At 40.8% G+C, this 72,089-nt stretch overlaps 1 protein-coding gene across 13 annotated transcripts; it reads right to left on the reverse strand.

Annotated features, from left to right (window-relative positions):
• Positions 1-10,263: 10,263 nt before the first annotated feature.
• CFLAR (CASP8 and FADD like apoptosis regulator) lies at positions 10,264-51,326 on the reverse strand. Of its 13 annotated transcripts, none has more exons than XM_040641978.1 (11): positions 50,272-51,326; positions 40,612-40,744; positions 33,834-34,242; positions 31,636-31,741; positions 29,964-30,099; positions 29,018-29,103; positions 25,417-25,474; positions 22,269-22,318; positions 21,466-21,547; positions 13,104-13,614; positions 11,090-11,625 (listed from the first exon to the last, which is right to left on the reverse strand). In XM_040641978.1, exons 3-11 carry the CDS (start codon positions 34,112-34,114, stop codon positions 11,487-11,489), a joined length of 1,449 nt encoding a protein of 482 aa, XP_040497912.1. In that variant the 5' UTR covers positions 34,115-34,242; positions 40,612-40,744; positions 50,272-51,326; the 3' UTR covers positions 11,090-11,486. The 13 variants fall into 13 exon arrangements, with proteins under 13 accessions (XP_008685571.1, XP_040497970.1, XP_040497912.1 ...); XM_040642011.1 differs by lacking the exon at positions 50,272-51,326 and adding an exon at positions 43,177-43,370; XM_008687350.2 differs by lacking the exon at positions 40,612-40,744.
• Positions 51,327-72,089: the final 20,763 nt, after the last annotated feature.

The raw sequence follows: 72,089 nt of genomic DNA on the forward strand, positions 1-72,089 counted from the left end.
GCCACTGAATCGTACACTTAAAAGTCATTTGAACGGTAAGTTTTGTGTCGTGTATATTTTGCCACAATTTTTTTGAAAGATAAAGATACACAAGCCCTAAGTCTTAGTCTTCTATTCTATTTAATTCCTTGTGGCATTTCAGAAGGTAGTTTGGCAAAACTATCACTCCTCACCCCGTTCATAAAGTACATTAGCTTTTTCAACTTTGATTCAACAATATTAAATATTTAGCAAGCCCTTCCTATGTGTACAGCACGGAACTGGGCACGATTAGAAAGGAAAGGTGAATAAAATGCATCTGCCTTCAAGTAATTATGATTACTCCCATTTTTTGATCCCTTCTTTTCTGATGAACTGTCTAAAGTCAATGTTATTAGCTACATTCAGTAGATGAGGAAATCAAAGTTCACAGATGCAAAGTATCTTGCCATCATCCCAAAGCTAGGAAGAGATGGGGATTCTAGGTCTCTCTGATTCCAAATCCCATGCTTTCGGTCCCAAGGCTATGGCTGCCTGTACCTCCAGGTATGCCGTGGTATCTGTAACCACAGGGCAGGGTGTGGTGATGCTACAACAGGGCTTCACCTAAGTGCCACAGGGGCCCCAGGAACAAGGGATGAATCCTGATGGAGATGCCTTGGAGGAGGAGGAGGTATTTGAGCTGAGCTTGGAAAGTAGAAGTAGAATAGAGACACACGAAGTAAAACTTCAGCTTTTATCCTAGTACTCAGCGGAAACACCTGCACCAAGTTATGGAGGTGAGATGGTATGCTGTTTTATTTGTAGTCAGTATTTCATACTTCTTCCAAATTAGAGCACAGTAACTGAGCACGTGCTGATGGCAAGTTGAGAGTAATGGAAAGAATAAACATTTCTTACAGCATCTTTCCTGATTCGTTGCAGTCAACTGAGTCTACATGAAGAGCCAGTCAAAACCTATATAGCCTTTTACAGTGATGGGGGACTGCCACTGCCCTAGTGACAAAAGGGAAATACTGGATTGTTTCTTTAGTTCCGCCTTCCGAGTGGCTGGTGGTGGCAGTGGTAGGCTTTCCTTTACATCCAGGCTTTGGTCCAAGTTCTCCATCCTCCAGGTTTATATAGGGGAACTTTATAGGTATATACTTGTGAACTAAAAAAATGGACACAAGTGATGGGGTCTGATGGGTATGCCAGCTGGAGAAGGGCTCTGTGCCTTGAAATTTTCAGTCCAACCCCTGGTCCTGAGGTAGCAGCCTCTTCTGATTAGCCATCCCATCCCCAACTTCCAGGCCCTCCTCCCCCACTCATTCCACACTTTATCCACACACTCCAGACCTTACCAGAACCAGTTTTATTCTTAGTATATGAGAGCATGGTGAAGCCATGTACTAAAGGGGAAGACTCTCCCAGGTAAGGATCCCAGCAGAGATGTCCAAATAGTGAACTGGCAGGAGATTGTAGCTAGACAAGTAAAGAGTGACCCATTTTGGATTCACTATCCTAGAAAGCTATCTGTTTTAGCATGCTCTTTTCTTACTACAAAAGAGATAATTAAAAAAAAAAAAAGAGGGGGGTGAGCTCCCAATATTTAAAGTAGAAAAGCTGAAAAATGGAGAAACCCACAGTCACTGGTAGTCTATAACTACCTTAAAATTTTTGTATATAGGGTGCCTGGGTGGCAGAATCAGTTAAGGGTCCGACTCTTGGTTTCAGCGCAGGTGGTGATCTCGAGCCCTGCATCAGGCCCCACACCCCGCATCAGGCTCCACACTAAGCATGGAATCTGCCTAAAACTCTCTCCCCCCATGCCCATCCCCCCCAACGCACTCTCCCTTTAAAATAAACAAATAAATCTTCTAAAAAGAAAATTTTGTGGGCACCTGGGTGGCTCAGTCAGTAAGCTTCCGACTCTTGATTTCGCTCAGGTCATGATCTCAGGGTCGTGAGATCATGTTGGGCTCTGCGCTCAGTGCAGAGCTTGCTTGAGATTCTTTCTCCCTCTCCTTCTGCCCATCCCCCAACTCATGTGCTCTCTCTCTCTCTCTAAAATACATAAATAAAATCTTTTAAAAAAAGAAAATTTTAGTATATATCCTTTCACTTTTCTATGTGTATATTATTTTCCAAAAATTGAATTGTGCTGTACAATTTTCTTTTTTCACTTAATAGCACACACATATTTTTCTCCATATCATTAAATAGTCTGAAAACATGATGTGTAGCGGCTAAATGATATTCCCTTCCATGGACGTACCATACTTATTTAACCAATTTCTAATTATCAGACATTTAATATGTTTCCAATCTTTTGCTATCGTGAACAATGCAGCATAGAAGATAGTTATAGATAAATCTTGGCACATATTTATAATTATTTTTGTTGGACGAACCTAAATGTAGAACTAGGAAGCTGATCTATAAATTCACCATTTCCCAGTCTGTGAACCCTGAATGTCTTTCATCTTACTTTCTTACTTAAATGAGTTTGGGACAAGTAGCTAGGTAAATCTGAAGTGACAAAACGTCAAAGTTCCATGATGATATTTCCTAAAAGAACTCAATAAACTAACAATAGATTGTCTAGGAAACTAGGCGGATGTGGTTAAGAGTAAAAAAAAATTTTTTTAAGATTTTATTTATTTATTTGACAGAGAGAGAGAGAGCACAGCAGGGGGAGCAGTGGGCAGAGGGAGAGGGGAAAGCAGACTCACCGAGCAGGTAGCCCAATGCAGGACCCAATCCCAGAACCCTGAGGTCCTGACCTGAGCCAAAGGCAGACACTTAACGACTGAGCCACCCAAGTTCCCCAAGAGTAAAATATTTTTAATGCTGTTCTAAGAAAATTTAAAAATAACCAAAAATGTGTCAGAGACCTAAATGTAAGAGCTAAAATCATAAAACTCCTACAAGAAAATATGTGTAACTCTTCATGACCATGCATTACGCAATAGTTTCTTACATATGATGCCGAAACTTTTAAGCAACAAAAGAAAAACGGATCAGTTTTGGACATCAACAAAATATACACATTTTGTGCTAGAAAAGACCCTATCCAGAGAGTGGGAAGACAACACCTAGAATGGAAACAACTATTTGCAAATCTTATATCTGATAATAGACTAGTACCCAGAATATATAAAGAATAATTATGGGGCACCTGGGTGGTTCAGTCCATGAGCTGAGTGATTGCCTTCAACTCAGGTCATGATCCCAGGGGTCCTGGGATCAAGCCCCGCATCAAGCTACCCCTTCCCCACACTGGGCTCCCTGCTCAGTGGGGAACCTGCTTCTCCCCTTCCCTCTGCCTGCTACTCCCCTTGCCTGTGCTCTTTCTCTCTCTGTCAAATGAATAAATTAAAAAAAACTTAAAAAAATAATAATAATTACACCAGAACAATAGAAAGACAGTTAAAATGGGAAAGGATTTGAATAGATGTTTCTACAGTGAAGATATACAAATGGCCAATACGTACATGAAAAGATGTTCAACAACATTAGTCATTAAGGCAAATAAATCAAAACCACAATGAGATACCACTTCATTCCCAGTAGGGTGGTTATAATAATTTAAAAAAAAAGACAAACAAAAACAGGGATGTGGAGAAATTGGAACCTTTATACACTGCTGATGGAAATGTAAATACCCAAGCGAACTGAAGACATGTATTCACACAAAAATTTACACATGAATACTCAGAGCAGCATAATTCATAAAGGCCAAAAAAGTGGAAACAATCCTAATTTCCATCAGTTGATGAACAGATAAACAAAATGTGCTATATCCTCTACAATGGAATATTATTCAGGCATAAAATAAAACCAAGTGCTTATGTATTCTTCAACATGGATGAATCTTGAAAACATTATGCTTAATGGAAGAAGTCAGATACAAAAGGAAACCTATTGTATGATATGAAATATCCAGACTAGATCAATGTGTAAAGATAGAAAGTGGATGAGTGTTTGCTCAGGGGCTGGGGAGAAGGAGAGAATAGGGAATGATGGCTAATATGTATGGAGGATCTTTTTAGGTAGATGAAACTGTTCTGAAATTAGATTGTGGTGATATGCACAATTGTGAATATATATTCAGTGACTTGTACACTTTAAAAGGATTGATTTTATAAAAGGTGAATTATATCTCAGTGAAACAAGAAAGGGAGATCTGGAATATGTCACTATCAGATGTCACAGACAACCTTGTGATTGTTAACTGTGTGTATCAACTTGTTGGCTAAGGGATACCCAGAGAACCAGTAACTTACTTCTGGTTATGTCTGTAAGGATGTTTCTGGAAGGGATTAGCATTTAAATCAGTAGACTGAGTAAAGAAAATCTGCCCTCAGCAATGTGGGTGGGCAACATCTAACCCATTATTGGTCTAGTAAAGAGGAGGGGGAAAGGCAATTCTCTTTTTGAACTGGGTTGGTCATCTTCTTCTACCTTAGGACATTAAAGCTCCTGGTTCTCTGGGCCTTTGGACTCCAGGACTTACACCAGCAGCCCCTGCTCCCCACTCCATCCCTCACCCCACCCCCAGCCACACTCTTACTGTGTATGCGCTGGAGAATCTTGAAGATTTCAAAAGAGGGAGGTGACAAAGCTGCAGTTACAGAGACTCTCCAGGTTGCCATGTACGAAGTAATCATAGATTTAAGAGGCTGGAGACAGGATCAGTGAGAAAGCTATTCTTATAGTTCAATGGAGAGATCATGAAAGCCGGGGGGTAGAGGAGGCGGCTGTAATGATGGAGATAGATGGAAAAGACATTATAGGTACAGAACCAACCCATCCGGAAAACAGGGGGATGAAGAAACATAGGATAGGGTGGATCAAGGCGAAAATGGTGTTCTGGAGGCTCTGTTAACTGAAAGTGGAGACACAGGCAGAAAAGCAGATTTGGAATGGAGGTTTTGTTTGTATCTGGAGTACACTGAGTTTGAGGTCCCCAAAGGAAATGTAGTGGAAACATTTGCCAGGAAGTTGCAGGGTGAGATTTGAATTTGAAGAGTCTGGGCTAGAAATATTCAACAAGTTAGCAGCACAGGAGTAGTAGTTGAAGCTACAAGGTTGTTAGAATAAGAGAACATATAAAGAGAGAAAACAAAGGAATGATCCTTGTGCATATCCACATCTATGGATCTGGAGGAGAGAGATACTGGGAAGACTTGGTCAGAAAAGTCCTTGGTAGAACTCTAGGGCGGAATACCCTAGAGAAGTAGGAAGGGGACAATGACCCCATAGAATCTATGGACTACTAGTCTGGTAACTGTGGTGCAAGTTACCCTTGGATCTTGTAGATTTGGCAGAATGAGTACGGTGAAATCCAGATAGCAAGGAAGTATGGAGTAAATGGGTGAAAGAAGAGAGAGGAGAGTAGTCTAAAACAGACATAAGACAGTGGCTTGAAAGAGAGGGACTTTATTTAATGGGGAGTCAGAGCTTGTTTTTGGACTGAAGGATAAAAAGAGAGAGAGAGAGAGATTAAAGATGAAAGACAGTTGAAATAATGCTCAGTCTTGACAGAAGACTGAGTTATGCCAGAAGAGGCACTAAGAAAGGGATGGGAATCCTGGGTTTGCAGCAGGAAGTCCTTACCAAATAAGGAAGAAAAGATGTTACTCGTATCATTTAAACAGTGAAAAATTGTGAATAGCCTAAATATGATACAAAGCATGGATACAGACATGACCACTTGAATGAAAAGAAAAAGTGTTAAATATTATCCCTTTTATGTTTAAAATAAATACATTAAGTGTGTTTATATATTAAACAAACTGGACCCTTTTACAATATGTAATTTTTATTTTATTTTTTAAGTCACAATATGCGCTTTGTATACAAAGAAACAAATAATACAATTGCATTTATTTAAAACTCCCAACATGCTACCTATATTGGGTCTATTGGTATATTCAATATAAAGCTCTACATATGAAGATCAAAACAAAAAAATGAACACAGACATGAACCTTACCCTTTGCACAAAAAGTAACTCAAAACGATGATACACTTAAATGCAAAATGCAAACCTCTACAATTTCTGGTTAAGAACAAACGAAAGGGTGGCACCTGGGTGGCTCTGTCATTAAGCATCTGCCTTCAGCTCAGGGCATGATCCCAGGGTCGTGGGATCGAGCCCCGCATCGGGCTCCCTGCTCCTCTAGGAGCCTGCTTCTTCCTCTCCCACTCCCCATGCTTGTGTTCCTTCTCTCACTGGCTTTCTCTTTCTCTGTCAAATAAATAAAAAATAAAATCTAAAAAAAAAAAAAAAAAAGAACAAAGGAAAGGGGTGCCGGGGGTGTTCAGTGGTTAGGTGTCTGACTTTGACTCAGATCATGATGTCAGGGTCCTGGGATCTGACCCCGCCTTGGCCTTCACACTCAGCAAGGAGTTTGCTTGTCCCTCTGCCCCTCCCCCTGCTTGTGTTCCTTCTCTCACTGGCTGTCTCTCTCTGTCAAATAAATAAAAAATAAAATCTAAAAAAACAAACAAACAAAGGAAAGGGGTGCCGGGGTGTTCAGTGGTTAGGTGTCTGACTTTGACTCAGATCATGATGTCAGGGTCCTGGGATCTGACCCCGCCTTGGCCTTCACACTCAGCAAGGAGTTTGATTGTCCCTCTGCCCCTCCCCCTGCTTGCGTGCAAGCACGCATGATCTCTCTCTCAAATAAATAAATAAAATCTTTAAAAAAAAATAACATAGGAGAAAGTTTAGGTGACCTTGGGTTTGCTGATGATTTCTGAGATACACACTAAAAGCACAATCCAGGAAAAAAAAAAACCCAAACAACTCTAAGTTGAATATCATTAAAATAACAAACTTCTACCATAGACTGGAAGAAAATATTTGTAAAACATATCTAATAAAGGACATATATCCAAAACACCAAAGAACTCTTTTTCTAAAAAAAGATTTTATTCATTTATTTGACAGAGAGGGCGCACAGCAGTACAGCAGGGGGACAGGGAGAAGCAGACTCCGGGCTGAGCAAGGGGCTCAGACTCCAGGCTGGGATCAGGATCAGAGCCAAAGGAGGACACTTAACCAACTGAGCCACCCAATAAGAGGGGTGCCTGGGTGGCTCAGTTGGTTAAGCAACCTTTTGGTTCAGGTCATGATCTCAGGATCATGAGATCAAGCCCCAAGTTGGTCTCTGCGCTCAGCAGGGAGTCTGCTTAAAGATTCTCTCCCTCTCCCTCTCCCTCTGCCCCTCCCCCTTCTCTCTCCCTCTGCCTCTCTCAAATAAACAAATCTTAAAAAAAAAAACAAAACACCTCACCAGTAAGAAAACAAATAGCCCAGTTTAAAAATGGGCAAAAGAGGGGCGCCTGGGTGGCACAGCGGTTAAGCGTCTGCCTTCGGCTCAGGGCGTGATCCCGGCGTTCCGGGATCGAGCCCCACATCAGGCTCCTCTGCTATGAGCCTGCTTCTTCCTCTCCCACTCCCCCTGCTTGTGTTCCCTCTCTCGCTGGCTGTCTCTATCTCTGTCAAATAAATAAACAAAATCTTAAAAAAAATAAAAAATAAAAAAAATAAAATAAAAATGGGCAAAAGATTTGAACAGACATCTCAACAAAGAAGATATACAGATTTCAAATAAGGATACACAGAAATGCTCACTACCATGCCATTAGGTACTCACTACCGTGCCATTAGGTAATCGCAAATTAAAACGTGTTATCACTCTACATCCATTAAAATGGCTAAAATCCAAAACACTAACACCATCAAATACTGGCAAGGATGTGAAGCAACAAGAACTCTGCAAAATGGTATAGCCACTTGGGAATACAGTCTTGTGTTAGTTCCAGAGTTAAACATAGGCTTACCATACAATTCAACAATTGTGCTCCTAGGTATTTCCCCAAATGAGCTAAACACTTGTATCCACACACAAAAATCAACACACAAATGTTTATCACACCCTTTTTCACAATGCCAAAACCTGGAAGCAACCAAGATGCATGTAAAACATATAGGTAGCTCAGATTTTCAGTGTGCATACATTTTTAAACAATAATTAGAAAATTAAAATCATCTAGACAAATTTTTCTTTCCTGCTCACCACTTACATATCCCTACAGTGTAGCCCTTATCCTTACAGTTCAAGATGGAAGCTAAGGCTCCAGCCATCACAACTATATTCTAGTCAGCAAGATAGAGGAAGGGATAAAAAGGTGAAGGGCAATAAACAACTACCTTTTAAAATTTTAATTCTAATATAGTTAACATACAGTGTCCTATTAGTTTCAGGTGTACAATATAGTGATTCAACAATTCTATACATTACTCAGTGCTCATCGTGATAAGTGTGCTCTTAATTCCCTTCACCTATTTCACCTATCCCCCCCATGTCCCCTCTGGTAGCCATCAGTTTGTTTTCTGTATTTAAGAGTCTGTTTGCCTCATTTTTTCTTTGTTCATTTGTTTTGTTTCTTAAATTCCATGTATGCGTGAAATCATATGGTATTTGTCTTTCTCTGACTGACTTATTTCACTTAGCGTTACACTCTCTAGATCAATCAAAGTAATATTCCATTATATATAGATATAGATATAGATATAGATATAGATATGGATATGGATATAGATCACATCTTCTTTACCCATTCATCTACGGATGGACACTTGGGTTGTGTTATCTTGGTTATTGTAAATAAAATGCTGCAATAAACATAAGGGTTCATATATCCTTTTGAATTAGTGTTCTTTGGGTAAATAGTGGAATTACTGGATCATATGATAATTCTATTTTTAATTTTTTGAGGAACTTCCATATCATTCTCCACAGCAGCTACACCAGTTTGCATTCCTACCAACAGTGCATGAGGGTTCCTTTTTCTCCACATCCTTGCCAGCACCTGTTAGTTCTTTTTTTTTTAACTTAAATTCAATTTAATTAACATATAGTGTATTATCAGAAGTAGAATTTAGTGATTCTTCAGTCATATGTAACACCTAGTCCTCATTACATCACGTGCCCCCCTTAATGCCTATCACCCAATTATCCCATCCCCTCACCCACCTCCCCTCCAGCAATCCTCAGTTTTTTTCCTAGAGTTCAGTGTCTTTTATGGTTTGTCTCCCTCTCTGTTTTCATCTTATTTTTCCTTCCCTTCCCCTATGTTCATCTGTTTTGTTTCTTAAATTCCATACAGGAGTGAAATCATATGGTATTTATCTTTCTCTGACTGACTTATTTCACTTAGCAGAATACCTTCTAGTTCCATCCACGTTGTTGCAAATGGCAAGATTTCATTGTTTTTGATGGCTAAGTAATATTCCATTGTATGTAGACTACATTCTGTGAAGATTTGTGCCCAGTTACAAATCAGTTTTCTATTACTAGGGAAGAAGAAAATGAGTCTGTGGGATCAGCAAGTGGGATATGAACACAGTCAAAATGACAAGGCTGACCTCAAATTCTGACCTCTTGGCAGCATAAATAACAACCTTAATCCTGAAAACTTGCTCCTAAAATCTCAGAGGGCAAAAAGAGATTCTGATATCAAACACTTCAGAGATAAGAAGGTTTCAAGTGACGCCTACGATGGCCTATTCATGGGAAAAGGTTGAAGGAATTGGGGAATGGGAGAGAACAGCAGATAGGATAGAACAGGGGTAGGGATGAGGGTCAACCAAGGGTTGATTAATCAGTCATCCTAACCAGCAGCTCAGAAAAACAGCCCTGAGACCAGGGGTCCTGCTTCTGGAAAAGAGGGACTAGAGAGAAGTGAGGACAAAAATAAGAAGAGAAGGGTAGTTTTGTTAGTGATGAGGAACCAACTACTTGAAAGTTAAAAGGAATTACCTAGGCTTTAGGGCAGAAGCCAATATTCTCAAACATGTAGACAAATATAGATGAGAATTTGGAAAACAGAAGGAGAAAATATCAGCCATAGTTCTGTCATCCATATGCCACATTGTAATCACTTCTTTCTGGTCTTTCGTTTTCCTATGAGAGGAGTTTTTTTGTTTTATTTTAAGCATAGCTCCAATAAACATACTATTTTGTACTCCTTTCCAGGTAACACAAAAATATGAGCATTTTTCTCATTATGATGTCCTGTCAAGGCCATATTATGAACTGGTTAAGGATTTGGGCCCCAAAGTGGCTCTCTTTAAGGCTTGAGTTTATACCCTAGTATGGGGTGACCATGGGTAAGCTACTTAACATCACTCATTTTCCTTATCTATAAAATGGAAGAAAAATAATGAGAACAATAATACCACCTCGCAGAGCTGTTTTTGGGGGGGATTAAATGAGACAATCCATGTAATTTTGTAATGAGCTAATAAGAGCTCAATGTAAGCTCTTATTATTTATAAACATAATTTTAATGGTCACATAAAACACCAACCACTGAACATATCATCATAACCATACCCTTATTACTGAACACTTGGCAAATTTTCAATTTGGGGCTATTATAAGATTTGAAATATTTTACTGCATTAGCACATAGAGATACACACTATTTAACATCAAGTCAAAACATATAAAAATAAATAATTTTTTTAAAAAACTTTAAATATTTTAAATAATGATCTGCTTTAGGTCATCTCATCAAATCTTAGAAAGAAAGGTTACATGATTAGCTGTAAGATAGCACTTGAGTCCTAGACAGACTAGCAATCTCAAATCACAAAGCCACGGCGATGCACTGAATGTTCGTGCCCCTCACCAAATTCATAGTTTGAAACCCTAACTCTCAATGCGATGATATTAGGAGGCAGAGCATTTGGGGTAATCAGGTCATGAACGTGGAGCTATAACAAGACAGCTTGGTTCCTCTCTCTGCCCTCTGCCATGAGAGGGCACAGCGAGAAGATGGCCATCAGCAGACCCCGAAGCGGGTCCTCCTCAGACATCAGACCTGCCAGCTCCTTGATCTTGGACTTCCCAGTGTCTAGAACTGGGAGAAGTAGGTGTTTCCCTAAGTCCTCCCATCTCTGGTACTTTGTCATAGTAGCCTGAACAGAGGATGACAGCCACCCTGTCTTCACATTCAGGCATTTTTTCTTAGGTACAGAAAAAGAATTGCTCGTTAACTGTGGTGGTTCGTGGTAGGTAAGATTATAAGTGTGTGTTATGTTTCCTTGTTTTGTTGTGTTGTGGTTTTTTTTACTTTTCTGTTGGAGCACGGATACCCACAGCTAACAGACTGTGACTACAACCCTATCTCCATGGCTCCGGTTTACTTGATTGCACAAAGGAAAGCAACATAATCCTGAGGCACCCAACTCAACCAGTACTCGGTTTTTCAAGTTTCACAGCCATTTCCTTCCTAACACTGGCTTGACAAGCTTTCAGCAACAGAGGCCAAAGCCTTCGACCCAGAGGCTTTAGTTCAAACACACCTTCCTGACAACATTCCTCACAGAAGCTCACTTCGGCACATACTGGGACCTCACCTTACCCACATGACACATACACTCACTTGAAAACTACTTCTGGCTAGTGGTGGAGACGGCAGGGCCAGGAAAGGCTTTTGGCTGTTCATTTGCAAGAGAGGATAAGTTTCTTTCTCAGAGTGTGCTGCAGCCAGACGTAGTACCTCTCCTTAGCAGACACTCTGCTGTTCCAATCATACACACTGCTGTTGAGTTCAATGTGGAGTTCCAGGAGTGGGCGTCTTCTGGAGGGAAAGAGAAAGGCAAAAATTAATGCCATGCAAATATCAGAGAGGAGACAGATTGTCATTAGGGTGAAATGAGCCAGCAGATGTGACAGTGCATTGAAACTGTTCCTTTTTAAACGCTCTACAAGCTGCTTACTGAGTGATCCAAACCAGCTTGCAGCACCCCGGCCCAATAACCACAGTCCCCTCACCCAAGGGGCAACTGAGTCTTATCCTGGAGACACGCCAGCGGGATGATAATGCACCTGGATCAGCTATGCAAATGCAGGAGGCATGCCAAGAACACTGCTGGCCCATGGAAAGCTGAGTCATTTCTACTACAGCCCACTCCTCGCTGCTGAGCCACTACTGAGGGGGTCGGGAGGGGGTGTCACAGGCCATGTGATATATTCCTGGGGTCCCCAGAGCTACCACAGAATACATTTCACACATGGCTCCGAAATGTCATTCTAAATTGTTATGAGGGGACAACTGAAAAAGACTGCTAATCTTACATGGAAATAACCTTCTTAAATGAAAACCAGATCACCAAGGTTTGGTTTTCCCTTTGAAAAGTATTCTTGCCAATAAACATCAGAAATGTCTGTAGAACAAAGACTTGCCGATGTGGGGAGTCAGGTACCATTTTCCACCCACCAAACTGTCGAGACAGGGAAACAAAGAACACGCGGTGTCGGGCAGAATTCAGGGACACAAGCGCTCCCGTGCACAGCGCGTGTAACTGTCCTAGAGGACAATCTGGTAAGTTGTATCCATGCCTTTAAAAATGCATGTCGTTTGACACAGCCATTCTTCTGGGAATTTTCCTCGAGATAACAGTACGGATAAGCACAAATACTGAGCTCCAAAGATACTGAACGCTTTCCTTTTATGAAAGCAAGACACCTTCCAATGACTGAAAATGGGTCAAGTGAAGTACGCCACAGACATATTCTGGACTGCTCCGCAGACATTAAAATGGCGCTGTAAAATGATACACTGTTACACCAACGAAAGGCAGGTTATAAAGTAAGAGTAGATGATGATTCCACTTTGGTTTTAAAAACATTCAGATATGATTGTGCAGGTATCCAACAAAGATCTGGAAGGCAATACGCCAAGATGTGGCTCACAGAGACTGATCTAATAAGTAGGCCTGTAACTGCTTGTTATATTCTGCTTTGGCATTTATATTTCATGGGTTTTATTTTTAATAAGGAGGATGTACTGCTTTTGTCATTAAAAAAAAGATAATTAAAAATGTCTTTATTTTGTTGAACAACATCCAAACTACAAGCTGACTATCAAGTGACCTCCTGAAGCACAAAGCCCTAATGAAATGTCCTCCTCCTAAGGCAACCCCAACAGGGAATAAAAAATCCTCTTCTCCCTGAAGAGAAGAGCATCCAGCGTGGCACAGTGGTCATCTCCATCTTGGTAGCAAGAGAAGAGACAAGTGGTCCAGGGATGGGCCACAGCCTACCCAGGTGGCTCACCTTTCTTTCCCCAGTTTCTGGGAAAGGCACTGCAGGTACAACGACGGACAGCTGGAAGACCGTTCCAACAGGGACACGTCCGCCTTGCACAGGCTCCAGAGGAAGTCAGCTTCTCGGTGGATGGTACATGGCCCAGGCTGCTTGGCTTTGGATTCCAAGTTGTTGAGCTCTGGCCCGTCCACCTCCAGCAAGCTGCTGTTGTCCAGTGGGCTCTCTGATGCCACATAGTTCTGAATAAAAAAGAGCTTTGGCTTCCCTAAGAGAGAAGGGCATGCGTCTCCCATGAACATCCTCCTGATCTGATCCAAAGGGAACCCTGAGTGTGTCTGATCCACGCCAAACACACTCTGGGAGCCACCTCGGCTCACCAGGACACACACAAAGCTGTCGTAGTCTTGGTGTTGGGGCATGCAGGCAACTTGGCGAAGTATCTGGATTATACTGTCCACACTCAGATACAAGAAATACTGGACTTCATAGCCCAGGGAAGTAAAGGTGTCCCGAAGAAACGCTGGATAAAATAAACAAACACACACAGAAAACAACACTAGCGTGAGAAAACCTTAAGAGACACCGGCTAGCAATTCTAAGCATAGTCTGATCTCCATTACTTATCCATTTCTGCTTTTGTCCCTGCATCTTTTGAGGTTTTGAAGGACCTGAGCACCGGGTTGGAAGGAATCAACGTGAAACACACGACATTCATGTCCCAGGTTCTCGGTTACCATCTGTCCCTGCCTGAGGCGACCTCAGGCACATCTGGCCACAGGCATGGACTGAGTCCACTTCTAGTCCAAGGCAACCAAAGAGGGAACAAAACTTCTTCTCTTCAACCAAAACAAAGTTGGGGATTTTTCAAAAGGCTCTTTCTTAAACTAACACACAAGAATGTAGGAGATGGATGCGTTTGCAGAGCGTAGATCCAAATGGCTGCAGAGAGGATGGCCCGGGTCACGAGTTCCCTCATCCCCACAGGCTGTGGGCTGATACAGAGGCCCCACATTGAAGTCGTGACCATTTCCAGACTCTCCAGTTCCTCTCACGGCCTGCTTCCCAGTGTTACCTCTGACTGAGCAGTGGGAGCCCTTAGCTAAGACTCCCTGCAGTGCCCCCAAGATTCTTCTCCGCGTTTCCAGGAATCCTGGATTGACTTTGCCTGCAGAACAGTGGAAGGCAGAGGAAAAGGCCGACTTTATGCCAGACAAGCCTGCCTTCTAGCAATGACCTTACTACACCTGTGGGCTGCATGACCTCAAAGAAGTGGGTCTCCCCAGCTTTAAATGGAAGTGATGATACCCACCCTGTGAACGTGCTGTGAGGATTAAATGAGGTAATACAAATAAAGCTCCTGGGGCCCTATTCCCTCTTTTAAAAAATCTCGTTTCCATCTTTTAGAAATTTCTATAGTCTACCCAGTCCATTTCTTTCCCATCTGCTCAGTTTGCCTTCATTAGAGAAGTAAATACAGTCTCCTGAGTAAATACAGCCTCCTGCTTTGTTATATCTTTCTAATAGCAGAGACAGACATCTTTCTCTTCCTCATTAAAAATTTCACATCCCTTTGAGCCACCCATTAAGTTTCTGTTCCTTGTCTGAGGCATGCCTCCACTTCCTAATTCATTTGTAGAATTAGAAACTATTCTTCCCTAAGCTAAACAGGCATCTCTGAATTCAGATTGTTATCCAAACTCTTAGCCAACTTTTCTGGATTTCTCTCCATGTCTCATGACTCTTCATCCCCCGGGGTATGGTCTTCCAGAAGTCTACCACTGCTTCCACCCCAAATCAAACAACACACTAGTAATTAGAACAGATACAACTTCTACCAAGGAACACAAGGGCCCCATCTCATACCAGTGCAGGCATCACAGAAAGGAGAGGTAAATAACTCCCCTGAAATTACCATGTAACTGTTTGCCACAAATTGTCAACTCTCTACATTAAATGGAAACAACGTGAGGTCTGAATAGTCACAAATAATTCAAAGACTCATAGCTTCAGCCAATAGTTTGAGCCTTCTTGCCCTGAAAACTTCACCAACCACTAATAAACTATAAAAGTCAAAGTCAGCTATTGCAATTTCTCTTCTGGCTTCTCAACAGGAAATAGGAAGAGAAAGACAGAAAAAGGTACACAAACTTGGGTAAACAAAAAGCTGGAAAAACCAGCCACTGGACAAATAAGAGCTCTCCTGAGTGTTCTGAGTTAATTCACTGAGCCCCTGGGCAGTACCTGGATATGTTCACATCGGGTCTAGCAGAACTTCCCACTCAGGAGAGCTGGGATTATTTGTGACCCCACATCTACCAGATATGGCAGTTATAAATATGTCCACAAATTCTCTGACGCTCGTTCCTTAAAAAGGGTAATTCTCTGCCCCTTGAATGTGGACCATGCTTGGTAACTTATTTGTAATGAACATGGCAAAAGGGATACGATGTGACTTTCGAAGCTAGATCATAAAAAGGATACAGTCTCTACCTGGCTCTTTCTCTCTTTTGAACAGCTCCCTCTGGGGGGAGCCAGCTACCATGTCACGAGAACACTCAAGCAGTCCTGCGGAGAAGCTCGCGTGAAGAACGTGCACCAACTGCACAGCCACATGAGTGAGCCACCTGAGAGGACCCTTCAATCCCAGTCAAGCCTTTGGATGACCCCAGCTAAAATCTGACCACAATCTGCCAAGACACTCTGGGCCAGAAGAGCCCAGCTAAGCTATTCCTAAATTCCTGCTCCATAGAAACTGTGAGAGATATAAATTAATATTGTTGTTTTAAGCCACTAAATTTTGGAGTGATTTGCACACATTATTAGATTAATAATTCAACAGGTAAATCAGGATAAGGGAATGATAATTACCATTACTTAAGGATGTAGTTAGGCTACCTACTTTTCATCTGGCCCACAGGTAAGGGTGAAAAAAAAAAGAATTATATATCATGTAATAACGGAGAGATATAAAGAAGGTGCCAATCTCCTTAAAACCCCATGATAAATATTATGAGGGACATGAAGGACATGATACACGGGTTGCTGGAGAACCTAATAACAGCTCACTTGTCCCCACAGGATCTCACGGTGGTAGAAAAAGCCCACCAGCACAGCCCCCTGGACTTCACCTCAGCAGGCGTAGGAAAGCCTTCCATACCCGGTACTGCGCTCAGGTTGGAACACAGGACTGGACAAAGAGCATCCAGACAAGGACCCCAGTTCCATCACTAGTGTTTTATTCCCGTCTTCCTTTGAAGACTCATATGTCATGGCGTATTCTTTCCTCCAGGGGGCAGAGGCAAACAGGGAAACACCAGACTCAAAGCTATTGTTTACTTCTCTCAGACTGACTCACTTCCCTCAAAACCCTCCCTGCACTGATAAGATTTTTCCTCCCTTATCGAAATCCTCGAAACAAAGCCATAGTCTGTCTTTCCATGCTGGTGTGCAGGGGTCAGGGACAGAACAAGGGCTGTCCCGTGCCTTCCATCTCTTTGTTTTTTTCTGGCTTCCCTGTGGGTTCTGGCTAGAGTGGAGACTGTCACACAGCAGTGAGCAGGCAGCTGCATGGGACCAGCAAAAGAGGAACCAGTCTTGGAATCACAAGATCTAAGTTTAAATCCTGGCTCCTCTACCTATCCACTGGGTCTGAACCTTGCCTGGACCTGGGAAAACTAACTTACGCCAACAGAGGGGCTAGGAAGGGGATGGGAATCCGACGTCTGGGGCAGGAAGTGCTTACCTAATAGAACAAGAATAAAGGGGAGGTAAAGCCAAAAACATGACAGGTCCCCAAAAGCCAGTAAGAACAGCAAATCTGGAGGGGCCTCAGACCAAGATGGAGCCTCCGTTAAATATCCCTCTGGCTGCACTGTCACCCCAGTAGACACAGCCTGAAGTCACTGTAGTCGAGATTTCCCATAATGTCACATCTTTCCTCTATCAGAGAGGGAGGACTGATGCTAGCTGGCATTTACAACTTTCTTGGGCCAACAAGAGCATGGATATAGCCCGGTCTGATTTATAAGATCAAGGGAGTAATGATGGGGTGGGTTTGAACAAATTAACTGTCTTAGTTTATTCATCTGTAATTAATGTGATTAATACTAATGCCTATACCATGTTCTTCAAAAGGTGCCTGTGAGGATCCGGTGAGATGTCTGTAAAGACACTTAGCAAACTATGAGTGCTTACTCAAATGTAAGATATTAATTTTAAAGAAAATAAAGGCAGGGATGCCTGGGCGGCTCAGTTGGTTAAGCGGTTAAGCGTCTGCCTTCGGCTCAGGTCATGATCCCAGGTTCCTGGGATTGAGCCCTGCATCCGGGCTCCCTGCTCAGTGGGGAGTCTGCTTGTCCCTCTGCCTCTGCCCCTCCCCCTGCTGATGCTCTCTCGCTCTCTCTCTGACAAATAAATAAAATCTTTTTGAAAAAGAAAAGAAAGGAGCCTGCAGCACATCTCTCTCATGGAAGCTTCTCCTTAGAAGGGACTCCACAGGGAAGTCTCTCTAGCCTGCATTAAAATGGGCTGGGGGCAGTCAGATTGTGTCACATTTATCACAGGAGCTGCCTTGCCATTTCCCTCAAATAGGGGAAGAAAAACTTGGATGCTGAGTTTGGAAAATAAAACCTCAACAACTGCAGAAGTCACACTTCTCCTTCCGCCCGCCCTGGAAACCCCACTCCTGACCCAGCCCTACTTCTATAAACCTCAACTTCCCAAAATGATGAGTTTTTATGTGGCTTTGCAGTTAGGACAAGGACTAGGGTCAGCACCACCCACAGCTTTGGGGCAACTGAGATGATATCCAAAAAACTAAATACAGTAAAAAGTCGTGAAGCCATTCATTTAGAATTTGTTTTCATCTAAAATGAGTTCACATTCCTGTGCCTGGTTGGCTTAGTCAGTAGAGCATGTGATCAAGAGTTCAAGGCCCACCTGGGGTGTGGAGATTACTTAAAAATAAAATCATAAAACAAAATAAAATGAGTCTGCATTAATCTTGACACAATCTATAAAAAGAAGTCCATTAAATAAATGTATAGAATAACTAAGAAAGAGGGAGTGCTTCATTAGTCTATTTACCACTACTTAATGAGCACCTTGAATGAGCCCAGTTCTAATTACAATAAAGCATACAAAGGGGCACCTGGGTGGCTCAGTTGGTTAAGCTTCTGCCTTTGGGTCAGGTCATGATCCCAGGGTCCTGGACCCTGGGTTGGGCTCCCTGCTCAGCAGGAAGCCTGATTCACCCTCTCCCTCCACGGGCTGCTCCCCCTGCTTGTGCTCTCTCACTCTCTGTCAAATAAAAAAATAAAATCTTAAAAAAAAAATAGGTATACAAATGGAACACAAGTTGGGCAGGATATTCTTAGTGAGAAGGGGAGTTCTGATGTCAAACATAAATGTGAAATGCAACGTTAAGACTTAAATAAGTTTCTTTATGGGAGAACTGCTCAGTCTTTAAGACCAATGCAAATCTCCAAAGGAGGAACAAACTATTCATCATTTCTCAAATTCGCTTGACCCCAAAACTCATGTTTTAAAAAGTTCCTCTTCCTATGTTGCAGAAACACTATATTTCATGTTGGGAAATACAGACGAAGTACCTGCCCTTCAAGGAGCCTACTGTCTAGTTGGGGAGCTTATAAATACGCACAAATAATGACTGACATGTCACACAGTACAGTGGGATTTTAGGTAAAATAAACGGTCGGAGGAGGGACCATCTGTGCTGAGACACCTGGAGATGAGATTGTGGTAAAGGCATAATTTAAGCAGGGACTTGACCAAACAGAAGAAAGGGAAGGCCCCCCAAGTAGGGGAGATGATCGTGAACAAGGACAGAGGAATGAGTGACTTAGGAAGCGGGTGGCAGAGTCAGCTTTGTCTAAGTCTGACTTTTCGTTTGTTTCCATAGACCAATTAAGGGGTTTGAATGGACAACCTACATTCACTCAAAATTAAACTACTTTTAATATACCTTCCTTTTAAGTACAAATGGTTACTATAATTCCTTCTGGACTAGCTTTTCTTTTCTTTTTTTTTTTTTTTTAAAGATTTTATTTATTTATTCGACAGAGATAGAGACAGCCAGCGAGAGAGGGAACACAAGCAGGGGGAGTGGGAGAGGAAGAAGCAGGCTCACAGCGGAGGAGCCTGACGTGGCGCTCGATCCCACAACGCCGGGATCATGCCCTGAGCCGAAGGCAGACGCTTAACCATTGTGCCACCCAGGCGCCCCTGGACTAGCTTTTCTTAGGAGAAAACAGTATCAATAATAAGCCTGCCTATTGCATGTCAAAGAGGCTTTTGGGTACCTCAGGTGGCCTCAAAGTACTCTATCATGTATCCACAACTCCTCGTCCACAATTCAGAAACCCCAAAAGCTCTGAAAACTTTGTTCTTTTCCCCGATTCATTCTGTGGCAAAACCTTTCCTGAACCGATGAGAGGCTATTGATGGTCTTTATTCCACTTAGAGTGAACATCCATTCAGTTTGATGTAGAAATGGTAATGTATGGGCTCTAAGCCCTTCACAAGTGTGAACTCATTCACATCTCCCAGCCTCCCCAAGAGGTAGGTCCTATTATCTACCCATTTATAGAAGAGAAACTGAGGGGCAGCTGGGTGGTGCTGTCAGTGAAGTGTCCCACTCTTGATTTCCGCTCAAGTCCTGATCTCATGGGTAATGATCTCATGGGTCGTGGGATCGAGCCCACAGGTCAGCCTCCATGCTCAGGAGGGAGTCTGCTTGAAGATTCGCTCCCTCTGCCCCTCCCCCAATGTGTGTGTGCACGCACACTCTATCTCTCAAATAAATCTTTAAAAAGAAAAAAAAAAAGGAGACTGAGGCTTACAGGGGCTAGGAAAATACTCCAAGGTCACAAGCTAGGACATGGCAGAGCCATGATTCAAACCCACACAGTCCTATTCCAGGACCAACTCTGACCATGCTCCTATAATGCAGGAAAACACAAACACACATTCAATCCCAGCGCACAAGAGGCAAACACAGACCCCGGGTTTTAGTCACAAATTCACAGCAGGTCATGGCTTTATGATTCTCTTCACACAACAGATATACATCCTGCAGTTGGAAACTTTCTGCCAATGAATGAAACAAAACTGACTATAATAGAAAGTGGAAGACGAATACTCTCTTTTAAAGCAGGAAGTTACTCATTGAGGAAATATTTTCTCATTCTTATATCGGTACTAATGGCTAAGAGAGAAAGGACACTTATCTATAGCTGAGGAGTCAGCACATCTCACATCTAACCAGAAATAGGACATGAGAAAAATGAGATCATATCTGAAATCCTGGGAAATTCAACCTAATATTTGCTAATTTGACCTTCTCTTAGATTCTCTTCCCATGGAACTCGCCATGGTAACATTTTAAGCGAGCCTAAAAGACAGATCTGACTCATTCCAAGAATTCTGAAAAGCAAGAAAACTGTGGAAATGGGAAGATCAACCCTTCTGAGGAAGAGATAAATAATTAACCATGTTCTTTCACAATAAGATTCTTATTCTCTCTCACTCATCACCAGTGATTGATTCAGACTGAACAGGACATCCAGCGACAATTGAGCAAGAGAATCAGTTCAGATCCAAAGAAGAGTAACACACAAAGTACAGACCGAGGCCGCCAGCCCAAGGACAGGACGGCAGAACTAAGGAACACGCTGCCTCTAAGCGAACACACATTTATAACAGTTTTAATTTTTCCCCAGAAGAGCTTCCACAGTCTATCTATGGGAAATGATAGGACATCTGATAACACCGAAGCCAGAAAGCCTTCCATTTTCAACCCCACTCTGGATCCCAGGACACCTCCCTGCCGCAGCACCCCGCATGAAAAAGCAAGATTGAAGCTCCCCAACTTTCAACCAGTCACACCTTTGTGCCCGAGACAATGCTATGTGCTCCCCAAATCCCCTTCCCTTTTCTTCCTGGCACACAGCCAGGCTGAGTTCCTTGTCTACGGCAGTTAGGTGGGGCCCCACGAGTGAGTTCGACCAATGGAATGTGGGTGGAAATGATGCCCCTCACTTTTAGGACTGGTCCCTAAAATCCCTTGTGAGATCCTCAGCGCACTTCCTTCAGCCACCAGCCAGGTACAGAGGATCCTGGGGAAAACCCCAAGGCTTCAGATGATGAAGTCACTGAATGATCACGTGGAACGAAGCTCACTCCAGCCTAATCCACACTAGGCTGTGACATGAGAAAGCACCGCCCGCTATGGAAGCCACAGGCTGCCGCCGCAGTTTATTAAAACAGCTGGTGCTGATCACTGATGAACACAGCTTGTCTGGGCCGTGACCTCACTGCGGAGCATCCGTTAATCTGCAGCGTCCATACCCACCTGTGTCATTGCCAATGCAGTCAATTATCAGGCAGATTCCTAGGGGCTTGCTCCGCATCCTGTAGCTGTCTTCTGGTATGTGCTGGAAAGGAAGGCAGGGATTGTTAAAAACTCCGGACACAGCTCTGTTTCCAGAAGGTACCACACATACATCATCTTTTCTTTTGGATTTCCTCAAACGTCCTGTTGCCAGGTGAGTCATTCAATAGACACAGCCTGAAGTCACCACAGCTGACATTTCCCATTAATTTCACATTTTTTTCTCTGTTTAGGTAATGTGCTGAAGACAAGCTGTCTCGGTATTTAATTTTAATGAAAATCAGTCTCTTTACACATGACTTAGCTCTGCAGGATGAAGACAATTTAAAGCTGAGAGAAAGGATGGGTCACATGTTTCCACAGTAACCTGAGGTTATACAAGTAGTATCTTTCCAAACCAGTACAAAAGGAGGCCTTCTAATGCCTCCTTATGGAGAAGGGTTTTGGCCTTTAAAAAAGAAGCCAGAGCAAGTCAAGGTTCGGTGTCACTGCTTACTTATATAGTCAGCAATCACTCCGCTGAGAAGAGAACTGCCACTCTGGAATTTTCCCACACTCCAAAGTTCACGAATGCAATCCACATCAACATTTTCCCTTTGCTCTATCCAATGTTCCCCCTTGGGAGAGCTCCCAGGAGAATGGCACTGGCAGCGTCCTATTCTTGTCACAGAGAACTGTTAACGGACAGATCTTTTAAAGCAGCCAGTGCTCTCCACAGACACTGTGCATACAGTACAATACCAGATCAGATCATTGTTCTGTACCCGCGGTAGGAATGCTCCTGATTCCTGGATGGACGCCTTCACTGATTCTCCTGGCGGATGAGAGAGAAATCATTTACAAAGCTGAAGGAGAACTGAGCCCGCTCCCAGGCTGTCTGGGTTTCTTTATCTCTCAGCTGTTCTCTTCCCTTACTTTCTTCCCCTTACTATCTCTTCCAACCTCACACTGAAGAATCTAACTGATAAGAAAATACATGCCCCCATGCTATGCAGGGGGTAGGTAGAAAAATTGCTTAAATAGCAAGGGAAAAAAGGCTTTCCCTTGCCCTTCTCCAGGTGAGGACCAGGTGACTTGATGAATTTTTAAACAGATAGGGAGAATCCAATAACCTCACCACCCAACTGTATTGATAGCTTTCTTCCATGTGCTGAAACCATGGGCAATGCCTGGAGGGGACAGCCTTAGAGACTGCAGAAAAGGGAACATTTCCTTGTATCTGCCACGTGTGCAACAGATGGCCATGTTTTCCTAGTCCAGGGATACTGAGAGGTCATAAAATAAAATGGCAGTGGCAAGATAAGAGGACAGTGAGCCTAGCAAATGTAGACGAACCTAAAACCAGTAACATTAGGTAAAAATCACTTTATTAGCTCAGAGAGGTGGAGAAACCACCAGTTTTGAAGCCATAAATGGCTGGCTCAAACCCTAGCACCATCACTGAGGAGCTGTGATCTTAGGGAAGGTTCCTCCGAAAGTCTCAGGGTGTTTTGCTTTGTTTGGTTTTTAGGTGCCTAAGATGAGCATACCAACATCTACCTTATAAGATTGTTACAAAAATGAGAATGTCTGAAGACAAGCAAAGAAAATGCCAGCATTTGTAAGGTTTGGGGGAAATGAGTACTTTCAAGTGTGTAAGTTAAAATAGTCTTTTTAGGGGCACCCAGCTGGCTCAGTCAGTAAAGCATGTGACTCTTCGATCTTGGGGTTGTAAATTCAAGCCCCACACCAGGTGTAGAGATGACTTCAAAAAAATAAAATCTTAAAAAAACAAAAAAGAAACAGTCTTTTTAAAGGACAACTGACATTACCTTTTAAACCAACATTCTGCTCCAGAAATTTATCCTAAGGAAATAACAGAGCAAGTATGCAAAAATATCTACCGAATAATTGTTTATAACGGGCCTCAAACTAGAAAAATACTTAAAAATCCACCAACATGAAACTGGCTAAATAAATCATGGTACATATAGTGGATACTATACATGTTAAAAAGGATAAGAAAGATCTTTATGTATTCGACATGAAAAGATATGCAGGATATATTAACTGATAATGGATTATTGAATAACATGGGTAATATTAATCCCAGGTACTTAAAAATATGTATTTGTATGCATATGCTTATACATATATATGCTTAAAAGTAAGAGTCTAGAGGTATACAAATGTTAACAGTGGTCATCTGATACTTGGGATTAAAAGGAAATTTCTCTTTTTCATTTTGTATTTAAGCAATCATGGATTAACAGAATAAAAAAACCCAGAAAATAATCTATGTACTATACCTATCTTGGGTTAAGGCACTCAATAAGAGCTTAATAAATTGTAGTGATTATCATCATCATCATCCAATCAAAAGCTTTGGAAGTCCAAATTAATATGAAAGCTTTTTTCTTTACCAGCAAATAAACCAGGTCCAGGCAAAAGCAGGTCCCTAGCTCTCTGAAGGATCACTATGGGTATTGGGAGCCTCACCCATCTCACCTGTGTCATTACGTTGTGTTTGTTTTTTTTTAATTTAAATTCAATTAGCCAACATAGAGTACATCATGAGTTTCAGATGCAGAGTTCAGTAAATCGTCACTTGCACATAACACCCAGTATCATTACAATTAAGGAGAAGCCTGCCATCAGGGAGCTATGGAAAGAACACCAATTTGGTTTTCATTCCTATCCGAATCTACCAGTTCTCCTGTTTTCCTTTTAAACAGCTTTCAGAATGCTAATTTCACCACCTCACCAGTGTTTTGAGAAACACGTTGTCACTTCAGGAATAAATTCACTTCTCGGTAGCTTTTGCTGGAGAGCAAAATACTAGGTAGGGAATGACAGGCATGAACAGTACCATCTGGCGAATCTGGGCAAAATGCTTCTCAGTTTCTAGATGCAGACAGACAGCATGGAGGCTGACTCAGAAGATTTTGGCAAGGGGCCTGCCACACAAAGAAGGCTTCCTTCGGGCCACTGCTCTACTGGGAACATTCGCGATTGCCACCGCACATGGGACAAATTCCAAGCCCCTCGGGTAAGAATGAGCCCTCTTCCCCTGCCTATTGATCCCTGCCTCCTGGGGTTCTGAGGCACAATCAGCTACAATACAGCGTGAGACCAAGTCTCAGCCTTCACTTCAAGGAAGTGAAGCAAAAGAAGCACAGTTTTTAAAAAAATGACGTTATGAAATCAAGTGTTGATGTTTTAAGAAAGAGTCGTATGGGTCGAAATGACTAGTTTTTTATTGTATTTTTTCTTTCTTTTTAGGAGTAGGGGAATGTCATCTGTAGAGTATCTAGATTTATTAAATGAGGTATAAAATAGGGGTGCCTGGGTGGCTCAATCAGTTAAGCATCTGCCTTCGGCTCAGGTCATGATCCCAGGGTCATGATCCCAGGGTCATGGGATCGAGCCCCACATCGAGCCCCACACTGGGCTCCCTGCTCAGCAGGGAGTCGTCTTCTCCCTCTGCCTGGCACTCCCCCTGCTGTGTGCTCTCTCTCTCTCTGAAAATTAAATAAATGAAATCTTTTTTAAAAGTGAGCTATAAAACAATATCCTAGTGACCTTTCTTCTTCCTGCTGCCAGATATCTGGTTTAGCATGGTTCGTTATCATGGCTAGATTAATGTTTAACATAGCCTGGCTAGAGTTCCACTTCAGGAATAAATAGCACATCTCTTACAAATATAGCCAAGGTGATGAAGCTGATGGAGGAGGTATTTACATTCAAATAAGCTAATTCAATAAACAATTAGAAATGCCAATGGCTACATTTTAAGAATGTAACTGCTATTTATTTTGAAAGCTTAATCAGAATATGTAGATAAAGAAAATGGCCAACTCCAAACACGCAACAATTTGTACTCGAGTTATCAAGCATTTATAAAGAACGAATATAAAGAAAAATTGGCCTTACTTTGCAGGTCAAGTTGTCCCACATTGAGTCTGTGTTCTTTACTTCTCCCATTCTGGAGCTTCAAATATAAAGAATAAGTCACATACCCTGTTAGTTTTTTTTCAGAGGCACTTTATGTCACACCTCTTTAAATATCTCAATAGAATTCTTACCCAGGAAAAAAATAAAAGTATCACATTCACAGTTAAATAATCTAAAGAAGAATAGCCAGAGCAGCGAACCGCATAAATCCCATATTCTACAGCCAAAGCACAAGGCAACTTTTCTTTTTAAAAAGCGAAAATACAATGAACATGCAATATGCTAAATTAGCTTATTAGAATGTTTTAAAACAGCTCAATAAAGTCAGATGTCACGGCATTGTCGAGTTGCTATAATTGCTCCAAGTCAGAACAAGCTGTTGGAACATCAGGTTGACCTTCTACCTGGTCCTTTAACACAGAGGCAATGTACGTACGATGATTAAGAATGAGAGTTCTAAAGTGTTGGCGAGGACGTAGAGAAAAAGGAACCCTTAGGCACTACTGGTGGGAATGGAAATTTGTTCGGCCACTGTGGAAAGCAGTATGGAGGAGGTTCCTCAAAAAGTTAAAAATAGAAATACTATTTAATCTAGTAATTCCGCTCCTGGGTATTTCTCCAAAGAATACAAAACACTAATTCAAAAAGATATATGTACCCCATGTTTATTGTAGCATTATTTACAAAAGCCAAGATACAGAAGCAACCTAAGTGTCTGTCAGTAAAGAAGAGATATGGATGATATACGTATATATACATAATATATCGTAAATAGGAGTATTACATATACGGAATATTCTATATATAATGGAATATTACACAGCCACAAAAAAGGATGATACTGTGCCATTTGTGACAACATGGATGGACCTAGAAAGTATTATGCTAAGTGAAATAAGTCTGAGAAAGACAAATACCACTCATATGTGGCATCTTGAAAAAATGAATAAACAAACAAAAAGCAGAATCAGACTATTAAATACACAGAACAAACTGATGGTTGCCCGAGGGGAGGGGGATGGGAGGTCAGCAAAATGCGTGAAGGCTTCCAATTCTGAAGGCTTCCAAGTCACAGGAATAAAAGGCACAGCATAAGGACTATCATCAATGACATTAGCTTGTACGGGGACAGATGGTTGTAGCTATACTGTGGTAAACGTAGCATCATGTATAAGCTTGTCCAATTACTATGTTGTATACCTGCAACTACGGTATCATTTTTGTGGCAACAATACTCAAAAACAAAGACAGTGGGGAGTTCTCGCCCAGACAAACCTGGCTATGAATCCTGATTCTGCCACTAACTGTGTAAGCTTGAGCAAGTTATTTAACCTCCATGTTTGTTTATCTTCAAAATGAGGATAATAATAGTAGCCATCCTATAAATTTTTTGTGAAGATTAAATGTACACAAAGCACTTTCTGATGTGCTAGCATATTACTGTTTTTCTATTATTGTGTTTCTACAGTGCCTAGCTGCACATAAGCCACGTGTGGGGTTGGTTCTCAAAAATCAGCTACCAAAATAAATAAATAAATAAATAAATAAATAAATAAATAAATAAATAATAAATAGCTACCAATTCTGTGGGCTAGAATGAAATTAATCAGAAAATGAAAGATTGAACCGACCCTTGCTCTTCTCAGATGACAGGTCCTTTGTAAGGCACATATACCACATACTGCAAACCATCTGATAGGTTCAGCTTTCAAATGACAGTTCTCCTCTGAAGCTATCCTAGCCAAAAGAGAGAAGTACACTATTCATTAAGCTGTGTCTGCAGCTAAGTCTGTGTGTCTAAAGAAAAACATGTAAGTTGCTTTTATCACTAATCATACGTGACTTAGCCAGAGGCTGATAATACTATATAGAATTTGGAACCCTACATGGATGTGCAATCACGTTTACATAGCTATTAAAGAAATATAACATCAAATCAAAGCTAGATTTAAAAAGCATTGTATTGCAGAGTGACACAACATTTTTATTCTATAATATGTTGTGTCATGTGTCATTTAATGTCACTGTAATTTTTAAAACACTTTGCACTCTTGTATGAGTTAACATCCAGGTATTTACCTCCTCGCTGAATCCATGTGCCACAGTGTCTGCTTACTAAACGAATTAACAATCAGGGTCATAGATCAATATAGCAAATTAAAGGAGAAATTTAAATACAGAGCATGTGGATTCCCAATAGGCTACACAGTGAATATAATTACTTTCATCAACAAAATAGAAAGATGATAGTAAAAATATGGCAAGCTTTTAACCAATAGTGACAGTATAATTTATATTAGATATACAGTAGTAGAAAAAGCTCAGAAAATCTGGATCTGAATCCTGAATCAATTTTGTTTCATGACTTGGTATCATAGAGATTCAGAAGGACAAACGGAAGTGTATTTGATTCTTTAAAAAAAAATGACAGATACACTTAAGCTGTGGCATGACTGTGGTAGTTTATTAAATATACCATGGTATAGAGGAAGGAACATTGACGTGGCCCATAGAGCTGGGCAATCACCTAATGTACTTTAGGCCTAAATGTCCTTATTTGTTTGATGAGGGGGTTGGACAGTATAATCCTCAATACCCATTTTAGCTCTGAAATTCTATTGCTCAAGGTTATCTCGCACAGCTCACATTCTTCATGAAACTATTTCTATTACCGGGGTAGTTAATGTTTTCCTCACACGTTTATGAAAGCTTTTATAATCTAACCATGAAATTGCACTGTGACCTAAGGCCTAACTACAAATTCCACATATCTTTCTAGGCGGATGAGGATATTATACTAGGATTAACTTCTCAAGATAAAAAACTAACCAAGAACAATTATGATAATACTTTGCACCATATAATAACACAACAACCAGAAGTGACTATGTGACATTTATGGTCACGAATCACTCACTCAGTAATATAGCCCAATAACAAAAACACTTCTGCTGAAATTGTTAAAATAAGCCCAATAACAAGCAAATGCACAGAGAGGTAAATATAAGGATATTTATTTTCAATCATTGCAGTAACAAAAGATTGGAAATGATCTGTAATATACACACACAAGAAAGGGCTACGATACACGTTGTGAGACATCCAGGAAGTAGAACTATATACATCCATTAAAAACAATGACTGAATAGAGGCGGGGCCCCTATGATTCATTTGGAAACATTTCCAAGAATTCCCAGCTCAGACAAGGGGCACAGTGTTCCACCATTTGCACAAAAAGAAAAAAACAAAAGTGAAATATGGTATGTGCATAGATTATCTCTGGATGTTTACAGAAGACAAGGGTTAACAAAGCTGCCTCTGGGGAAAGGAACTGGGGTAAGAGAAAACATACTTCAAAAATTCTTTTAATACATCTTGAACTTTCTCTGTATTTTCCAAATTCTCTCAATGAACACAAGTTAGCTTTGTAATCATAAGAAGCTACACATATTTTTTTAAATGCACATTTCTATCACATTTTTTTCAGACATTAAATGAAGTACACGCTGTGAGAATATATATATTTTTATCAAAGTCCTGCAACTGTTTCTGGAATTCTGTACATTTGCTCCAGACTCACCCTTAAGTTACATGAAGGATCCTTAAGACTCAGATTTGGGAATGATGCCTGAAGTGCATTTGTATAACTTGTTCCAGCTCCTTGAGCTGTAAGCAGAAGAGAGGTATTGACTTAGGATTTAAGTTCTTGTCAAATGAATATTCAACAATCGCTCAGTTCAGTCAATCATCCATCTTTCAAAATACCCTAAACTCTATCTAACTACCTGACTAAATTCAAAATATTGGATCAGATGATTCTCCCACTGCCGTTAAGAAAGGACTAAAATGCTACACCGACCCTCGATCTTTTATCGGTCATCTGTGGGGAGGGGGGTGTAGATCCCTGGGTCTCAGCTATGCCCTCTAGGCTGTGCCTCTATGGTGGCAGTGGACTGCTAACAGAGCCCAGGCTGAGGCTGAATCTAAAAGACAATGGGGGAGGGGTGGCACGAGAAAGAAGGCCACTGTGAGTCTGGTCCCCCTTATGGAGGAAGCAAAGTTACCCTTTTCCGTGAGGAGGTTTGGTGAAACTCAGGACACACACAGGGCAGCTAGGGGATCCCAGTGACAGGATGCCACCTGGAGTTGGATGGAGGTCAGGCCCAACACTGGAGCAAGACAGCAGGGTTCGACATGCACTCGAAAGCCCTATGTGTCCACAATGCTGCCAGCCTGTGCAGAAAATGGGGGTGCAGACTATTTCCTGAAGGCCGGAATGTTAAGAACTTCTCGGCAGCGTTTTGCAGAGGGCTGAGACTCTGTGATCATGGGTATAGGGTGACGAAGTCAGCAGATGTAGGATATGAAAGATAGAAAGGGACGTGATCTCTAGCCACAGGCTAGTGGGGGCTGTCGACACTCGGTTCTGTTCCCTCCACGCATCCGACAAGTGAATCTTTACCAACCAAACCTCGGATGCATAGGGTACTTTCCTTAGGCCACAGAGAGGCCAAAATTCTACTTACCCGACTGCTTGTATTTCTGGATTTTTGTCTTCAGGTCTACTCGGTGGATGTTCTTCAGGCATTTTTCTAGTAAATCCAATTGATCCGGAGCAATCAGACTTAGTTTCTCTAATTCGATCACAAGATCTAGGAAACTCTGAGAGAGCAACCAACAAAAAACAAATGTCAGTAAGGCTGCTCTTAAGCCCTAAATGCAAATCTCAGGCTGTGTGATTTGTAACAGCAAGAAAATGTGACAAGAGGAGCCCCTTCCATGATCTTCAGTGATCCTAAACCAGACCTCTCTGTTTTATAGTCCCTCCAAGGCCAAGAGCAAATTATACTCCTGGATTTTACTGAGAAAGAGGTGGTTAAGTCTTTTGGTGGACAACCCGTCCCTAGGTTGGGGATAGACACATGGGCCATTTATGACATCAAGAAGTACCACGAGAGGGCAGGCCTAAAAATAAAATCCTCCTGAGTTCATTCTCTTCCGAAAGATATTTCCGGCTGATATTATAACGAAAAACTCTAAGGGCCTTCCTAAAAAAGGGAAGAGAGAAGATAGCTGGGGACAAGTCTCTACTAGAAAAATCCCAATGATGTAATTTTGAAGCTCCTAAAGTATTTTAGTCAATGCTGGACATTCCAACTCATTCTGACTCAGGAGGTCTGAGGGGGCAAAATTTAAAAGTTAGGGTATATTGCTGTCACTTGCCCTGGACCGAAGAGATTATGAAAGAACTGTATTTCAGAAACAGGCATTCCTTTCCCTTCTGTTTAACATTTGATTACTGAGGCTCTATAAATTTATGTTTTTACATCATCACCCTCACAACATTGATGTAAATGACCAGCAGATCAGCTGATCCGGGGACACCAGAGAAGTTCTGTTTTTTCATTTTCCTTCCCATTTAATGCATTTGATGGTGGGGTCATGCAGTCACCTTACCTGCCTAGATTTCAGAAACAAAACTACAGTGATTAAAGAACATGAGGAAATTCTCAGGCAACCCCTTACCATAGTCCTCAAAGGCAAGTCCTTCAAAAACATATTGTCATAATCTAGTGACCTGAGGTTTTCCTGGCTTGTCCTTAGGCCAGCAGTATCACATAGGGCCAGACAGAATTTAAATACTCCAGCAATCACATCCCTGAGATCTTGACTGCTACCTAGCTTCCAACACCAAATCTCTACTTTTGCCATTCCCTGAATACGTGAGTCACAAGTACCTTCCCCCAGCTCATCTCCACATGGAGCCTAATGACTTCACACTGGCCTCGAGCTAGCTGAGGGGACACAGATGCTGTGGGAGGGCAAGACGGGAGTGGACTCGTACTTCCCACCTGTTTGCACTCAGCATGAGCAGATGGGACTTCCTAACCCTCCCAGATGGTCTGCCAAACGGGGGAGAGAAACTGATGCCTAAATCAGGCCTCTGACTTTTATAGAAATAAGGATAAAATACAAGGATGAGAGATACACCCAGGGCCACCCTATTTCCTCTCAAAGGAGAGACCGATTCTCTTCCTATCAATGTTAAGAAAAGACCTTATTCTTCTCGCTTCCTACCTTCACCCCCAGCTTGGGCCTCCCTATTCAAGGGCCCACTTCTCTCTCTCAACACCCTAGAGAGTACCCCCACCTTCTGATAGGCTCTTGGGAACATGAATCAAGAAAAAGAACACTCACCTTATCCTTGGCTAACTTTTTTCGACCAATATAATCCCTCATGAGGAAAAATAATGAGGACAGATCAGATTTTTCCAGATTACCACCAATCTCTGTCATCAGCACCCTGTAAACCAGACAAGTTTTTTTTAGTAAATTCAGATACCATCCTAGTGAAAACACCAAGAGCCTATGCTTCCGCTATGCCAACAACCGGTTAAAAGGCTAGTTCAGGCCCCCATCTGATATGCACCCCCATAAAACAGAAAGCCTAGGCCACCTCAGGAAGATATCTTAAAGGAACTCAAAAAGAAAATTCACCCTGCCCGTACTTTCAATAGGAAACAGTACCTTTCTTTCCAACTAACTGCTCTAAAAACAGCTCAGAGAATAAAAACTTCCCTAAAGAATCCCCTACTCCCCCAGATGTTACGATGAAGTAGGTGAAGAACATATATGACTAAGATGGAAGACAGAAATAGAACTCGAAGTGGTCTTGTCTTCTCTGTTTTACGAACTCCCAGGGGCTGATGCTGCTGCAGACCCAGGGACCATACCTGGAGTCGCAAGCTTCTAAAGCGAAGTTACACCCGTGATATCCTGGCCCACTCTTGAACTCGAAGAGTAAAAGGCATCTAGAGCCTGGGGACTGTGACCATAGATGTCTTTGTCTAGAAAGCTCCTCCTGATTCAGTCACCTCTGCTCCAATGGGAGCCACCATCACACTGTATCTGGGCTCCCAGGACACTCCGTGGTTGGCATTATTGCCTTGACACTGTCATCACTGCTTAGAAGGCTGTTTTCTCAATGAGGTTCTCAAATTCTTGAGGACAGAACATGCTTCGTTCATTTTGCTCTAGCGCTTACCAAACACTTGGCATATGTTGACCCAAAAGAAAGGCCACTAAACAGATGCACTGATGAATCTAGAATCCCACTGCCCAGCCTCTCTGCCCACAGGCTCCGAGGAACTGTCTCTACTCACCATTGCAAAGAGACAGGAAATGGAGAGTGCCCTAACTTATTCACTGAAACCCAGTGCCTCTGAAAAAGTTTTAAGAACATTACTGACATTATATGATACTTGAAGAGGTGGCAGATGGTCGAGAGTAACTACAATAATAATAATGAACCCCTGCATTTGTAGAGGGCTCCACAGTTCTAGAAGTACTTCACATACTAAATTATTACAATTGATCTTCACCAACAAACTTCCGAAATCAGGTTTCATTATTTTTAGCTTTACAAGTAGGAAAATGAAGCCCCAACCAATGTTAGTGGCTGGCTCAGCCTATGTGGCCTGTAACTGGTTGTTCTGGGACTTAAATAGGCCTCTAGACCTCAAGTTTCAGACACTTTCCAAGGCCTATGCTGCTTCCAACTCTCTTTACTATAGTTCTTGATAATGTACATCTTCTCCAAATAATGCCTCACTGATATAACTTAAGGCTGGTGGTTTGGAGAAAAAGGAGCCATTCATTTAAGGTTACAAGGTATCATCCTTTCTCCAGAAATGCAGCCTTTCTTGTGGCTTCTGTGCTCCGCTGAACCTCCAAGAGAGTAGTATGTAAACAGGAGGAAGGAAAAACTCAAAGACGGTCTGAACTAAAGGGGACTCCAGGGACCATTCCTCTCTGAACTGAAGGGGGCCTACAGCTGGCTAATCGATGGGATGTTCATTCTGCATCCCTGGCCCACCGAGCCTCTGGGGGCAAGGACCTCATACGAACTCACAGAAAGGCAGCCCACCTCACTAACCTCCTTCGCATGGGAAAGACCAAAGGGGACTCAGGAGGGATCACAGAGCTCTGCAAAGGTCAGAAAGATCACCGTCAGACTTGTTATTTCCTTTCTCAGAATTTGCCAGTCTGACATCACAGAAAATAAGCTAGGAAAGACCACGGCAGGTCTCACATTCAGAGGATGGCAAGAATTACTAGCTCCTAGTCATTCTCATCTCTCTCATTCTATCTATCAGGCAAACAAGCACACGCTACCCAGCCCTTCCACTTTCTTTATGATCTTCTGCCCAATTACTTTTAGCAAAAATGTTCAAAGACTTCAAAGGAATGAGGTAACATCATAAGGCAGGTGAATCTATGGGTAAAGAAGGTAACATCACTGCTTTTCCTTACTGGCCTCATTTCTATTGTTCATAAGCCTAGACCACCTCACTCCCTCCCACCAGGTCCAGCCTTGGGAATTGCTCATGAATTACCTATAGTCTGAAATAAGGCAAGGGTGCCTGAGCAGGTGGGTCTCCACGGCTTTTCTGTCCATCTTGAAGATGCGCTTGAGCAGGTCAAACCGCCTCACCCTGTAGAGCAGCTCCGCCAAGCCCATGGCCGACAGCATTCCTCTCTCGCTTAAAATATCCAAAAGGTCCCTGACGTTAAGCGGAGCAACATCTGCAGCAATGTCCCGGCACAAAAAAAGAAGCATTTTCTTCTCGTCTTCATCAAGGGCCTCTTCAACCTGATGGATGACCTCAGTAGACATCCTGCACAGTGTCGTTCCAAAACACTGCAGTAATAAAACGCCGCTCTAGTCAACAGAAGGCCGTGAAGTTGCTGACTTCATTTCTGATGGTTTTCTTCATTTCTTTCCAAAACCTTTCCAATGGAGTTCTGTGGTTAAAAGGGAATTTTTTAAATCCTCTTATCAAAGTAACTGATGTCTCAGATTCAAGGTTTAGGCTCTTTCTTTCTTGCTGGTCTCTCTAGCCTAGCAGATTAAATTTACATTGTTAGGTCTATAGAAGGCAGACAAAGCAACTGATCGAAAACCCAAAACAGACAAAGAAGAAAACCTACATTTTAAAGGAAATGAAACCAGAAACAAATTATCTCCCAAAAATCCCACAGGCTTTACCAGAATTTATGAGAATGTCAAATACAGTAAGAAGAAAATCACAACGAGAGAGTTAATAACTAAAGGGCATTATGAATAAACTTGGTGGGAGGAGGAAGAAGAAAAAGCCCAATGACTAAGCTGCTAAATGGACTAGAAAAACTGGTGTCACATGGTTAACTCCCACTTTACGTGCGTGACACCAACCAGGTAGGTTTGAACAAATATGGGTCTTGACAAGAGACCTTCTGCAGGTATCAGAACTACTCCCTTTTCTCCCAGTTGTCTCCTACTCTAAAACCCCTCATAAGCGGAAATCTCTGCTGCCATCCTCCCAAAGTCCCAGGTCCTTTTCACAATGTCATCATGAATGCTCATAGGACCTGACCCGTTAGCTGAACAAAGGCCTTGTCAAGTTTTGATCACTGCTTCAGACCCTGAGCCCGTAAAAGTGCCAGAGGCCCCTTAAGTCTCAATACACTGCTTCAGGTCAGCAATTATCACAGGAGTTGCTGATGGTATCGGTGGAAGGAAGGAAGCAGAACAGAAAATCTGGGGAAAGTTCTTGGTCCCAGGGCTGGACTTGAGTGGGAGCAATGGGAGGTAATGCCATAGGTGTAGTCCTAACTGCTTCCATTGAAACTCAACCTATTCTTCAAAATTTAAGATGCAAATGGCAGCCCCTGTCTATTCTATTCTAAAGTTTCATAGCAAAAAATAAATAAAGTTGCATATTTTATGCAACTATATTTTATGTTAAATAAACTCTTGCATTCTGAGAGAGTACCCGGTCTATTTCTATTAGAGAACATTTAAGGTTAAAAGTTAATCTTAGCAAAAAAAAAAAAGGAAACAGAACCACCCTGTAAGTTACTGTTACCGTTACTTATTTGTGTACAAGGGTATTTATATATTTATTGAGCTATGTTTAATGAAAGAAACACTGAAGCTATTTTATTTATTTATGTACAATTCCAGTCCACAATAGATTTGAGGCATCTTATAATAGCAACACTAAATACAAGAAAAATTTTATATGAGACGAGAGGGAAAAATTAGTTTAAATAACCATTACGTTAGCAAGTTGAAATGGGGTGGAAGGATAAAGAAGACAAAGCAAATATGCAGGCCAGAAAGGTCTAAACAGATTTTAGCAGACTGTGAATTTGTCCAAGTTTCCTGGCAGTCAAAGCAAAAAGGGGTATAAGGGACACTAAACAGTCAAAGACAAAAAGACAAAATAGATTCTTAGAGTAAACACAATTTCCTAGAGACCCAGAGTTCCCCATCAATGAAAATATTAATAACCATTTTAGTGTCTGAAAGTAACAAAATCAAATTAATTTTAAATTTTATTTTATTTTTCAAAAATTTAAAATATTTTAAAGTAGACCATTCATTTACATCCTTCACATTGGCCTTCCCACAATAGGGCTAAGTGGGTGAGTTCTTAATAAAAATAGACATTTTACCTTATGTATACTTGCTAATCAGTATTGGTGTGTCTACGCCAATTCTGTGCCCACTCATCCAAACTTCACTTAAAGATAGCCATTATGAATAACTGGAGAAATGGAATTTACTAAATGGCTGCTCAATGAATGTAGAAAAACTGGCACTCAGACTACTTTATTTTTTTTTTTAATCTGAAAGCTAAGTAACAATTTTATGCATTTCAGGGACCCTAAACTTATACATTATTCACAGGCTAACAATACCTTAACCTTACCACTAGTTTCCATGGAAGGAAGAGAAGTACTTATTCTATTGACTAAAAGTCACAATTTTGTTAGCAGTTGTTATCAATCAACCCATAAAATATTCATATACACTAGAAGGTATAAAATAAGTAAAGAGGTGATTAAACACAGAAGAATAAATGAGATGTTATCCATGTTCACAAGACTTATCTGAAAAAGAACCAAAGAGAAATCAAATGTTCAATTCCCTATTTTTATTTTTTTGAAGATTTTATTTATTTATTTGAGAGAGAGAGAGAGTGCACAAGCAGGGGGGAGGGGCAGAGAGAGGGAGAAGAAGACTCCCTGCTGAGCAGAGAGCCCAACTTTCCACAGTGGGGCTCGATCCCAGGATGCCAGGATGCCAGGATCTTGACCTGAGCAGAAGGCAGATGCTTAACCAAATGAGCCACCCAGGTGCCCCTAATTCCCTATTTTTAAAAACAGTAGCCAATTTTTGTGATTTGTAGTCATCAATGATACAACAACGCCATCAAGAAGTTAACATTAGATAATCACTTTTTTAAATATCTGCTCAAAAAAAAATTATCTGCTCAGTTCATTCCCTCCAACCATTATACCAGGACTTTCTGCTAGTCACGCACACTCAGCAAGAGAACTGGCACGCTGTCTTCCCTCTGTACTAATGGAGGTATAGTTTGGCAGCAAAATCCAAATTACTCAGTGGTAGCATCTGGCATATTCAGAAAAAAATATCAAAAGGAAAACTACAGATCCCGTGCTGAGTCAGTCCAACCTACAGCAAAATACCAGTGTGTATGTTAGGGTGGTGTTGAGGCAGTTAATTGTAGCTAAAGGTGACAGGCACTTGAGAAAGGGAAGCATGGAAGGGAGAAGTAGGGTTAGGGTCCAAGTAATCACTACTTTGTTGGGGTTTCTTTTAATCCCAAACCAAGACATTAACATAAAAATCACTCTCAAACTAGGGAAGCCTATGAGATCTTCAGAGGCAAACTCAAAACTACCCCATAAGGCTACCTTCACAACCCAGGGCATAAAAGACATCCATTCCGCTGGAGGCAAGTTCCCGCTCAAAAATTGCCATGCAAAAAAAATAAAAATCACCATGACAGTAGACAACACAACTAAAATTCACATCTGAGGAAACTGCATCTGAAATAATTTAAATAAATATGAAAACGTTCAAGAAAATAAGGAAAACTTCTGCAATACGCCAGATCAATGCTTCTGAGTCAGCGGCAGTTTTGCCCCTCAGAGGACATTTGATAGTGTCATGAGACATTTTTGGTCATCGGGCCAGGGATGCCGCTAAACATCCCTTGATGTACATCCTTCACAACAAAGAATTATCCAACTGCAAACACCAGTGGTGCCAAGATTAAGAAACGCTGCACTAGATAATCTGAAAAACTGGCTATAATAGACGCCCAAATGAATTTATAAATTTACTAGAAGTCCAATCAAAAAATTAAAAATAATTTGCCATGGACTGTGGCAAGCTGATTTTAAACCTAAGTGAAGGAGTAGAAGGCCCAAGAATAGCCAATACAAGTTTTTAAGAACAACCGGTTGGAAGAAGTTGCCTTACCAGATATCAAGATTTTATACAAATGTATTTGGCACCGGGATATATAACCAAGCAACCAAGACACAGGTGAGAACTCGGAAATCAATCCACACACAGATGACTGAGGGGGTCCTGCCAATCGATACAGAAAGGACATTAATGTCCAGAAATTGTGCTGGGACAACTGGTTATTCAATACATAAAGGGGGATATTGGAATCCTTTCCTTACATCGTTTATAAGTCAATTCCATTCGTACTAAAATCCTGGATATAAAAGTCTAAATGAAAATCTATAACCTCCAATTACAAAAAGATTTTGTAAGATAAAAAGCAGGCATCCTTTTAAAAATGAAAGAGACTAAGCACAGACAGAGAAGACAAATGCATCATATTTAATTAACAAAGAATTTGTATCCAGAATATAGAGAGCATTTCTACTGGGGCGCCTGGCTGGCTCAGTCAATAGAACATGTGGCTCTTGATCCAGGGTTGTGGGTTCCAGCCCCACATTGGGTGTAGACATTACATAAAAATAAAGTCTTGAAAGAAAGCATTTCTGCAAATCAGTAAGTATAGGACAAGCAACCCAAAGGAAAAAGAGGCAACAGGCACTTCCCAGAAGAAAAAACCCAAATAGCTACTAACCATATGAGAAGATGTTTGAGCCAGAATAGTAGTCAGAGAAATGCAAATTTAAACTACAATGAGGTATTATTTCACATCAGTTAAATGCTAGTATCTGTTACCAAATGTCAGAGAAATATAAAATCTCCAACGTTACTGGAGGAATCAAAAATTAGTACAGCTACTTTGAAGAACAATTTGGCAATATCTGATAAAGATAAAAACATACATTACTCTATGACATGAAGATTTCATTCCTAAGTAAATATCCTTAAAACCTCTCAGACAGGTATACCAAGGCACATACACAACGTTTCTAGCAGCAGTGGATATTATGGCAGAAAGAAAGAAAGAAAGAAAGAAAGAAAGAAAGAAAGAAAGAAAGAAAGGAAGGAAGGAAGGAAGGAAGGAAGGAAGGAAGGAAGGAAGAAAGAAAGAAAGAAAGAAAGAAAGAAAGAAAGAAAGAAAGAAAAGAAAAGAAAAGCAAAACCATCAACCATTCTAAAAGGCTATCAAGAAGAGACTGAATAAAATGTTATAGTCCGGGCAACCCTGTCAGGACCCCTCTCTTGAGAGCTTTTTCTGTATCTTCACTTAATAAACTTCTATCACTTTACTAAAAATAAAATAAAAATAATAAAAATAAAATAAAATGTTATAGTCCTTTAATGGAACACTATACAGCCCTGAAAATGAATGAACCAGAACTACATGAATCTCACAAAAAAAACAACAAAGCAAATATTTTTGCTGAAGCGGAAAGCAAGTTGCTAAAGCATATATACCATATGATTATTTTACATTAAAATCCTAAATGTTAAAAAAAATACCATATACTATTCAGCAATGTGTGTGTGTGTGTAGTAAAAATATGAAAACACACATAGTAACAATAAATGCTAAATTCAGAAAAGTGGTTTCCATTATAGGATGAATAGAACGTGACTAGATAAAAATGCACAGGGGGAATGACTGAATTTGTAACATTTTACTTTATAAGCTGAGAAATAGCTATACAGACATCAAAATAAATGAACCTTATACCACATTCTCTGACCACAGTACAATAAAATTAGAAAACAATAATAAACCAAAGGGGAACCCTGTAGGCTTTCTTTTTTTTTTCCTTAAGACTTTATTTATTTATTTAAGAGAGAGAGAGAGAGAGAGAGAGTGAGAGGACACAAGCGGGGAGGGGCAGAGGGAGAGAGAGAAGCAGACTCCCCATTGAGCAGGAAGCCGGACATGGGGCTTGATCCCGGGAGTCCAGGATCATGACCTGAGCCACCGACTGAGCCACCCAGGTGCCCCACCCTATAGGTTTTCAAACTAAGAAATTACTTTGTCTTTCACACCCAGCCTTTATCCGTTCAGTTAACATGTACTGTATAAAGAAAATACAAGTGTGTGGGAGAAGAGGAGGAGAGGCAGAGCACGCCCCACGGAAACCATCTCACAGCATTCAAAATACTTTTAGAGCTTCCTTGGTGTATATATAGACAAATATTAGAACAAGAAAGCCTAGAGGCACCCCCAAAGTTATCCTCCAAAAGAACATATCAGATTTTATTTAACATGCTACAAAAACGGGGGAGAAGGGGTTAGGAGGGGGTGGCATGTAGAATGAGTTCTTTAGAAGTTCTGAGAAAGGATGGTGCACGGCACTTCCCAGCACCCCCTCCCCGGGTTGCCTAGCTCCACACTCCACTCACCTCCTCAGAAGTCACTTGCTTCGCCTCCCTCTACTGAAGGACAAAGGGGTATTCCAAGCCCAACTCTTTTTCTTTCCAGTCCTCCTGGCTGATCAATATTCTGCCAGTTTTGTTTCGCTCTACTGTTTTAAGCAGTTCACCTTCCCTCGTCAGACAAAACTGGCATCTGGGTATGTTTTCTAAAATTTGTAAGAAATCCCCCTCTTCTTTCCTCCCCTCACTGGCAAATTCTAGTTTAGTAATTGTCTCCCCTTTCTTTTCCACACCCACACAAACTCTCCACTCTCTCTGCTTTAAATTGTCCCCAATCTTCACAAGCAAAGCAACTAAACCTGAGATCAGTTCTAGTTTCATTTCTCAAGTAGGAGTCATGGAACGGTTGCTACTTAACACCAAACAAAGGCGATGTCATCATTGTTAATATCCACAAGACTGTCTAATAGAAGGAGAGGTGCCAGGTTCTAGAAACAGAAAGCAGTCCAGGTATTTTCAGTAGAAATACATTTAATATGGATGCTTACAAAACTGTAGCAAGGGCTGGATGAAAGGGTTCTTGCCTGGGCTTCTGAGAAAAGCTCCTATAGCACCCTGGAAGATCTTGTCTCAGCCAGGGCAGTGGGGAATCGGGGCCGTCACTGGGAGCGCTGGGCTCACCTGCGTGGAAGTGACCCAGAGATCAGAAAGCAGTCAACCAACCCAGCTGCTTCCAACACCTCCAAATTTGGTAACTGGACACCATAACACTGCTGCCCAAATCCCTACCTCACCACCATCATGCTTGCCAACAGAGAAACTAAGAAAAGCCAGCTATTGGCCTCTACCTCACTTCTGTTTACAGATCTTACCTCAGTGCACCGAGTTGGCAGAATTTAGTTCCCATCCCAGCTGTAAAGGAGTCTTGGAAATGAAGTTTGTAACTTTCCAACCTCTAGACAGAGATGAGAATGGGTCCTGACCACCAGCTGACATTAGCTGCCACAGAAGGATCATCTAGGAGGACACCCACATCTTTGTGGTTCAATCCTGTGCAAGGACCCCAGTGCCCGTCTCATCGTAAGCATGTTGTCAATATTTGTTGAATGAATCAATGAATAAAAGGAGTTTCACAAGTTGCTACCACATAATGACCTCACTTCCTTTTCTCCCCAGACTAGACCTAGAGCACAGGGGAACTCTCTCTGACCAGCACCTCCGATTATCTTGCCCTTTGCCTTCTGCCCACCAGCTGCGCAACACTTTCGGTATATGACTGGTCCTGGCTTGCCAGGACTTTCCAGTCTTAGCAGTGGAAGTCCTGTCTGTGTTCTCAGGACGCTCCTCAGTCCCAGGAGTCTCAGGATGGTTGGCCAACCCAGCACCCCATCTTTGGATGGTGAGCCTCCTCCACTCATACGTTTAGAGTAGCAAGTCATGCTGAGGAGAGGGGCAAAGATCACACCAAACACTTGTGGCTTTCAAGCTGAGCTGGCCCCTTACTGCTGCTCAGCGATTGCTTTTACAGGACCTTGGTCAGCTCCTTTCCCACGTCTGCCTGACAGCTCCCAACTTCATGGCTTTCTTGTACCTTAACACCACCCACTGGTGCTATTTCTCCTCGGTTGAACTTGACATTTATCAGGAGTAAGTTCCCACGATCTTCCACCTTCCCACTGTGGGGCCAGCACCTGCTGTTCCTCACCTTGCCAGGACCATCCACTCCCCTTGTGCCCTCCTGTCTCCATGAGCCCCTACAACTACTCTTTCATCAACCTCTCTCTACCTCCAGCTTATAAACATGTTCAAGTCTCTCCTCTTAAAAAAAGAAATAAAATGAAAATACCCTTAAGCCTGAGATCCCGAGGCCAACCACCCTTTCACTTTATTTCCCTTCATGTAAAGCTGGAACCTTATAAAGGAAGAGTCTGCACTCAGTGCCTCAACTCCTACAACTTCAATTCACTCAATATGCTGCTACCTGCATCCTCCCTCTCACAGTACCCTTTACAAAATGACACTCCCTACGGAGCTATACTGGAACTGAGGCCAAAGAAAAATCTGTAAACTGATGCTGTGTCTATTTTAAATTTTGATATTTTGTTCATTGTGAATTTTTTGCATGAATGTCAATTTTTTCAAAATATTGTGCTAAAATATTATTTATCTTAATTATTGAGTTGAACACCCCCCCTTAAATGTTGTGCCTGAGGTGAGTGCCTCACTCTGCTCACCCTAGTGTGCCAGTCCTGCCGACATTGCTCTTATAGGGGACTTGGTGACCTTGTGGTTACATCCAAGGTCAGTTGGAAGTTCTCTTTTACCTGGGCAGTCTATCCCATCTGATGCTGCTGATTAATCCCTACTGGAAACTCCTTTGGCTCACCTCACACCACTATATTCACGCAGTCTTCCCCTAACCTTCTCTGACTCCTCAGCACCCTCCTTCTGCACCTGTTCCTTAAATGAGGGTGTACCCTAGCATCTATCTCTTACCCAGACTTTTCTCCTGGCCTTTCTGTTTTTCCTGCCTATGGTCTCAACCCCTCCAAATCAATCTCCTATCAGAATGAACTTTCTGAAATTCATGCTTGAACTAAGTTATTTTCTTAATTCAAACCTTCCAATGACTCCTCATCTCCCATTGCAGGTTCCAATTTTCTTTGCATTCAAGGACTCTTGTGGTCCAGCACCTGCCCTCATCTCTCATTAACAGACACTTTGCACATCTGGCTTCAACCTAATCTCAACACAGAGTTCTTTCCCATGCCTCTATGCCTTTGCCTGCACTACCTTTTCCCACTTACCTGTCCAGCAAAACCCTTCTCAGCTTTTAGGGCCAGCTGAAGCATCTCCTACTGTGTAAAGCTTTCCTGGGAAGAGCGCACACAGACTTGGCCAGCAACTTCTTTGTATCATCACAGTACGATGGACATACCTCCCAGTACCTATTGGCCCCAGCAGGTAACAGTAAAATGTGGTTAACCTAAGTCAGGTTTCTCAACCTTTTTCACAGAATGTCAAATTTGCCTCCAAACCATCTGGTATCCGAAGCACATGACATTCTCTGTTATCAGTAACACAGCCACCAGCATGACTAGTTCCCATCATACCTTAATCTATCCAAAAACATACTGAATCCTCCATTCTTTGCACAACTTCTCTGCCTGAAGCGAAGTCACCGCATGAACAGGAAATCAAGCATGGCCACAGTATAAAAGCAAATGTAACTTCCCAGCAACACCACCAGACCGGACCAGTCATATACTGAAGGTGTTGCAGAGTTGGTGGTCAGGAAGCAGCATGCAAAGCCGGAACTTTCAGGTGTCTGGAAATCCCCACTGAAACATGAACATCAAGTCCCTCAGAGAGTCACCCAGAGGACTCTAAAAAGATCAAGGAGAAGGGGTTACATGATCCTGGGCAAAAGAGGATGTGGCTATCTCACGGGAGTTGTGTGAAGTCATCCTGAACCAAAGAGAAGCCATCTTCTCCTCCACACACGTACAGAATCGGTAGACGTGGGCTGTGTGTTTAACAATTCAAGCAGCTAATATAATGAACCCATCTTTCCTCTCCCACCTGAGGCATTTTAAACCTAAGAAAGTGCATGAAGGGGCATTTTGCACAACCCCCCCCCCACACACAGATATTTAAAATGAGGTTTATAAATAATAGATCTATAAATAATAGATCATCACGTGGTTCCTGATTTCTGGAATGCTGCAGATTACCCAGATGACCACATACCAAGCTTAGCCATAAATACTTCCCAACTTGAGAGGTTACTGACCATTATTATGCATCGGTAGCTAAAAATACACACAAAAACATTATTTGGCTTCACAAGCCATGCATTTCAATTATAGCAAATTGCCCACAAAAAAAATAGATAATCTTAATTATAAAATGACATAAAATTAGAAGATGTTTTTATAAAATTTTTTAATGGGGCTCAGTCCCATGACTCTCGGGGAAGCTCCCACAAATGCAAACATAACATTACCTCCAATCGCCTCTCTGTTGCATAACAGTTGCATAGAGGTTGCAGAAAATGAGAGAATGAAAGAACTACAGAGAGAGAAAGGATCTAGATGGAGAGGAGAGTATGAATCAATTAATTAGATACAAAAACATAAGCAGAATCACCAGGGTCAATAGAAGTAAATCCATTCAATGCAATGGCCCACTCCATCTTTTTTTTTAAAAGACTTTATTTATTTATTTATTTACTTGAGAGAGAGAGTGAGAGAGCACAATCAGGGGAAGTGGTAGAGAGAGAGGAAGAAGCAGACTCCCATCTGAGCAGGGAGCCTGACGCACGGCTTGATCCCGGACCCCAGGATCGTGACCTGAGACGAAAGCAGACGCTCAACCAACTGAGCCACCCAGGAGCCCCATGGCCCATTCCATCTTAACCAAAGTTAAATTTCCATGAGGAGCAAACTTCTCCTACATAGCCCCAGTACCCAAGAGTATCTCCCCAAGAAGATCTAAGAGTTCTGCCCAACTCGTAATTTAACTCATGACAAATAGATATCTCAATGTTCTCTGGACAGGGCTTTTTCTATCCCACCTCCTTGTTCAAGCATTTGCCTCCCTTTGGAAAGCCCCTCCCCTCTTCACAGTCTCTGTCTACTGAAATTCTGTCCCATCTTTCAAGGCTTCTCTTCTATAAGCTTGTCTTGATTTCTAAGTCAGGTCATTTCCTGCTGCTTCGTAACACTCTTTTTTACTCTCTTCTGACATTTATCTAATTCTAGTTGGGTATCTACCATATGTGGTAAGGTCCTTGAGGATAGGTAGGTTCTCATTCATCTTTATTATGCTGTGGTGAACCCTGGCCAGCCCTGACAAGTTCACCCTCCCAAGAACAGACTGGTCATCATTACACAGCTCCAGCAGGCCCACACATGTGTGATGCCTACTCATCCTTTCGTAATCTACAATGAAGCAAGATGGAGCTGGTGTTGGCATAGATATCATATTTGGAACCTGGTTGTTAGATCCAGGAAACAGATTGTGAAAGGAAGGTTTTGCAAATATAAGAGATAACAATACTATTGTTTAAGAGTGGCTTACAGTGTGATTGTAAGAGGCCTGATGAGCCTCCATGAAGGGCTTCCTAGGACCTGACAGGACCTCATCTTCAACAGGCAGAATACAAGTTCTCTAGTCAAACTCAGTGGACATCCCCTGGCCTTTTAACAAAAGGTCTATCTCACTCTGCCTTTAGCTAAAATTTTATCCTTTGCACTTAAAATAATTTCTAAAACTCTAAGATTAATGTGTCAAGATTTTCAATTTGACCAAACCTCTAGGCCGGTCCTCTGCATGTGGTATAATTCTCTCAGGCTGGCCTCAAAAGTGCATAAATTTAAAGAACTACTTCCTCAAATAGGATATCATCAAAATTACTAATTCCTCGTATGAGATGGTGTAAGTTTCAGACACAACTAACTGTCCATGAGCTATCACTATATTCACTCATGTGATTAAGAAACAGTCACAGGACAGTGTGAAGCATTTACTGCATTCATCAATTTACTCTGAGGCTTCAATTTCCTCCACAACAACAAAAGGCAACAGGCAAAGCTGAGTTTGAGCAAGATTCCAAATTTTAATGTTTCAGCAAAGCCTGGGTTCAGAGACCAGATCTTAGTTCCAAGTAGTGCAAGGGAGGGCTGTGACCTCAGTTCTCTGTAGGTCATCTTTACCACCATGCAACCCCAATCAGGAAAATACACAACCCTTCTCAAGGTTTTCATCAGACGAATCACAAAGGTCTCAAGAAACAACCCTATCTGTTCAAGGCATCAATTATGCCACACTAAAATAAAACATTTAGCAGACATTTCTCTGCTCTGAAGCCCATCTATACAAGACTAGCTTGAATTAAACATTCAACCTAGCAGGTATAGCTTGCTCAGTTCATACAATGGATTCTCCGAGGCTGGCCATCAGGAGATAGTCCTGATCAAAATCATAAGCTACACATAATACTGCAGATATAAAGCCTTGCAATTCTTCCTGTATAGCATTCTTTTTTCTAACTATAAAAAGCACTACTTGCATGCTATAGGAAAATCTGGAAAAGAAGAAAATAAAAATTCCCCATTTGCTTCAATCCCATCACTATCTCTGGTACCTATTTAACTATTCCCACCTCCTGATCTCCTTCCTGCTCCCTCTTTCTAGGTTCTTTGACATTCCTGTTGACAATCCAGCTTCAAAGATTCCTTGACAATTCAGCTGAAAAAGACAGACTCAGTAAATTCAGATGCTCAGTAAATGCTGAATGAAGGGATTCACTTATTATTGATTTATTTTATTCAACTTTGAATCAAGCTTTGGTCATTCTTGCAAGGAATCTGGTTCATTCACCAGATAGTATCCAAGCAAGATGTCGTGTGCCTACTCTTTAAAACAAAATCATTGATTTTAAAAAGCTATACTTTTTGAAAGCTTCGAGTAAAATCCAAAACCAAAACCAAACAAAAAAGATCTGGTAAGCTAAAAGGAAGATCCAAAAAGAAGATTAAAAAAAAAAATAGCTCAAGAATTTGACAAGCAGATAAGGAAGCTTTGGTTCCCACTTGTAAAATCAGATGATAGACTGAAGCAATTAGCCTGAGGAACATTTTAAACCTTGCGGCAAGTAGCTACAAGAGAATTTTTTAATTACACTGAAAAACTTAAGTATACAGACATTAACCTAAATAAAATGGGTTAATTTCTCCAGCTGAAGAGTTCCCTGCAGAAAACACAGAGCATCTTGAATATATAAATGAATGTGGAATCACATGGGTAAAGGTTAGTTCTTAACCGTAAGTACTGAACTACCAAAGATGACAACCCAATGAATAGAATAAGAGGAAAACAACGAAGAAGCTGTTTGTTTGTTTTGCACAAACACTTAAGTGGCCAAATAAAGACAAAGTGGCTAAAAGCAGAAACCATCAGAGAAAAGAAGCACTTTTATCTGGAAAGAAAATATTAAAAATATGTGTGTGTGTGTATATATATATATATATTCATTCATATGTACATGGGGTCAAAGAAGAATGACTTCTCTAGACCCAGAACTGAAGGAAAAAAGACACTGGAGACATATGAACAAGCAAATGAATTAAGTGTGAAATTGTGGATACACACATTCTCAAAAACAAGAAAAGTGGTCATTAGGAAAAGAAAATCTCTCATTAGAAACACTGACCCCAGAGGGGAGTGAAATTCCATCTGAAAAAAGAAGAGATGTTAAAAGAAAAAAAAAAAAACACCAGTTCTGAAATGCAATTGAAGAAACAGCATCATACAAAATAACAATATATATATTATATGTATATATAATATTTAAAAGTCTGTATTTGAGTGCATAAAATGTCTGGAAAAAACATTAAGCTTCAACCTTCCATTATCTTAGGGAGTAGACTCCTAAGGGTTCTATTTACTTTGCATATATTTTAACACAGATAATTATAATACAACTTCACTGAAAAGTTTTTTAAGAAAAGCATTACAATACGGAGTGTTAAGAGCAATTCTATGGTAAGTGTAAAGACAGCCACCAAGTGTATGAAAGTAGAGAGGAAGGGAACATGTGGTGGTGGCTTATAGTAAGGAAAGCAAGAATGAGCCCGAGTACACGTTGCCCTCTGTTACCTGTCATTACTTCTCCAACATGGCCCAAACGTCTTCCTCCCAGTCTTGGCTGTCAGTGGTCCCTGTCTAGGCTGCCTTGCATCTAAGTTACCAGTGTAGGTAACTTTTCTCAGTCTCCCCCAACCACTCTGTGAGCTTCTTGGGGAAGGAAACAAGTTCAGATCCATCTCTATGTCCCCAGCACCCAGAACTCAGCCTGGCCCACAGGAGCTCAATAAATGTTGGTAGGATTACATTTAATCAAAGGGAAGGAGGCAGTTCAGTCCATGAACACGAGTTTAATTAGCCTCTGCGGCCCTACAAGGAAGAAATAACCAAACGGAGTCCATTCCTGAGATTTAAGTGATATGCCTGGTGACTTGGAACTGATGTAGGTGAGTCCCCAGGAGGCTCCAAAACAGGCCAGAAGGGCTAAAAGCGGTTCAATCCATTTCTGGAAGGGATCAGGGGCAGTGCCCTTACACCCCCAGAGCCCAGGCGACTCCAGCACGGGGGCGCAGGTCGAGAGAGGAGAGACGGACAGGATTCTTAGTCTACTCACGCCCGGGCAGCCCCGGCTCTTCCCGCTGGATCTCGGGCAGGAGCGAGACCCACCGTGAGGGACCTGCAGCTCCGGAAAACCGGCGTTGGGAGTACTCCGAAACTGGAGGGGAGCGTCGCACCCATCAACAGGTGGACTCTCCAGATGGCTTCCGGGAGCCTCTTCCAGCTAAGTCCCTGTGCGTCTTTTCCAGGCAGCCCACGAGAGACTTAAGGCTCGAGAACCCTCCGCCCCCGCACCTAAAAGAACTCCACAAGGGTACACCCGCGGCTGTCCCAAAACTCTCCCTTGGGTAGGCAAAGGGCCACGTGGAACTCAGGGGAATTACGTGCTGCTCGCGGAGAATGAGTGGGTGCTGCGGCTGCGCCCCACCTACGCGCTGAGGGCGAAGTTGTGACTCCCGCGCGCCCCAGAGATAAAACCTATTTCCGCTGCAGCTTCCAGTAGGCCCCCTGCCACCGCTGAAAACTGCCTGAAGCGTACGCTCCCACCTGCTCCCCCCACCCCGCAGTCATGCAAGACTCCCAGGGGGCAAGGTGCACCCCACTCCTGCAGACGTGTAGGCGGATTCACCTTCGAAAGCGGGTGCAAGCTAGTAAGTAATACAGTGTTAAAGAGAAGTGCAAATGCCAGTTACAAACAGAAATAGAAAACGTTTAGTCGTTAGAAAAAGCCATTTTAATCAGGACATCCATCCCAGAAGCTGTACAAATGTTAGCATGAGAAGTGAAAACTTCTGTACGGCATTCAAAATTCCCTTCCAAACCCGAGTCTTTTCTTTTGTTTTCTTTGTAATTTTGGAGTCAAGCCGAATTTTCTCCCAGTGAAACTTTTTTGTAAGATTATTTAGGGGAACTACTAGAGGGAAAATACCAAAAATTCTGTTCCTCTTATCTGAAATCTCTTACCTAAAGTAGGTCAAGCCCACCAGAGCCCAGCCTTAGATTATCAGGGTCGTCGGTGTCCAAAATGCTTGACATACTCTCTCTATTGGGACTAAAGCCTCATTGCGTAAATAAATTTCAAATGTCAACAAATGAAAATAATTCGAGAGGGCTTTAGAGTGCTTACTAACCCACGCCCTACTCATTTCCTGTTCCCTAGAACCAAAAACAAACCTCACAGGCCTTTGTTCTATTGCATTCCACTGTTAACGTTTTAAAACACCATGTCCTTCTGTCCCAATCTGGATATCATCAAGCAGAGTATCTTGAAATTAACTTAACATTTCCCAGATTTTTTTGTGAAGGAGAGGAAAGGCGGGGAGGAGGGAACAAGTCTATGTTAAGGCTTTACGAAAATCTTACCAGTTATTTCCAAACTTCAGCAAAGAAGTTTCCTTGCAGTTTGCAAAATATGTATTACACTGCTATGAAAAACAACCCTGACCTATTTCACCAGGCTATTGCAATACGGTAAAAATTCCAGCCAGGCCGGCTACTACCGCGGAGACACGTAATCATGCAGGACAAGTCTTCTTGCTCATCATCTTTTCCAAAGGACGCTGCCGAACCGTTTGAACAGTTTGCCCCAGGAATTGAGCAACTCTCAGGGTGATTTTAAGCAACGTTTACTCGTCCTCTGGAGTTTCAGTGTTGGGCAAGGGTTCTGTGGCCCGGTGGGCGGGGGTGCTCCGAACAGCACCCCGGACTCCTGCAGCCTCCCGGGGCCCACCTGCGATCCGTGGTGCGGGAGAACAGGGTGGCGGAGCAGGTCGGTCTGGAGGTTTGTCCTGGGGCTGCCGTCCCCTCCCCGCCCCCTGAGCCTGCCCCTGCCCCACAAACAGCAAATAAGGACCCTAGCAGATTGAGTCATCTGCCGGAAGGCCCACTCCCCCTAACCCCTGCCAGGTTTAGCCCGCCCCAGGAGAGTTCCGGGTAGAGCTAGTCCAGGAGTAGCTGCGAGGGGCGGGAGAGGCGGCACCCACCCCCCACCCCGCCCTCCAGCGTAGGGTCTGGGACCTAGGGAGGGTGGGGAGCCAGGGGAGCAAGCACTCGGCACGTACCGTCCTGCTCACCGGGGGGCTCTTCTTAGGGCAGCGACCTATCAGGCTTCGCGGACAACGCCTGAAATTCGCCAGCAAGATGAGGAAAAGGAAACTGAAAGTCTAAGCCGACTAGCGGACGTGGTGCCTTCCAGCCCAGTCCCGCCTCCATTTGCCTTTCTCACTCGACTTCTCTGGGCTTTCTTCTTATGCTGAGAAAGTTTGATGGCCTACCATTCACTGTGTTAGGCCCAGAGGCCTCGACACCCCATGAGGGAGCAGAAAGCTAGCTAAGGACAAAGCAGAAGCTGACACCCCACAACCCCCTCCCCCAGATGGGATATGTGTGACATTCCTCAGGCACTCCTGGCTGTCCTAAAGCTAGGGAAAGGAAAAACAAATAGTTACCTTACAGAGATCACAATCCTGCAAGACTGGAGTCTCCCTCGGTTTACAAAGGTCTTAGCAATTTGTAAGAATAAAGCATTACTATCAATAACCTAGCTTCCAGAAGGAAATGTATATACAGTTAAATGTGCTTACAACCTGCCGCCCATTGACAGATACTTGAAGCCGGCAAGGTGTAGTGCTCCTCTGGGAAGTTCCCAACTATCTTACTGTTAATGCCTTGCTAGAGGGAAAAACCTTAGCTTGACAATGGCAAGGCCTCCAGGTATCCCAGGAGTCTTCTTTAACATATGAAAACTCTTTGGAAACCTCCCTTCTCTTATATAATCAGCCGCACCTCACGAACCCAGGGCAGCTCTTTCTGTTCTGTCCCCGTTCTTTAATAAACCCCCATTGTGCACCAAAAACGTCTCAGGAGTTCTTTCTTGGCCCTCGGCTCCAGACCGCACTCCAAGGAACCTCACCTATATGCCAAAACCCCATTCCAAAACTCTCGCTCAGCCCCCAATGAGTCCCTTTGAATTAAAACACTCCTGTGCCACAGCCAACCAGCAGTTAAGACCCTCTTACTGTGTAGGGGAGAAAATCGTCACCCCAAAATGTCCCTTTGGCATGTGGATTACTTTAGGTGATTATTTTTAGGAAACAAAAGACTCTGGAAAAACTTGGACCCTCCCTGTACCTGTGTAGAAGAATATAGATCGAGGACCTGCTCTGGGAAGGGAGCTGTCTGACCATAGTTAAGTACAGTATAATATGAACTAGGGGTTTTAGATAGGGAAGAATTTAGCAAAGTTAAAATTCCTCTCTAGGTGCCATTGTCTCTGTACCGCCAGCAAACATTTGTTTACCAAACACTGACTCTTTCATCTTCCTGTGAATTGTCTTCCTTCCCTTTGAAGTCCCAGACCTCCGACCCCTTCTCCTTACCTCCGGATAGCAGATAAGCCTCGACTGCCTGACTGCCTGAAAGGTGGGCAAATAAATTTTATATTCTCTTGTTAATCTGTCATATACCAATTTAATTCTTAGGCCAGACAAAAGAACCTTGAAGGGTAAAGTGAATTTGTCCTATTTCTCAGTAACTGGATATGCTATGAACCCAGGGTGTTTGTTTAAAGTAGTTATACTTGTCATAAGGAGCGAGCAAGCACCTCTAGTGTTTGTTATCAATGCATGGGAATAATAATAAATAGCAAATGTGAAAGCACTTTATATTTTAATCTATTTTTTCCTAGTAACCACTTTCTTGTGTGTTTTTTTTTAATTTCTTAACTTTTCAATTCAATTTAAGCTTATAAGGAAAGTTACAAGAATAATGCCAAGAGATTAACTGCTGGCATAACAGCATGAGGAGCTCAGGTGACCCACTCCCTAGTGAAACTGATGAAAATTATTTATTTTTTGTTTTTTAGAGTGAGAAGTCGCCTATGTGTCAGGTGGGAGGAGGGAGGGGGAGAGGGAGAGAGAATCCCAAGCAGGCTCCACGCTCAGCGTGGAGCCCATCTTGGGACTTGGTCTCATGACCTGACTGAGATCACGACCTGAGCCGAAATCAAGGGTCCTACTGAACCACCCAGGCACTCCTGATGAAGATCATTTTAAAACGAGCAAACAACAATCGTTTAAAGCCTTGGAAATAGTCCTAAGAGAAAATAGCAAATGAAGAGACATCTACTCAAGAAAATCCATGAAAATTTGATAAGAAAAATGAATGAGAATCTGTGGTATTTTGATCAAGACCACTTGATCCTCCCAACTCAGCAGAGGCCAGTCTGCTGCAATCAAGAACACAGGGCCTCCTCTCCCCACAATCCCAGTGGGAGGAACAGGACGTCAGCAATGCTCACCCTGCCCCTAGCTACCCGATACTAAGGCTAAGTCCAGGGTAAGAGTGGGTGAGAGATGGAGGATCCTCTTTCCATCCAGCCCACTCATGAACAGAGGATCCGCCCTGGCCGGGAATGCTGGACTACTGCGGTCCCGATCACCCTGCCTTAGCTTCTACAGTGGTGGTTCTGTTGCAGGATTTCTTTTCCTTTAGTGCCTGAGGTTCTTGGTCACGCGGATTCCAAGAATGAAGAGGTAGACCGGAGGAAGAGTGGTGGGCAGCAAAGCAAAGTTCATTGAGAGAGGAAGCTCCCGAGTAGGGAGGGGACCTGAGAGCTCTTCCGTGTTGGCCGTTTTAATCTGATAAGCCCCCCACACGCCTGTCACCCAATCAGGTTTTTGTCCACATGCTCATCTACTTATCAGGTAGATATTCATGTGAGAAAAGGTAGAGGGCTCCTTCCAGGCCTGTGTTTAGTGGCCTGGGGGACCAAGAGGGCAATGGCTACCACTGCCCGAAGGCATGCCGGCCATCTGCAGGCCACCAGCTCAAGCTCCTTGTTTAAATATCCCACTGGCTAGTAAGCTGCCAGCCAGGCCTGAGTTAAGGGGCTCCTGGGTGGCTCAGTGGGTTGAGTTGTCTGCCTTTGGCTCAGGTCAGGATTCTGAGCTCCTGGGATTGAGCCCTGGCTTGGGGTCCCTGCTCCGCGGGACGTCTGCTTCTCCCTCTTCCTCTGCCCCTCTCCCTGATCATGCTCTCTCTCTCTCATAAATAAATAAAATCTTTAAAAATAAAATAAGGGGGGTGGGGGAAAAATAAAATAAAATAAGATAAAATAACATGGCCTAGGAAAAACATCAGTTTCCTAAAGCTACGAATAGGAATGGCTCACCAAACCCTGCAGCTATATCCTGATGCTGGATGATACCTGTCTTGTGGAGTCCTCAGCTGGTTAGTGTAAAATAGCTCCACCTCCTAGGCACCCCTGCCAATATCGCATATGCTGCAGTTGCTCTTCAAACCAGATGTGTATTTACTGTGTGTTCTGTAACTTCTGATTCCTTCACCCAAACCCAACATGCCTAGTCCATCATTTTTTCTCCAGTCAGTCACATCCTGGGATCTAACATCTAACATATAAATTCAATATTGCATGCATTGTACATAATTGTTCTAAAGGATCTTATTTTGTGTACTCCCTTTGCCAGGATATAGTGTGTACTTTGCCATATAATGTAAAAAGACAGTTCAGCCAACTATCTAAGTATCACACGAACTAAAATACCAAATAAACTTTGAACAGTGGGGAAAAAAAATAGAAATACTGTAATATCCAGTAATTCCACTGCTGGGTATTTACTTAAAGAAAATGAAAACACTAATTCAAAGAGATATATGCACCTCTATATTTACTGCAGCATTAATTACAATAGTCAAGATATGGAAGCAACTTAAGTGTCCATCAATAAAGAAGGTGTGATACACGTATATGCATACATACATATATATACATATATACACAAAATGAAATATTATTCAGTCATTAAAAAAAGAATGAAATCTTACCATTTGTGACAACAGAGATGGACCTAGAGGGTATTATGCGGAAATAAGTCAGATGGTAAACATACTTGTCATGGTGAGCATTTCATAATGTATATAATTGTCAAATCACTATGTCGTATACCTGAAGCAAATATATTATACGTAAACTGTATTTCAATTAAAAACAAAAAATAAAATTAAGGAAAATATAGACAGTATAAATTATTTTTCTCTTCCTCCTAATTGATTTGAAAAGAAATTGTATAAAGTAATATAATGGATTGTTGTGCCTATAACATACAGAAATTAATGTATATGAAATGTATTTGCCAATAATAACACAAAGGACGTGGGGAGGAGCAAAGCTATACTGGGATGAGGAAATTACTACAGGTGGTAAAGCAATAATTGTACCAACGTATTATGGAATGTGTAATATTAACTGATGTAATACATATAACAAAATACCACAAAGGGTGGAAAGAAGAGATAGAGCTATGTAGGAGTAACATTTCTACATATCATTGGAACTAGCTAGTATAAATCCCAGCTGCTTCTGGTAAGTTAAGATGTATATGGTAAATCCTAGAGAAATCACTAAAACAAAAACTCAAAAATATATGTTGTAAAATCATTAAAGAAATTAAGATGCTGATTAAAAAATATTTACTTAATGCAAAAGGAGGTAGTAAAAGAGAAATAGAGGGACAGAAAAGACACAAGACATAGAAAACTAAAAGTAAAATGGCACACACAAATCCAGCTATATCAATAATAATACTAAATGGAAATGGATTAAATAATCCAATCAAAAGGAAGGCTTGTTAGACTGTACTAAGACTCCAACTATAACTGTCTATAGGGGACATACTTTAGATTCAAAGATACAAATAGATTGAAAATAAAAATATGGAAAACCATAGACCAGGGGAAAATATTTCCAATATATATCTCATAATGGACATATATGAACAATAATAATAAAGCAAATGACCCATTTTAAAAATATGCCAAAGATTTGAACAGACACTTCACAAAATAGGATACACAATAACCAATAAGTACATGAAATGATACTTGATATCAATAGTTATTAGGGAAATGCAAATTAAAAGCCTACTGGAATGGCTAGAATCAAAAGAACTGACAATATAAAGTATCAGAGAAAATATGGAACAACTGCAACTTTAATACAGTGTTAGCAGAAATGTAAAATGGTACCACCAGGAAAACAGTTTGGCTATTTATTATAAAGTATATTTACCATATGACCCAACAAAAGTACTCTTCAGTACTTATTCAAGATAAATAGAAGCATATGTCTGTACAAGGCTTGTATATGAATGTTCATAGCAGCTTTACTCATAATAACTTCAAACCTGGAATAACTTAAATATCCATCAATAGGCAAACGGATAAACCACGGTGGTATACCCATGCAATGGAATACTACTCAGCAGTAAAAAGGAACCAGCAACAGATTCATGCAACAACATGGATAATTATGTCTGATATGCATACTAAAGTACTTAAGGGAAATGTACTGATGTCTTTAAAATACATCAAAAAATAAGATGGGTTGATAAATGGACACAAAGATGTATTAAAGCAAGAATAGTAGAATAAATACAGTTGACCCTTGAACAACACCTTTGAACTGTGCAGGTTCACTTTAATGCAGATTTTTTTATGGTACTGTAAATGAATTTTCTTTTCCTTATGATTTTCTTAATAACATTTTCTTTTTTCTAGCTTACGTTATTGAAAGAATATAGCCTATAATACATATAACATACAAAATCTGTGTTAATCAACTGTTTATATTATTAGTAAGGCTTCTGGGCAGCAGTAGACTATTAGTAATTAAGCTTTTGGGGAGTCGAAAGTTATACATGGGTGCCACGGAGCCCCGGCGATTGGAAGAAGGATGAGGCACAGACAGGTTAGCTGTGAAAGAAGCGAGGGAGCAGGGGACCACCGCAAAGAATGCAATCGTCCCCAGTGGCTACAGCCTCCCGAATTTATTGGCGATAAACAAAGACAATCAAGGGTAATCAAAGGGCGTCTTAAAGCCTATAGTACATCAAGGTCAAGCAAACAAAGCAAAGCATATTCTTATCTATGTTGTACAGACCCCGCGGGCTATGTCAGGAATAATCAGGTTTCGGGGGAGGGCGGCGTTTGGCCCTGAGCAGTCCAGGCATTCCCAGCCGCTCCAGCTCTGAGGTCCACGCTAAAGCGCGGGGGGGGGGCCGCTCAGAAACATGTTTTCCTATTATATTTTTAGCATAAGCTCTCTGGGGGGACCGCTGCACATGGGGGTACCAGGCTCCACCTAAGCCAATAGAGCATGTGACTCTTGATGTCAGGGTTGTGGGTTTGAGCCCCACGTTGCGTGTAGAGATTACTTAAAAAAAAATAAAATCTTTAAAAAAAAAGTTATACATGGATTTTTGACTGTACGGGTGATTGGCACCCCTAATTCCCGCATTGTTCAAGGGTCAACTGTAGTATAGTCTAGTGATAGGTATATGGGTTTTTACTGTAAAATTCTTTCAGTTTTGCTCTATGATTGAACATTTTTATATCAAAAGGTTTGGGAAGAAAACATTGTGCTGAGTGAAAGAATCCAGACACACAAAAAGTACAAATATGGTTTATTTTTACACAAAGTACTGTATAGTTTATTTATATGACATTCTAGAAGACAAAGCAAATCTGCAGTGGCTGTCGGCGGAGAGCTTATGCTAAAGATATAGTAGAAAAATATGTTTGTGAGTCCCGCAGGCTTTAGTGTAGACAGCAGAGCTCCAGGGACTGGGAACGCCTGGACTGCTCAGGGTGGAACAACTCCCTCCCCCCAAACCTGGTTATTCCTGAGGATAGCCCTCCCGGTCTGTACAACATAGATAAGAATATGCTTTGCTTTGTTTACTCAACCTTGATGTTCGATAGGCTTTAAGACCCCCTTTGATTACCCTTGATTGATTGTTTATCGCCAATAAATACGCGAGGCTGTAGCTGGTGGGGACAATTGTGTTCTTTGCGGTATTCCCCTGCTCCCTCGTTTCTTTCACAGTTAACCTGTCTGTGCCTCATCCTTCTTCCAATCGCCGCATCTCTGTGGCACAAATCTATAGTGACAGCAAGTAAATCAGTGTTTGCCTGCGAGAAAAGTGTTGATTGTAAAGGGGCATAAGAAAAATGTTGGGGTGATGGAAATATTCTGTACACTGATTAGATTGTCGTTACTTGGGAATATATATTTGTCAAACTTCACTGAACCATACATTTTAAATGAATGTCTTTATTTATGCAAATTATACATTGATAAAATTGATTTTAAAACAAACAGGCAAACAAAAGTGAACTGGAAGCTCTGAGCTTCTAAATAGGTCTAATCCATTCTGAACATCTCAGAGGAGGATCTGGTTGAGCTATTTCCTTGGGGAACCTCCATTGTCTGTGTGTTCAAAGTTTTCCTCTAATCTCCCACCTGCAAAGGAAAGGCCTGGCTGCCAGAGCTCCCCAAGGGGAGTGGAAAAAGATTGATGCAGTTTCCTAACCCAATAGGCATACCTCATCTTAGTTGGACACATTTGATCTGCGCCCCTCCTCACTTATTGAAACCCTTCCTTTCTTTCCCTTCCTTCCTTTTTTCCCCCTTTCTTTCCTTTCTTCCTTTGCTTCTAGGAGTCAACTCTCTCCAGATTAACCTCCCTTCTCTTTAGTCATTCCTTCTTGGTCTCCTCATAGATAGACTTCCTTTCATTTGTTTTCTCCTTAAATATCAGCTCTGTCCTTGACTCTCTTCTTTTCATCAACCGGGATTTCATTATCTTTTGTTGCAGAGATCACACATCCCTCTACTGTGTTTCTCTAGTTTCCATGTCCACCTGATTTCTCCTACTGTCTGTTGGAGTTCTATCTGTTATCTGCCTTCATGAAGCACTAAAGGAATATGTTGAGTGCAGAGTGTGACAGAGTAAGACAGTCAAGGTCAGAGGAAAGAGAAATTATCAGAGCCCAAGGCCACCAGCTGGTTCACTGATGTCCTGGGCCTGGAGGGAGATGCTGACACAGATGGAGGCCATATCTTGGTATAGATGTGGCATTTCCGTGTCATACTGCTACTGTTCCTTACTTGTGATGACCTACTTTCATGCTGTTGTCCCACAGTGGGGAGCCCTTTCCTAACACAAAGTAAATGTTCAGACACTGTGGTTTTCCTTTCTTTACGAATGAATGTTTTATAATAAAATGTTAGGAAAGAAAACATTATGCTAACTGCAAGAAGTCAGACATCGAAGAGTACATACTGCTTCAGGGTCTAACACTGAAGTTAAAAATAGGACTAACCGCATGGCTCAGGGCAGACTCCAGTGGAGAAACTGACATGCACATATCCCCTCCTGAGGCCTGCAGAGGTACTTTGACAAAGGGAGCTACCATTTGAAAATAAACATGCAGTAGGTGATAGCTATGATTTTATCATGAGCACATTAATATGCTCTTTATACAAATCAATTTGTAGGGGCGCCTGGGTGGCTCAGTCATTAAGTGTCTGCCTTCGGCCCAGAGTGTGATCCCAGGGTCCTGGGATCGAGCCCCGCATCGGGCTCCCTGCTCAGTGGGAAGCCTGCTTCTTCCTCTCCCACTCCCCCTGCTTGTGTTCCCTCTCTCGCTGGCTGTCTCTCTCTCTGTCAAATAACTACATAAAATCTTAAAAAAAAATCAATTTGTATGGTCGGAACCATTGTCCTCATTTTACTAATCAAAATAACAGAGGCTTAGACAGATGGAATAAGTAAGTAACCAGAGTTCAAATAATTGGCAGAGCTTCGGTTCAAAGGCAAGGAGTCTAACTCTAGAGCTGAGGCTATCAGGCTTGTTGACTATTGCTAACTAGAAGTAGCTATGTTGAGAATAGAATGCCCCCCACTCCCACTTCATATGGAAATAGTGCTACCACGGATCTACTGTCTCCATAGTTTTGCCTTTTCTAGAATGTCACATAGTTGGAATCATACAGTATGTAGCCTTTTCAGATGGCTTTCTTCACTTAGTAATATGCATTTAAGTTTCCTGTGTGTCTTTTCATGACTTGATAGCTCTTTTTAGCACAGAAAAATATCCATTGTCTGGATGTACCACAGTTTATTTTTCATCTGCTGAAGAACATGTTGTTGCTCTGTTATAGACATCTCTGTGCAGCTTTTTGTGGGGGCATAAGATTTCAACTCTTTCGAGTAAATACCAAGAAGCAGGATTCCTGGATTGTATGGCAAGAGTATGTTTAGTTTTATAGGAAACCACCAAACTGTCTTCCAAAGTGCTGGTATCTTGCATTCCCACCAGCAATATATGTCAGTTTCTGTTGCTCCACGTCCTTGCCAACATTTGGTGTTGTTGACAGTGTTCCCGATTTTGGCCATTCTAATAAAAATGTAGTGGTGTCTCATTGTTGTTCTAATTTGCATTTCCCTGATGACATACTTTGTAGAGCATCTTTTCATATACTTATTTCCGCCTGTGTGCCATCTTTGGTAAAATGTCCATGAAGGTCTTTGGCCAATTTTTAAATGAGATTGTTTTCCTGTTGAGTTTTAAGATTTCTTTTTTATATTTTGAATAAAAGTCCTTTATCAGATGTGTCTTTTTTGCAAATATTTTCTCTCAGTCTGTGAATTCTCTTCTCATTTTCTTGATATTGGCTTTCACGGAGAAGAAATTTTTAATTTTAATGAAGTACATCTTATCATTTATTTATTTCACAAATTGTGCCTTTGATCTTGTATCTAAAAAGCGATTGCCAAACCCAGGGTCACTCAAGTTTTCTCTGATGTTATTTTCTAGGAGTTTCATAGTTTTGCATTTTACATTTAAGTCCATGATCCGTATTGAGTTAATTTTTGTGAACAGTGTAAGATCTATGTCTAGACTCAATTTTTTTGCATGTATATGATCCAGTTATCTCAGCATCATTTGTTGAAAAGGCCTTTGCCCCATTGCATTATCTTTGCTCCTTTGTCAACAATCAGTTGACTGTAGTTATGGGGGTTTGTTCCTGGGCTCTCTATTCTGTTCCACTGATCTATTGTCAATACCACATTGTGTTTATTACTGTGGCTTTATAGTAAGTCTTGAACATCAGTCCCCCAACTTTGTTCTTCTTCAGTATTATGTTGGCTATTCTTTGTCTTTTCCCTCCTCATGTGAACTTTAGAATCAACTTGTCAAGATCCGTAAAGTAATTTGCTGGGATTTTGTTTGAAATTGCACAGAATTTATGGATCAAGTTAGGATTGGTTTAGTTTTGGAGAAGACTTATAATTATTGGGGAGCAGGAGAAGTATTATTTTGGAAATAAAGGGATAATAAATAAGTTAGTAAAAATCGGCTATAAACAAATGGCGGGATTTTAGCATACACTGTATATTAGATAATATTGTGTATTTACATGAAATTTCTTGGGTGTGATAGTGGTATTATGATCATGTAGGTAAATGTTCTTGTTCATAGGAGATAAATACTGAAGAATTTACGGATAAAGTAGCATGATGCCAGCAAATTACTTTCAAATGTTTCAGCAAAGTGTGTGTGTGTGTGTGTGTGTGTGCGCGCGCGCATGCCTGCATGTTTAGAAAGAGAGATATAACAAATATGGCTGATTGTTACCAATTGGTCACTCTGGATGAAGGGTATGTGTGTATTCTTTAAACTTTTCTGGTTTTTAGACTTGAAATGTTTGAAAATTAAAAGTTGAAAAAATATCTATATGTGATTCTGATATTCTACAAATTGTATTTGAAATGCAATGCAAGATGTTTCATACACATCATTTTGTTTTAAAATGTATTGAGTTTGGGGGAGGATATAAATTTAAACATTTCCTATGCAAATATTAGTTAAAAAACACTGTATCAAGGGCAAATATGTTCTCTGAAGTTTGGTTTTTGTTAAAAAGCAAGACACTTTCTACAGAGAAGACAGGAATCAGGGAGGTGCTTTGCAGGATGTGACTGTATATATTTGGCTTTTTTCTTGTTTATTTTTATCCTTCATGAGTAATTCTTAAGACTCATGAACCAGGGACCATGGCTCCTTTGCTTCTCGCTGTTCATCCAGCACTTACCACAGTGCTTGGCATATAGTGGTTCCCTGTATAAGCTAGGTAACACTCACTGCTTTAACAAAGTAGTCTCAAAACAGTAGTGCTTTAGTTTAGTACAATAGAAATGTACTTCGTCATTACCTTGCTAAACAATGCAGGTATTTCTGGCAGGCAACTTCCTGCCATGCAGTGATTTCAGAGACTGAGACTCCTTTCATATTTTGGCTTCATCATTCCCAAGGATTTGTTATCCTCAGCAGTCAGTCAGCAGACAGGGAAAGAGTGTGAAGAAGGCTTACCTGCTTCTTAAAATCCTTGTCCTAGAAATCATACATCTCATTTTCACTCACATTCCATTGGTGAATACTAAACATATGGCCATACTGAGAAGCAAGATGTGTGTGTGTATGAGTGGGGGGGGGGTGTCTGGAAAACCACAGTGCCTGAGCTGTCAGCCACTTCCCAAGGACAATTCTATTATATGGAAGGAAAGTGGATTTTAGTAGACAGCTAACCATCTCTGCCATAGTGTTTAAATGTTTGTTTGAGTGAATGTATAATGCTTCTGGGACTGTGTTACCCTTTGCAAATGTAATACCGTGTAAATCTCAGAATGTGGAGAAGCTCAGATGCAGTTCATGCAACCATTGCTGGTTCTGTTGATTTTATAGTTCTTCTCCGGCAAGAGGTAGTAAGAAGGCTTAGAGTATCCTCCTGTCTGAAACAACTTAAAAACCAGATCAACAAAATGTATGAAACAACAGTTCACAGACATTGGACATCAAACAGTGTAGGACAGTGATCCTTGAGAGAGCCGAGCCCTAAGATTATCCTAGCTTGCTGCCTGAAAAGAGTTTCCAGGTTGTGGCTCAGGAAGAGAGAACTCAGGCAAAGCCTAGTCATCTCCTTAAACTGTGGAGACACAGTCTTGGGAATCTTGGGAGGTTAAAGTGGCTAGAGTTTGCAGAGTATAGTACCAGAGATGAGACCAATGCACAGGAAGACAGCTCTAGTGATCTTCCAAGAGTTCCCCTGAAGTTATTTTTTCCCCTGAAGTTTTCAGCTAATACTAAGCAGTGCACATGAGGGGAGAAACCATCCAAGTGTGAGGAAGAACTACCTGAAAGAAGCAGAAGAAACAATTCTCAAAGCTTATCCATGGGCAAGAATGAATCAAGTTTACACCAGACAGTAGAAAATCTTATAATTCATGGATCACTGAGTAGTGGAGGAACATTAGCCCTACACTCAAAGCTACTCTAGACTCATATAAGTTAAGAGCAAGCCTCAAAAAGATTGAACTGTTTGCAAATACTTTAACTGCATCTCAGGACAAAGCTCAAAAATATTTATAAATACAAAATATCTAGCACCTGACAAGGTAAAGTTCACAATGCCTGGCATTTGATTTAAAAATTACAAAAATGTAAAGTACCAGGAAAATACAACCCATAATGAGGATAGCAATCAATCAATAGAATCAGCTCCAGAAATGTCACAGATAAAAGAATCAGTAGACAAGTATATTAAGATGAAACTATATTTCATATGTTCAAAAAGACAGAGGAAAGATTGAGCATAGTAAGTCAAAACATTAAAGATATAAAAAGATCCACAATAAATTCTAGATGAAAACTACAAGGTCTGAGGTGAAAAATGTACTGTATGAGGGCAGCAGTAGATTAGATACTGAAGAAGAAAAGATTGGTGAATTTGAAGATGGAGGAATAGAAAATATGCAAAATGAAACAGAAAAAACACTGAAAGAAAAAAATAAACAATATCAGGAAATCTGTAATATAATTTTATTTATTTATTTATTTATTTATTTATTTATTTATTTATTTATTAAAAAGATTTTATTTATTTATTACACAGAGATAGAAACAGCCAGCGAGAGAGGGAACACAAGCAGGGGAAGTGGGAGAGGAAGAAGCAGGCTCATAGCGGAGGAGCCTGATGTGGGGCTTGATCCCACAACGCCGGGATCACGCCCTGAGCCGAAGGCAGACGCTTAACCGCTGTGCCACCCAGGCGCCCCTGTAATATAATTTTAATCAGCCCAATATATATGGCACTAGAATCCCTGAAGAAATATGTGAGGGACAGAAGAAAATACTTGAAGAAATAATGGCTGAAAACTCCAAACTAGTTAAAAACTACAAATCCATAAATCAAAGAAGCTAGTGAACCCCAAGTACAAGAAACATGATAAAACTACACAAAATACCATGATAAGTTGCTTAAAACTGATGCCCCTGGATATGACTGACCTGTCATTCTGTCCCATAACTTTCCTTTGGACAGGAACTGACTGAGCTAAAGACACAATATCTCTAGAACATCACCAGAATATGAAGTCTAGTATCTGCTCCATTCCAGAATCTTTAAATGAATCAGAACAGCCCTAAAATGTGAGATTCAGCCCCATGCAATACCAGCTGTCACCAGCGTTCATCCAGAGAGCTGCCATTTGCTGCCCAGAATTGTTTCATTTATTTCTTGCCTGGATTGGTGGTCCCCTTGAGTTTTAATCTATCCTCACATTCTTTTTACCTGCACAATTCATTTGGACAGGATTTTTTGGCTTTGGCCTTCAGTATTCTTTCCAGACCTGATTTGGTAAATGCCCTCTGCCCCAGCCCTTAGGACCAGATAGGCCAAACACCATCCTACCAGTTTTCCTGTGAAAATTTTCCGGGAAATCTGAAAGAGTAGATCTTAAAATTCTCATCACCAGAAAAAAAATATTTAGCTATGTGAGGCGATGAATGATAACTAAACTGATTCTGGTGGGTGATCATTTTGCAACATATGCATATTTTAAATCATTATTTCATATACCTAAAACAATACCACGTTGCATATCAATTATATCACAACAAAAATTTTTCCAAAAATAACATAAACTTTCTGACCATATAGCCAAACTCTAGGTAATGTTGGGATCTACCTGGGTGCTATGAAAGTTTTATCAAGTTGAAAATTGAGAATTTCAATCATATTTGCTATATAAATATGGAGCCTGAATTGGAATATGCCTTCACATCAATTATGCTTTAAGAGAAATAGCTATATTCTTACTGCCTCAATCAAAATTGAGTGATAACTACTAATGCTATTGACACAAATACTAAGTCTATAACAAGGTGCTTTTATATAAATAAAGTTGAATAAAGTATTTTTGGACATCTTTTGTATCACTGCAAAAAATTAATTTGGGGGGATTATTTGCTTCTATAGCTATCATTAAAAAATCAACCTACACACATGGCTATCTGATCATATTGCTCTTTGTTAAAAACACTTGGATACTCTTCTGTTGTATAAACAATGTTCAAGTATTATTGTAGAGTCATATGTGACTTATGTGCACAATCCTAAAATAAACCAGAATGGGTGGTGCAGCCTTGTAGTCCCAAAGGAAGCTAAGACAAAAAAGGTTCTGGAACACAACCTTATTTTTATTTTGGTAGACATTTGCTTCCAGTAAGACAAGGAGTGAAAGGAATGTGGGAATTCAGAAAATATAGCCTGGAGCTTCAATAAGTTGCTAGATGGTGAGCTTTGGAATTCTTATGGCACTGCAGCTAAACCTATGTGATTTGTGGGTTAGTGAATGGATGTAATTGCATATAAGAAGTTTATATGAAAATTTATACTATTCATTTAAAAAGCAAAATTGATGCATAGATATTTTTTAAAGAGGACATACAGATGGCCAACAGGTACATGCCCAACATCGCTAATCATCAGGGAAATGCAAATCAAAACCGTAATGAGAAATCACCTCATATCTGTTAGAATGGCTATTATCAAAAAGACCAAAGGTAACAAGTGTTGATGAGGATGTGGAAAAAAGGGAACCATTGACACTGTTGGTGTGAATATAAATTGGTCCAGTCTCTATGGAAAACAGTATGGAGGTTTCTCAAAAAACTACAAGTAGAACTACCATATGATCCAGCAATTCCCCTTCTGGGTATTTACCCAAAGAACATGAAAACACAACTTGAAAAGATAGCTGCACCTCCGTGTTCATGGAAGCCTTATTTACAATAACCAAGATGTACAAACAACCTGTGTCCATCAGTGGATGAATGGATACAGAAGATGTGGTATATATGTATGTGTGTGTGTGTGTGTGAGAGTATATGTGTATACACACACACACACACACACATATTCAAATATTTAAATAATTCACTGAATATTCAAGTGAATGAATAGAATTCAAAGAAAAGAAACTGAGACGTTTGCCTCTTTTCTTGTTGCAACTCCATGGATCTCCTTGACTTGGATCTTCGAAGGAAGGTTGGACATGAAGGCCCCATTATTTGCACTCAGGAGTTCTGCTTCTTGTAATTTTGACAAAACAAAACCAACGACCAATGTGTTAAAGGAGAAATGTTTATTGCATGCAATGACCAGAGAATAATTGGTTACATGCCACAGAAATTGGTCTTGGTGTTTGTATCACCAACTCAACAAATAAGAAAAGATTAGAGAGTATGTGTCAAAAAGCTTAGCCCTAGCTCAGTACTAATGTCCTTGCCATGGGTTTGGGGAAGGGCCTTCCATTCCCAGAACACATGCTCGGTCACCATCACAGCTTTTTGTAAATAATGTCAGTTTTCTGATAGGCAGCTGGAATCCTGGAAGCCTCTTAGACATTGGAAAATATGTGAATCTCCCCATTCTTCATTCCCTCAACCTTTATAGTTCCATAAATGAGGTGTTAATCTGTGACAAATCATCCCTATCTCCTCACTTGTATTTTTAGATCTCTCATTCATTCATTCATTCAACAGACACTTCCTAAACACCTGTCACACAAGTATAGGCCTTGTTTTCAAGGAGGCCATGGTTTAATGAGGGAGTCAGGCAAGTAAATGAATAATTATGATGCATTATAAGTGCTATAATAGATGTATAGGGTTTAGGCTATAAAAGATTTATTTCATTTTCTTACAAGTGTAGAAATTGATAGATTAGACTTACAGTTACTGATAAACCCAGATCAAATATAAGGAAGCATTTACAGGTCATAAATTAAGGAATTAATACCTTGAGTTTAATCCCTGTATTGTTAACTATATGAATTGTTGTCGGATTTGGCCAGCAAACCCTGAGGTGGCAAATGAAAAGATTACTCCAGACATCTAAATGGGAGAAAGGAGAAGGCAAGGGGGGACCAGATGCTCTAGTGGCAAAAGGTACCGAGCCCAACTTTGCCTCCACTTTTATTGTGAATGTTATCAATACAACAAGAGAGTAAGAAAAACAAAAAGGAATGAGAAGCTTTAATAATCAGGACAGTGACATAGGGAGTATCGTGTGAACAGTACGAGCTGTGCTCGTGAAGCGTGTGCAGGCAGGGAGTACGTGGAGCACAGGACCGCCAAGGATAGATGTTTCTCCTAAGTCAAGCATTTACTCCCTGGATGAGTGCATTGAACTGCTATGAGGATCTGGCGGTTTTCAGCCCAGAAACTACAAAGGAGGCCCAGTTTTCTGGAAACTCCTTCTTTGCTTTTCAATTAGTCTCACCCAGGGAGGCATGTGTTTATTAATTCTTTTTTAGCCAGGCATTATGAATTCCCATAAATTGTGACATGTTTCCTTGTTATAATTTAATCAGCATCTACAGATGTAGCTTTAGTTTGAATTTTGTTTCACTAGAAAGTCCAGTCTCCATATAAAGATCTAATTTTAAGACTTTATATCTGTGTTAAACCCTCATGTTTTTATGTTACTATGACGTGGGATTCCCAGGTCTAGGTGCTACCACTGTCTATGAACCTGGTGCTTCCTCAGTAAAATGATCCCCTCTGTGCTATGACAGGCGTTCTTTAGTTTTAGGACACTTATGGTTACTGTGAACCACAAAGTTGGCCTCTGATACTATGACCCTGAAGAGTAAGTATTTCCCACAGAAATTTGGTAGCAATAAATGAAATAAGATATACCATACATACAGCACAAGAGGAGCTATAATCACACAACATTCACTTACCTGTGTAATTCATTTAAATGTATAATGCAGGGGCACATGGCTGGCTCAGTTGGAGGAGCCTATGACTTGATCTCGGGGTTGTGAGTTCCAGCCCCATGTTGGGTGTAGAGATTAATTAAATAAAACTTAAAAAAATAAATGTATGATGAAAACATTTTTTTCCAATCTCTTTGCTCTTTTAAAATAAGGTAAAAATGTCTGATTAATATATTTAAAAAACTAAATTTAGAAAGATGTTGGGTTAATTACCAGATCAACAGGAAAATGTAGGTTTAATGCCCTTATTATTTCCAAATTCAGTTTGGGACTTGAGTAATTAAAATTAGAGTAGGTGGGACATCTGTAGGGGTATAAATGCTTTATTGATAATGAGATTTTATTAATTTACAAATAGTGTAATTGGTAAAAATCTAAAAGCAAAATATTTCTTCTTAGCCATAATTTGCTTTGAAGAGCACTGTTTGAAATATTATTAAAAATTACTCTTAGGGTGCTTGGCTGGCTTAGTCAGTAGAGTCTGAACTATTGATCTTGGGGTTATGATGTTAGAGCCTCACATTAGGGGTAGAGTTTACTTAAAAAAAAAAATATATATATATATATATTCTTTCAGCTTTAAAACACAGAATAAAGGGGTGCCTGAGTGGCGCAGTCGTTAAGCATCTGCCTTCAGCTCAGGGCGTGATCCCGGTGTTCTGGGATTGAGCCCCACATCAGGCTCCTCCACTAGGAACCTGCTTTTTCCTCTCCCACTCCCCCTGCTTGTGTTCCCTCTCTCGCTGGCTATCTCTGTCAAATAAATAAATAAAATCTTAAAAAAAAAAAAAAAACCACAGAATGAAAATGTATGACTTTTCCAAATGGCAGAAAACCTGATTTACATTACATTTTAAGTGTATGTAGTTTTCTTATTTTGTAATACATTCCCAGAAATATAAGTCTTTTACAAAGACCAAAATTCTTTTCAGTTAGTTTTGTAATTTGGGGCCACATTTCAATAGTTTCTTTCTTTCTTTCTTTCTTTCTTTCTTTCTTTCTTTCTTTCTTTCTTTCTTTTTCTTTCTTTCTTTCTCCCTTTCTTTCTGCATGTGAGATTAAACAGAAAAACACACAGACCTTGAGACAAGAGATTTTTTATTAATTAATTAATTAAGACAATCATTTTTTTAAGATTTATTTATTTACTTTATCTTTTTTCTTTTTTAAGATTGATTGATTGATTTGACAGAGAGAGAGAGACAGACAGACAGACAGAGAGCACAAGCAGGAGGAGTGGGAGAGGGAGAAGCAGGCTCTCCACCGAGTAGAGACCCTGATGTGGGGCTCGACCCCAGGACCCCGAGATCACGACCCGAGCCAAAATCAAGAGTCAGACACTTTACGGACTGAACCACCCAGGTGCCCTGATTTTGTCTTTTTTTTTTAATAGCTGAAGCTATGTTTTGAATTGTTTGTATGTATCAAAGGTAATTCAATCTAAGACAATATGTGGCATTTAATAATTTAATCTTTATCCGAGCTAGCATTTTGAATATTTTATTATATATAATATTTATAATATATAATAATGTAATACAACATAAAAATATTATCTACTTTTATATATAATGCAATATATAAAATTAAGGTAAAACTTCCTTTGCAGTAGGTCCTTTCTGATAGAATCATTGGCAAGTAAATGCAATTTCCATCAAGTGTTCTAGTTTCTTAGTTTCTGAAGCTGATTTTCCAACCCAAAACAAAAATTTTTTAAAAACAAGAAAACCCCCCAGCACCAAAACCCTCTTCCCCCACTTCCCAAACTGGTATTGGAGGTAAGCCAAAACTCACTAGGAGGATTCCACTTCCATTAGCATATTTATTTGAACTTGAATACCTTGCAACTCTAGGGATTTTGAGGATCACAAGGATTATATAAAATTTTGAGGCTCATATTGCCAACTGAATGAGAGGCCATCATGAAGTAACATTGAATTTTTGTTGTAAACTACCTGGGTTTTATGTAATAAGCTATACATTGAAAAAATACTTTAAAACTTTGATGAGTTTTTTGAATGCTATTTTTTAATGACAACAGAATATTATGAGGAGAAATCACATTAAACTCCAATCTTTGTCTTAACATTTTATATGTAATATGTAAATATTATCATCTATGTACATTAAAAATACACAAACATAGAGATTAAACTTAAGACAAAGATTAAACATTTTAAAATATTTGTTTATCATGATAACTAATGTTATCATGTTCATCATGATAACTAATGTTATCATTAGTTAATGTATCAGATCAGTGTATTCTTCATGTTTAAAGTTTTTATTTAAATTCTAGTTAGTTAACATATAGTGTAATATTAGTTTCAGGAGTAGAATTTAGTGATTCATCACTTACGTACAACATCTAGCGCTCATCATGACAAGTGCCCCCCAGAATACCCATCACCCATTTAGCTCATCCCCCCCCAACCTCCCCTCCACAACCCTCATTTTGTTCTCTATAGTTAAGAGTCTCTTATAGTTTGTCTCCTTCCCTCGCTCCCTCTCTCTCTTTTTTCTTTCAGATCAATGTACTCTTAGGGCAAGATTCATTGTACTGATAGTGGGTCCAAGTCCATATTTCGGTCTTCTTGATTTTTTTTCTTTTTTGGGGGGGGGGGTTGGCTGTTATCATGATTAGATCATTGTATTTACCTAGTAATGTTGCTGACAAAAGTTCATAGCTTTGTTACTTTCTTCTTGTTTCTTGTTTTTGCATTATCAGTATTAGCTTCAATCAGCAGTTTCTTTGTAAAAATCTAAGCTACTTATCTACTTCATGAAGATTAGTTTAAACTAGTAGATAATAAATTCCACAAACCAAGCACATACAAAATACAGTCTGTAGCAATTTGCTGAAAAGTTTCTTTATTCTCTTCTTTGGAGGGTAGAATTCCCATTTTCCCTACAAGATCCCCTATTTACTATAAATTCTATGTGACCACTTGGAATCCACCAAATGAGGGAAAATCCCACTGCCAATCTATACAATAAACTTCAGCAAAATTGAATTCATTTTTATTAAACATGAAAAAAATATATATGTATGTTTAAATATTTTCTCTTCTCTCCAATGGATAGTCTTGCACCTTCCCTGAGTTGCATGTATCCCATTTGGGGGACCATCATGTTAGAAAACAAATCTATGCTCTGATAACCAAATTTTTAAAAGAAAAATGGTAAATATGATCAGAAATAGGGAAGAGATGGGGCACCTGGGTGGCTCAGTCATTAGGCGTCTGCCTTCAGCTCAGGGCATGATCCGGTGATCTGGGATCTGGGATCGAGCCCCACATCAGGCTCCTCCACTGGAAGCCTGCTTCTTCCTCTCCCACTCCCTCTGCTTGTGTTCCCTCTCTTGCTGGCTGTTTCTATCTCTGTCAAATAAATAAATAAATAAATAAAATCTTTAAAAAGAATAGGGAAGAGAAAGAGAAGAATGAAGGGTAGGACTCAAATTATTTTTCCTGGAATACTTCTTTCTAGCCCCTAATTAAGTGGGCCTTGCCAATGTCCTGTGTCTCTATGAAGCTAAACAAATTTACTTTAATATGCAGACTGTGCATCTCCTTTAAAACCCAATATAAAGCATCTTCCTTCTGGGGTGCCTAGGTGGCTCAGTTGGTTAAGTGTCCAATTCTTGATTTCTGCTCTGATCATGATCTCAGGTCATGAGATTGAGCCCGGCGGCAGGCTCTGCACTAGTGCCAGGGTCTGCTAGAGATTCTCTCCCTTTCCTCCTGCCCCTCCCCCTGCTCACATGCATTCTCTCTAAAATTAAAAAAACCCAAAAACCAAAAACCAAAAAATGAAAGCATCTTTCTTTCCACAGTATCATTAAAATCTACATTTGATTGAAGCAAGTGGATGACTGTAAATAACACCCTAAGGCTGTAAATATACACTGAATACTAAGTTCTGCTTGTCTCTACTGTTTCCATCATGCCGATATCCTGCAACCCCTTCCTTTCCTTTTTCATTTTCTTCTAATCTGTTTCTTCTATCATATTGACTACTCACATGTATAAATACTTAATGTTTCCATGTTTTTGTATTTATGTACATTTTCTACCCCACCTTGTCCCCTGACGTCCTCTATGTTACTTTTTTTCCCTCTCATGTTACTTTTTAAAAAAATGTGTGAATTTGTTTCAGTAGGTGTATCAAAATAGTTTTATTCAAAGTAAAGGAAGACAATAACATTACTGTATTCATTATTTGCTGTTTTTCATTATATATTACATGCCATAGTTTAGATTTTTAAGAATCCCTAGAGTTTACTTCAAGCATAATTCGTTTTGAGATAAGATCCAAAAAAATAATTTTAATGCATCTTATAGTACTTATCACAAATACAACATGATAGGTAAAGTAATATGGTGGTTAGGAGTGAGACCTGGATTGAAAATCTAATTCTGGATATTACTAGCTGTGCTATCTTAAGCTTTGTTACTTTACCATGGACTTGCCCTACATACAAAATGGAGCTAATAGTACTTTTACATATAATCATCTACAGTGCTTATTTATGAGGCTAGCAAACACATAATTAACATTATTTCCAATTGTACTTTGGTCATACATTTTACGAATGAATATTACATTTAACTGGTTCTAGTCCAAGTAATGGCAACAGCTAAGATGACAGTGGTTTGTATTCTCTGGAGTTCCTAGGAATTCAGGCCATAGTATAAGGAAAACTTTACTCTTTGCTTCCAGAAAAAATTATGGTGGATAAGAAAAACTCTAAAATAGGAGAGAAAAATTATTGTTATTCTCTGTTATAAACATGTCAAGCACTGCACTTTCCATCTTTTCTGCACCCAACCCAGCAAATGAGTTTACTCATGGGTATTCAGAGTATCTACTGTTTTATTTGTTTAATT

This window comes from Ursus maritimus, unplaced genomic scaffold (genome assembly GCF_017311325.1).
Source record: "Ursus maritimus isolate PB19 unplaced genomic scaffold, ASM1731132v1 scaffold_1, whole genome shotgun sequence".
NCBI lineage: Eukaryota > Metazoa > Chordata > Mammalia > Carnivora > Ursidae > Ursus > Ursus maritimus.

What these genes read in the sequence shown, in the direction of transcription:
- CFLAR (XM_008687350.2), bottom strand. Translation starts at nt 34,114, where the DNA reads ATGTCTACTGAGGTCATCCATCAGGTTGAAGAGGCCCTTGATGAAGAC. An exon ending in AAAAGTTAGCCAAGGATAAG is followed by an intron (nt 30,100 to 31,635) that starts GTGAGTGTTCTT and finishes TTGCTCTCTCAG; the next exon opens with AGTTTCCTAGATCTTGTGAT. An exon ending in CCAGAAATACAAGCAGTCGG is followed by an intron (nt 29,104 to 29,963) that starts GTAAGTAGAATT and finishes TTCTGCTTACAG; the next exon opens with CTCAAGGAGCTGGAACAAGT.